Source organism: Eptesicus fuscus, chromosome 20 (genome assembly GCF_027574615.1).
Source record: "Eptesicus fuscus isolate TK198812 chromosome 20, DD_ASM_mEF_20220401, whole genome shotgun sequence".
Classification (NCBI taxonomy): domain Eukaryota; kingdom Metazoa; phylum Chordata; class Mammalia; order Chiroptera; family Vespertilionidae; genus Eptesicus; species Eptesicus fuscus.
The window spans coordinates 50073367-50139952 of record NC_072492.1 but is presented as its reverse complement, the minus strand read 5'-3'; the positions used below and the strand labels follow the sequence as shown (position 1 = coordinate 50139952).

Below are 66586 nucleotides of genomic sequence, written 5' to 3'. Positions count from 1 at the left end.
ATATTTCTCTTCTCCATTGATTTTTTTTTTGAGAGACAGAGAGAAACATCGATGTGAGAGAGACACACCCACCCGTGGCCAACCACACGTCCCGACCAGGGCTGAGGAGTGTGCCCCCACCTGTCCCCCCTATCAGGGCAGCCCCAGGCACGGCGCTCTCCCCGGCACAGCCAGCCCTGTCGCCGCGGGTCACCGGCAGGCGCAGCCTCGGCTCTTACCCAGCACCCGGACCCCGTGCCTGTGCGCGGCGTTGGTCCAGCCCACCGGGGGGACGGTGACCAGGTGATGGCTGAAGTACACGAAGATGTCGATGTACTGCCAGTGGTAGAAGGTGTAGGGGCTCTGGGCCGCGGAGCCCTGGATGAACCTGGGGAGGAACAGAGCCACGTCAGGGCCCGGGACGCGGGAGAGGAGGCGGCGGCCTCCAGGTCAGATCAACCTGAGTGACCTTCTCCTGGGTCCCGCCCGTCCACACCGCCCCAAGGCCTGCTGTGCGCCGGGCACCCGCAGACCCTGACCGCGCTACCGCCCCGAGGGCAAGCTTTCCCAACAGGCCACGTTCCCCTACGTGCGTTCCCCTACGTGTGTTCCGTGGAACCCTAACTCCGCAGGGAGGACTGTGATGGGGTGTAGCACAGGGCTGTCGTGGAGGGAAATGTCCCATGAGGCTGTGCAGCCTTCGCCGTCAGAGGAACACAACAGCAGGAAACAGGCAGAAGGATCCGTGCACAAGCTCCCAGGGTCGGGCGTCCTGCTGTTGGAGGACGCAGCACCTCCCGGACCCTGCCCGCAGGGGAGGCACCGATTTCGTCAGCCACTTCCGCCCTCCCCCGCCCCCCATGGCTGTTTTCTGGACGGTGGAGATCTGTGCGCTGATGGGGCAGCAAACGCCCCTGGCTGGGGCGGGAGGGGCCTGTGATAACTCAGGCATGCGAGGCCAGGGCCAGGGGCAGGACTGCGTCAGAGCCCAGGCAGGGACAGAGGAGCCCTCGGGGGAAGAGCCAGGTTTCGGCCAGGCTCTGAGGAGGGTGCCCTGTGGCTGAGCCACGGCCCAGCGGCCGGATTCCGGTGCAGGCAGAATGGGATGGGCTCAGCCCACAGAGGCCTGGCTACCCCCGACCCACCCCCTCTTCCTCCAGGCACAACACCGAGGCCTGCGCTGCTCTCCGCCGGCTCCCAGCCTGGCCTCTTTCTGCCCTGCGGCACCCTCCCCGCCCCAGCCCGTCCACCAGGCGATCTCCTCGCAGTGCCCTCACCTGTCCTCCAGGTACCCGCCCATCATGTCATGGCAGAGCAAGGTGCGGGGCCGCCGGCTGCTCAGAGGGGGCTGCCGGCCCTGGACGGGCACCAGGGCCGCGTTGAAGCCGTCCCCCGCGCCGGGCGTCCACGCCAGGAGCTCCTCCAGGGACGACAGGTAAAAGCTGATGGGCGCGGTGGTGTCCTGGTCATAGTACCTGACTGGTCCGAAGAGGAAGCAGCGGGAACGAGGGGGTTACTCATGAGAGAGCCGGAGGCGGGAGTGGGGAGCCCACCGGAAGCCCCAGCGTGAACGCAGAGGCTCCAGGGAGCGAGCGCCTCAGGCGTCTTACCTGGCAAAGGGTCCGGGGCAAAACGGACCACGTCCCGAAAGACTGCCTCCTCTTGCGCCTCCTCGGCTCTAAGCAAAGAGGGGCGTTTTACGTTTTTTCTAAGCGAAGGGGGAAGAAAAGGAAGGCTCAGAGGCGCGTGGACCGGGCCCATCGAGGCGAGTGGAGGGAGACGGTCTCTGCGGTTTTTAATGCAAACAAACCACGGAACGTGCGTGGAACCGAGTCCAGCAGCCGGGTCAGCCACGGCCTCTGTTTGGCCGGATGGGCACCCCCCACCCCTCTTGCTGTGATGAGCGCCTCACCCTCCGATCGCCCGGCAGAGACCAGAGAGACACACCTCGCAGGGTTTGCGACTGCCCAGGGGCAGGACAGCTCCGAGCACTGGAAAGTTTAAAGGCCTGAGAGAGCAGGGGCCAAGCTTTCGCTACCGTCCACGTTTCCCTAAGTATGTTCCGTGGAACCCCAGCTCCCCAGGGGAGGGCTGCTATGGGGTACAGCACAGGGTCCTCATGGAGCTTGCTCTGGGGGAAAGAACCCCTTTGCGACACTGAGTCAGAAAACCCCGGTAAACACACAGCTTTCGTTTTTGAAAGTTTTTATTCTTCCCAGAGCGGCAGCGGCCATTCACCGGCCTGGACTTCAGCGCTGGTTCCTTCAGGAGCGGGTATCATCTGCCCGGTCGGCAAAAGGCCCCAGGAAGGAAGCCCCGGCCCAGGGGGGCACGTCCCCCCTTCCAGGCCGCTGTGCCTTTGCCCATCTGGTCCCTTAAACTGGGGAAAGGACGTCACCTCTGGAGGCCGCTCACTGTCCCAGCAGCTCAACAGCGACCGGCGCTCCGAAGCCAAGACATTGACTCGCTCGGCCGCCCAGGTCCGCTTCGGCGGCCCTCCCCTAGCGAGGCCGGCCCCTCCGGCCCCTGCTGCCCCCGCTGAAACCTCCCTCCGCCCTAAAGCCCCAAGTGCCCGCTCAGCCAGCTCCGCTTCCTGTCCCGCACGGACACCGGTGCGCCCGCAGCCTGTGGGGCAGCTGGCCCCGGTGCAGGCGCCTCGCCCGGACCCACGCCCAGCGGCGCTGGCGTCGTCGGCTCAGGCCACCGAGGGGACGCCAGGGCGTCCGGAGACCTCGTCCCGCGCCCGCTGCGGTGCGAGGCGTGCAGGACCCGCGGGCGGGAGGCGTGGGGTCCGGGGACCGCCGTCCTGAGCCCGAACCTGCCTGCCCACCGACTGCGGCCCGACTGCCCGGCCTCCGCACCTCCTCCGCGGCCGCCGCTCGCGCCGCTCCTCCGGAATCGCCGGTGCAGGCAAGTGAGGTCCCCGCGGCACCCGGGGCGCCTCCATGACACGGCGCCTGCCGCCACCCACAGCCCGCCGCCGGCCAATCGCAGGCCCGGGCCCGCCTCGGCGGCCGCCCGCCGGCCAATGGGAACCGTGCGACGCGGCTGCGCTGCTCCAACCGGGCTCCGGGGGCCCCGGGCCAGCGCTCTAGGCTGTGCCGGCGCGGGGATGGGACCTTATAACCAGAGGCGAGCCGGGGGCGGGGCCTGAGGGCCGGGGGCGGGGCCGGGGCCTGAGGGGCGGGGCCAGTGCAGCCTGGGTTTATAGTCCGAGGAGGGGCTGGGGGCGGGGCCTGAGATGGGCGGGGCCGGTTAGGGGCGGGGCTGTGGCCGGGCGCGGAGCGGCGGGGCCGGTTAGGGGCGGGGCTGTGGCCGGGCGCGGAGCGGCGGGGCCCGGTTTGAGCCCCTGAATCTCCCTTGAGCGGATTCTCCTGTCCTCACCAGCCTCCTCCTTCAGAGGAGCGTCCTTCCGGAGGTCCCGAAGTCCGCCATAGAGGTGAGATCTGAACTCAGTTCTAATCCCTGTTCATCATGCTTCTCATGGAGGTGTACATCCGGGCAAGTGTTCAAGGCTTTATTCTCCTGGTTAGCACGGAGCCAGGCCCGTCACCCCCTGTCCGAAAGAGACCCGTGTGTAGATCAGGAGCATTGACTTAAACAGGTAACCCGAGGCAGAACTCGATTCTTCCACGGGGGCTGGGGGGCCCGGACCTCTGGACACGGGAGTTTGCACCTTGTGAACAGATGAGGATGTGGGAGTCCATGGGACACGGCTTTCCACTGTGCTCCTGGGGCCCCAGCCTCGCCGGGCCTGGAGGCACCCAGAGCAGACATCTGGGGACCGGGGAGGCCGGACTCGGGCTGGGCCCCACAGAGCCACGCTCGGGCCTCCCCTCTCCTCACCCAGCCACCGCCTCTCTGACAGGCCAGTGTCTCCCTGACAGATCCGCTTCCATCCTGACCGAGCCTATTGCCTTTTTGCATGAAGAAAACACCTGTGAGATATCAGGGTCGCGACCCCTCAGGACACAACAAATGGCGCCAGCCCCCTCGTTGTGATTGTTGTCGAGTTAACTGTCCGCCGTTAACCACCCTGCGCCCACCTGTGTGAGAGAAGTGTGTCCATCATGTCGCTCTATCCAATCCCAGAGGTTCCCGCTTTGCTGTCTCCCGCCTCCCTAACCCATCACCAGTGGATGCCATGTGGCCCACTTTCGGCTCCTCCTTTGAGGGTAATGTGTAAAACACGGTGAAAGGCTGCCTTCTCCGGAGCATTAACCCTAATACATTGAGATCCTGCTTCCTGGCATTGTCGACAGTTTGGCTCAAATAAACTCACGAACATTCTTTACAGGTTTGAATGCTTTTGGTTAACTCGGTCTTGTGAATAAGGGGGTGGGGCCATGTGAACATGGGGGCGTGGTCACTCCAAGAGGGGGCTGGGGTCCCATGAACTTGGAGAAGGGTCACGTGAGGACAGAGGATGAGATGGAAGGGATGCGGCCTGGACACCCCCCTCAGGGAGCACAGCCCCCGACACCCTGGTTCCAGATCCTGGCCCCGGAACGGGGAGCCCCTGTTCCTGCTGGGTGGGCCAGTCTGCAGTCATCGGAGCAGCAGCCCCAGGAAACGGACCATCCATGCCCCTCCTTTTGGGGCTGTGAGCGGGTTCTGGGAGCAGCTGAGCCCTGTGCCCCGGCAGGGGGACCCCTAGACCTCTCCCTGCGGGGCTCACAGGGAGCTCCATCCCTGTGTCTGTGCCTCGGCCCTGCCTCCCGCTCCCCGGGGGCTCCTGGGCGGTGGCCGTGCAGTGGGCGCAGCAGACAGGCTGCTGGGTGGGAAGCGCAGGCCACGTGGCTCAGGTGCCCCCAAATGAACTTGGCCCAGGAGGGGCCTGGCGCCTGAGAGCTGGACCCCTAGGCCCCGCTGGGTGTGAGCCTGCACCTCTGCCCAGCTCTGTGGCCAGCTGGCTGGCTCTCACCCTGGCCCCTCTCCAGGAAGCTGCGGGGGAGGGGGAGGGGGAGGGGCGGCCAGGAGCTGCCTGTCCTCAGAGCTCCCCTGGGAGGACCCAGAACCAGGAACAGCATGAGGGTGGGAGAGGCCCAAACAGACAGAGGGTCAGAGGGGACTGCAGGGGAGGGGAGGAAGGGGAGGGAGGGGAGGAAGGGACGAGGAAGGCAGGGGAGGGGGCAGCAGGGGAGAGGAGGTTTCAACACTTGTGGCCTGGATGGGGGGAAGGAGGGTGTCTGGCAGGAATGGCTTCAAGGAGTGGCCAGTGTGGGTGTGAGAGGGCACATGTGTGGGTGAGTGTGAGCGTGTGCACACATGTGCATAGGCGGGGGCAGGGTGGGGTGGGGCCCATGGGGACCCAGCTGGCCGGCGTCCACCGCCCACGCCTACGATGGCCTCTTTATTACCTTGTGGACTTTGAACTTTAAAAGGCCCAGCGCTTCCATAACCCCGAGCCGAGCTTGGGGACGCTGACTGAGGCTGTGGAGTAGGGGCCTCGGCCGGGCTGCGGGGAGGACCGGCCACGCAGGAGCAGGGGGCCGTGGTCCCGGGAGGACAGAGATCGCAAAGACGCGGCAGTTTGCAGGGAGCCGGGGCGGCCAGTCGGCGCCGGGCTCAGGTGAGCACAGAAGGTGCCGGTCATTGTTTGGGCTGCATCGAGCCAGGTGTCCGAGCGCTCGCCTGCAGGTGAGAGGTGGCCGTGAATCCACAAACATGTCCTCCTGAGAACTGAATCATCGTCCTTAGACTTTAAATGGCCTCCAGCCCTGGCTGGTTTGGCTCAGTGGATAGAGCGTCGGCCTGCAGACTAGGGGGTTGGCAGGGGGCGGGGGTTCCCAGGTTCGATTCCAGTCAAGGCCACGTACCTTGGCTGCAGGCTCCTCCCTGGCCCGGGCCCTGTCGGGGCTCATACAGGAGGCAACCAATCGATGTGTTTCTCTCACTTCGGTGTTTCTTTCTCTTTCCCTCTCTCTCCCACTCTCCCTAAAAATTAATGGAAAAATATCCTCGGGTGAAGATTAAAAATAATAATAACAACATAAAAAATAATAATAAATGGTCCTCAGGTCATGCTCCGTCTCGGGGGGGGGGGGGGCAGGAGTTGGCCAGGGCCGCCCTTCTCCCCTCCTCTCAGTAGGCTGGCCTCTGGTCTAGGGGAGCAGGGAGGTCGCCTACACACACACACACACACACCCAGGACAGGGAAGAGTCGGGGCCTCTGCACGGGCCCATTCCTGTCTGCCCACAGGCCCCTGCGGCTACTGGTCTCTCTGGGGATCAAGAGGGGCCTGGAGATCCCACACCTGCCTTGAGCTCACACTGGTCCCCACGGGCTCCAGACCCCGCTGAGGCCTGGTTGGGCCCCTAGAGCCCGAGACTGGGAGGGTTTCCAGGGAGAGCCCGGGACACCCACTTACATATGAATTCCAGATCAACAGCGAGCGGAACCTGGGACACGCTCACACTAAGCCAGTGGTCGGCAAACTCATTAGTCCACAGAGCCAAGTATCAACAGGACAACGATTGAAATTCCTTTTGAGAGCCGAAAACCGACTTCCGCGCATGGGCCACGAAGTTTCAATCACACTGTATGTGCGCGCCCGCACGTGGTATTTTGTGGAAGAGCCACACTCCAGGGGCCAAAGAGCCGCATGTGGCTCGTGAGCCGCAGTTTGCCGACCACTGCACTAAGCAATCACTCGTTTATCTGAAAAGCTAAATGAGCGGGATCCTGTATTGGCTAACTCTGGCCGCCCTCCCTGTACGTCCACGCCACCCTGCCTGCTACGGGGCTCCCCGGAGCCCCCCTGGCGGGTCCCCGCTGGGCGGGGCTCTGTCCACCCAGTGCAGGCAGCACGTTGGCTCGGGAGAGCTGAGCCTGGAGGCCTCCACCGTGTCCCCAGCCTGGGGCTGCGGGTGGCCTCGGATTACCTGCATTGGCTGCCGCGCCTGCCCCTCAGCCAGGCCCAGCTGGGCCGGCCCGGCCTCCGGCACACTCACCTTTACACCCACTTCAGGCTGTGCCCAGGCACCTGCCCCAACATCCTGCGCAATGACCGCCTCCCCCGCCCGGCCTGGGCGCCTCCACCTGTGAGCACAGGCTCGCTCCACCACGATGCCTGGCAAACTACCACGCTGCACGGCAAACTACCACGCTGCACGGCAAACTACCACACTACACGGCAAACTACCACGCTACACGGCAAACTACCACACTACATGGAAAACTACCATCTACACGGCAAACTACCACGCTGCACGGCAAACTACCACACTACACGGCAAACTACCACGCTGCACGGCAAACTACCACACTACACGGCAAACTACCACGCTGCACGGCAAACTACCACGCTACACGGCAAGCAGGATGCCTGCGCTCGCCGGGTGCCTGCCTTAATGCTTTAACTGCACCAACATTTCATTCCCTTTCGCCTTCTAATGAGGAAAAGCCCTGCAGACAGAGTGTCTCTTTAACCCCCTCCCTCTTGGTTTCCTTGCCCGCTCCCCACCCTCAGAGACCCCTCAGGGTCCCCACTACCAGCAGCTTGGCCCGTCCTTCCCGAGGGTTTAACGTTATTGTACGCGCATGTACGTACCCGAACTACGCAACATTGTTTGTGCTTTATAACAACGGTCTCATGCCGTACACAAATATATTGATTTCAGAGAGGAAGAGAAAGAGAAACATCAATGATGAGAGAGAATCACTGATTGGCTGCCTCCTGCACGGCCCCCCACGGGGAATGGAGCCCACACCCTCCTGGTTCAGAGGTCAATGCTCCACCACTGAGCCCCGCGGCCGGGCTGCTGCTGTTCTGCCTGAGACGGTAGAACTTCCAGATGCCTCCCGGGCCAGGGGTCCCGAGCTCGCCTGCAGCTGAGAGGCGGCCGTGAACAAGGAACATTTCCTCCTGGATCCGAAGCGCCTCCTTCGCGGCGTCCCCGGGCCCCGGGTCAGGCTCGCCCTGGGACACGGGCCAGGGCCGCCCACGCGGGCAGGCCTCTCGTGTTTCAGCTTCCTGTTTGGTTCTCGGCCCGTTCAGACGCCCCCCTTCTTCCTGGGCCGACCCCGCGGACCCCTGCTGTCCTGGACGGCGTCCACGCCCCTGGGGTCGCCCGCGGTCTCTGACCCAGCTTTCCATCTCCCGGTGCGGCCCTTTAACGCCCGTGGTTTGTTTGTGCCTCTTCCTTCCTTCCTTTCTTTCTTTCTTTCTTTCTTTCTTTCTTTCTTTCTTTCTTTTTCTTCTTTCTTTCTTTCTCTCTCTCTCCCTCCCTCCCTCCCTCCCCCCCCCTCCCTCCCTCCCTCCCTCCCTCCCTCCCTTCCTTCCTTCCTTCCTTCTTTCTCGACGCCTTTGGCTGAGGGCTGTCTGTGTCACCCACCTGAGCTCCCCTCTGTCTTCTCGTGTGTTCCCGTGGCCGTGTTCTCCGCGTTCGGGTTTATGTTGTTCCTTTTCGGGTTCGGCTGGCTGGTGGCTAAGCCTCTCGTTTTGCCGTGCGGGGCTGCGGGGGGCACTGCCCTCTGAGGGTGACCCCCGTGCCCCCGGGTTTGGCTCCGCGGCACCTGGTTCCCGGTGTCCATGAGGCCGAGGTGGTTGCTGTGAGTCCCTCCAGCCCCTCCCAGCCCCCGGCGCAGCGGGACGCACCCGCTTCTCTCTCCGCCCGGATTGGGTCCTTTCACACGCCGCTCCCCGCCCCGCAGCCCTGAGCACAGGGGCTCCTCCGTCCTCCGTCCTCCGTCCTCCGTCCTCCGTCCTCCGTCCCGGTCCCGGAAACGGGCTGTGGCCTTTCCCCTTCGGAGGCACGGCGCCCCGGGGTCAGGTTGTTTATAATGTCGGGGTCACGCTGCGCTTTTAGGGTGTGGACCCGGCTCCTCCTGCGCGGTCCGGAAAGATCCTCCCGTTGCTGCGAGGGCGGTGTTTGGGGTTTTCTGTCCACGTTCACGGGCGAGGTGACCTGCCAGTTCCCTTTCCTGCCACGTTCCCACCGGGGTTTGGGTGCGACTTTGATAACCACGCGCGGGAAACGGCCCCTTTTTCTTTTCTTTTTTTTTTTTTAAAATATATTTTATTGATTTTTTACAGAGAGGAAGGGAGAGGGATAGAGAGTTAGAAACATCGATCAGCTGCCTCTTGCACACCCCCTACTGGGGATGTGCCCGCAACCAGGGTACATGCCCTTGACCAGAATCGAACCCGGGACCCCTGAGTCCACAGGCCGACGCTCTATCCACTGAGCCAAACCGGTTTCGGCACCTCTTTTTCCTTTTCTGGAAGCGCCCAATGTTTCCCTACAAACACTGGGTACCGTTTACTCGCCACCAGCCTGAGCCTCGGGTTCATTCTGCGGGAAGCTCTTTAACGGCGGCTTCTCGGTTCTAAGCCTCTTCAGGTCTCCGTTTCCTGCCGAACGCGAGGCGTGCATTTGGAAAACAGGACGTGTTCACGACCGCGGTGCTCCAGCTGACGGCATAAAGCTCGTCCTAATAGTTCCCTCCTCTTTCCTCGCTTCCGCTGCCGCTCCGCGCACCCCGCTGAGCCCCGCGCACCCCGCTGAGCCCCGCGCACCCCGCTGCCCCCCGCGCCCGTCCCGCGTCCCCAGTCCCCGTCGGCCCTTCATCGCGGGGACCGGCCGAGCTCGGCCACCTGCTCAGTCCTGTGTTTCTCTCTTCAGAGGCGGGGGGTGGGGGGCGGGGGGCGGGGGGTCTTCATTTTCGATGGTGATGACTCCGCTGAGTCCCCCCCGTGGGGGCATGGAGTCCCTGCTCGCCGGCGCGGTAGGGAGCGGGTCGCAGGCCCAGCGGGCAGCTAGCGTGGCGCGGCCTCCCCGCGCAGTGGCAACGTTCCTCCATCGTCAGGAGGGCGGCCCCGAGTTACCTGGAGCCCAGCCTCTGGCCCCACGCGTGCAGCTCTCTCCAGGGGGAGCCCCTGCCCACTCTGCCCCTAATGGTGTCCCTTGACACACAGAATTTTACATTTTTTAAAAATATATATTTTTATTGATTTCAGAGAGAAAAGAAGAGGGAGAGAGAGAGAGAAACATCAATGATGAGAGAGAGTCATGGGTCGGCTGCCTCCTGCACGCCCCCCACTGGGGATGGAGCCCACTACCCGGGCCTGTGCCCTGACGGGGAATCGAACCCTGACCTCCTGGTCCATAGGCCGATGCGCAGCCCCTGAGCCGCGCCGGCCGGGCCGAGTTTCACGTGTTGGTGATGTCGGTTCAGCTGCTTTTTCCTCGGTGACTTGGGCCTGTGGAGCCATATCCGGGGCAGGCGAGGCCACTCTGCCCCCCCCCCAGCCCCCCCCCCCGTCCTCCCCCGCCCCCGGCCGCCCGCCCGCTGTGCAGGGCCGTCAGCTGCGCCTCTGGAGCGCCGCCCTTGGCACCTGCGCTGGGTGATCTCATCCGCCCGGCGGTTCCAGCATGCTCGCTCGGTCCCCCTTTGGGAGAAGTTACCGCGACGCTCCCGTCTCCCTCCCTGACCCCTGACCCCTGACCCCAGCCTAAGCCGAGCCCAGAGCAATGGGACTGGCTCTGGGGGCGAGGCTTCCGGCGCTCCCCGCTTTCCCAGACCCCAACGGAGGGAGACAAGGCGAGCCTGTCGGGCGTTTCTTCTGCGACGGGCTTTCTGGCTGGTGTTGGGCCCACGCCGGAGGGGGCTGCCAGGTGGGTGGTTGAAAGGACGCCTCGTAGCCCTGGCCGGCGTGGTTCAGTGGTTAGAGCGTTGGCCCGTGCACCGAAGGGTCTTGGGTTCAATTCCTGGCCCTAGTCGGGGTGCATGCAGAAGGCAACCAATCAATGAGTCTCTTTCACATCAGTGTCTCTCTCTCTCTCTCTCTCTCACCTGTTCCTGTTCCTCCCCCTCCTCTCTCCATGGGAAAGAGTTCCCTCAGGTGAGGATCCACAGGAACCCAACAAGCTGCCTCAGGGAGAGGCTCAGGCAGGAGCTGACTCCGGGGGCGCAGAGGGGCGCCGGCTCTTTCGAGGAGACACGCCCAGCCCAGCCCCGGGGGGAGGCAGGGGCCGCCCATCCTCCCGATGGGTTTCACCTGCTCACCCAGGAGCGGTGCCCAGGGAGGGAGAGCGATGGGCCTGTGCGGGCAGCACCGGGGCCTGGCTCGGGGTCCTCTCCCGGACCACGCGGCTTCCCGGGCTCCCGAGGGCCCCCTCCCCGTTGTGGGAAGGCCTCCGCGCGGCCTGGAAGAGGGCGCGGCCACCCCCAGCGGGGTTTGCACCTTCAGGAGCCGCTGGGCGCCCTGGGCCTCTCCTCGCCAGCTCTCGGGAGGGGCCTGCGCTCCAGAGCCACAGCCGGGGACACAGAAGCCCCCAGAGAGGTAGGTGGGGGCCGCGAGGCAGGCGGAGCGGGCGAGGGGCCTGCCCCTGGGCAGTGGGGGGGGGGTGCGGGGGGGGCGGTAATTCTGACGCATCTGGGCTCAGGGTTGCTGGGCAGAAAGGAGCTGGCTGGTCTCAGAGGCCGAGGGAGGCGAGATGGTTCTGAAGGTGCGACTGGAAGAGGGGAGGGCGGCCGGAGCCGGAAGAAGGGGCGTCCGGGTCTGCTCCGTCCACGTGTAGAAGCGGGAGACAGGGGTGGGGTGGGGGTGGGGTGCTGAGGGGTCACCTGTTGCTGTTCCTTTGTAACTACGTTACTGAGATCAACCACATACCACACAACTCACGCCCTTCACGTGTGCAACGGTGGTTTTAGTGGATTCACAGCGACCCAGCCGCCACCACATGCGTCTGAGGGTGCTGAGGCCACTCCCAGAGGAACCGGGGCTCCCCGCAGTCCCTCCCCTCCCCCTTCCCCGCCCCGGAGCCGCTGACCCCGTTTGCCTGCGGTGGGCACTTCCCCTCCACGGGCCCAGCAGCACGGGGCCTCCAGTGCGTGGCTCCTCCTGCCCAGGTCGGTCTCCGGTCTCCGGTCTCCGAGGCCGTCAGGTCTCAGCAGGGCCCGCCCTCCCTCCTCTCTCCTCCCTCCTCCCGTTGCTCAATACCGGTCTGTTGCTGGAGAGACCGCGTTTGTCTGTCCCTCAGCTGACGGACGGACATCTGGGTTATTTCCACATTTTAAAAAGAATAATAAGCCTCCTCTTACTCCCTTTTTTTAAATATGTTTTTATTGATTTCTGAGAGGAAGGGAGAGGGAGAGAGAGAGAAACATCAGTGATGAGAGAGAATCACTGGTCGGCTGCCTCCTGCACGCCCCACACTGGGGATCAAGCCCTCAACCCGGGCATGTGCCCTTGACCAGAATCGAACCCGGGACCCTTCGGTCCACAGGCCGACGCTCTATCCGCTGAGCCACCCGGCCGGGCTCCACGTGTTTGTTTACTATGAATATCGCTGCGTGCGCGTGCTGGGCGGACGGGTTTTATTTCTCGGGGGTCTGCACCTCGCCGTGGCCTGGCTGCGGCCTGGGGCTCCCTGGCCGGCACTCTGCGGCTGTGCCCGCTGCTCCCGCGGCAGCGGCCCCCTGGACCCCGCCAGCAGCGTGCGGAGCGCCGTGTCTCCCTCCTCGCCAGCACCGCCTCGGGACAGGGCCTCGGGCCAGGGCCGTCCTGGGGGTTGTGAAGTGGTGTCTCCTGTGACCTGCGTTTCCCCGGCGACTGATGATGCGCGCGCCTCTGCGTGTGCTCACTGGTCGTGTGGACCTCCTCCCTTTGGAGAGTATGGAGGCCTCTGGGCTGTCTCTGTGTCTGAGGCACAGAAGTGGTTCGTGTCGGCGAGTGGCAACGTCTCCTCAGGTCCACGGTCTGCAGGTGTTTCTCCCCCTCGGAGGTGCCTTTTCGCTGTCCTAATGGGTCCCCTGAGGCGCAGAATTGCACATGCTGAGGACGCCCCGTTTATATTTTCCTCTGTGGCTTGTCCTTGTGGTGCCAAGTCTAGGAAACCGTGGCCCAGTCCGAGGTTATGATCATTTACACAGAGCTTTTCCCTACACACTGTATAGTTTCCGCTCCTGCGTGCAGGCCTTCGATCCGGGTCAGTTTACATTGCGTGTACGGTGTGAGGCAGGGGTCCAACGTCCCTTTGCACATGGAGGCGTCTTGTTTTCATCGTTTTCTGCAACTTCCTGGGTTTTTTGTTTTTGTTTTCGTGAGCTGGGCAAGCAGGCCTCATTTTATCCCCGTTCCTACGCCCCCAGGGAGCCAGCCTGCTGCCCTGCGGGGGCATTTCCATGGAGACGCCACAGAAAGCTAAACACACGGACGGACACACACACGCTGACCCCAGGGGACGGGGAGTGCCCTCCTCCCGCCCCCTCCCTGGCTGCGTCCGGGAAGTCCTCACGGAGCCTTCTCTCCTTCGGCTGAGTCACCGCCTTCTGAGTCCCTCTGCTCCAGCCCTGGTGTTTGTACTGCGCCTGAGTTTGCAGGTCGTTTCCAGGGACGGTCCCCGCTCCTTCGCGGGGGGGGGGGGGGGGCGTGGGGGGGGGGGGAGGAGTCAGAGGGCGCAAGTGACTCGTGAAGGCTGGCACCCACATCACCTGCAGTTAAAACCCAGCAAAGTCCCCTGGCAGGCCAGTCCCCTATGTGTGTGTGATCATGCCCCGGCACCCGGCAGAGGAACGGGTGATACCGGAGAAAGAGGGAGCGGGAAGGGAGTGGGAGGTGCGGCTGCCAGGAGGGGTGTGGGGAGCTCAGAGGGAGGGACATCAAAGGGGCAGTGGGCCCGGCCAGCATGGCTCAGGGGCTGAGCGTCGACCTGTGAGCCAGGAGGTCACGGTTCCATTCCCCGTCAGGGCATATGCTGGGGTTGTGGGCTCCATCCCCAGTGGGGGGCGTGCAGGAGGCAGCCGGTCCATGATTCTCTCTCCTCATTGATGTTTCTATCTCTCGCTCCCTCTCCCTTCCTCTCTGAAATTAATAAAAAATATTTTTTATAAAAAGGGGGGCAGTGGTTGGGCCCCGGAGCAAACACGGCCTCCTCTCCCGAGCTGGCGTGTTCGGGGTTGGGTCAGGGGTCCACGCTCCGTGGGACTGTCCCAGGAGGGAGGGCTGGCGGCCGGCACCTGGGTGGAGCTGACTCCTCCGCTCAGCACACCTTGGGGGATGATGCCCGGCCAGCTGCCAGCACGTGGAGAGGGAGCCCCTGCCCCGTGGCCTCACTCGGGGTGGGGGGGGGGAAGAGGGGGGACCTGCTCTTTGTCTGCAGGAAGCCGGATGGCAGTGTCTGCCCGGGTCTGGCCCCAGCCCAAGGCTGAGCGCCCACACAGCTCACCCAGGACCCGGCGAAGGAAGGACACCCGCCGTTGGCCAGGGTGCGGCCCAGAAGGAGCGGGCGGCCTCGGAACTGCCCGCCGGCAGCCGGTCAGGCCCTGGCTGAGCACCCGGCCGGCAGGCGCCAGGGGGAAGCAACCTCTGCTCTCGGCCACTTGGCGGCAGGGGCTATGGGCTGCGGGGGGGCAGGCCTGAGGGGCGGGGGGTGCGAGCCCAGGTAATGTCCCCCTGAGAGATAAGCCCAATCCTCGCCCCGTGTGTGTGCGTGTGCGTGTGCGTGTGCCTCCTCTGGAGCTGCGGGCTTTGTGGAGATCACGGGCTTGAGGGTTTGAGAGGAGGCCGTTCTGGACCTGGCTGGGCCCCACGTGAGGGACCGGTGTCCGTGAGGGGGGGGGGAGGACGGGTGTAAGAGACCCGAGAGGAAGGCTGTGTGCAGAGACGGCAGTGACGCCGCCACAAACCCGGAGCGCCGGGCCCCGGACCCGGAAGGGCAGGGAGGACCCCCCACAGGCCTGGGTGGGGGCGCGGCCCTGCCCACACCTCCACTTAGGACTCTCGGCCTCCGGGACTGGGGAGAACTGGTCTCTGTTGTTGGAAGCCACCAGGCGCGTGCTGGGTTGCCATGGCAACCCAGGAACCAGATGCAGGGGTCCGAGTCCCACCTGCCACTCACGGCTCCTCCGGCACAGGGCACCCCGCAGGCTACGTCCCCTGAGGCCAGAGGCGGTCCAGGACCCAGCCAGTGCCCCCTGGGCTCCCACGTCCCCAGGACCCACCCGAGGCCCCGGCCCCCCACAGCGGTGGGGGCTCAGGGCTGACGATGGAAGGCTCAGTGACCACACGAAGGAGGCCACGCTGCTGAGACACACGATGCCGAGTTTAATGATTTCTGAGAGCGCGTCGGGGCAGCGGAAGCGGCGGCGGGCACCCTGCCCGGGGGCACCCTGCACAGGGCACGCCGTGGAGGCACGGGGTCGGGCGTCTGACCAGCAGAACTCCTTCAGGGGGGACGTGTGGGCCCCGGATGGTGAAGGGGAGACTCCCGGGGGCTGAGGGCCGGCAGGTAGGAGTGGCCGGCCCTGGGCATTCACGGAGCGGGGACGGCTGCCCGGCCACAGTCGGCCGCAGGCCAGAGCACCGATCCCGGCAGCAGCCCCCGGGCGCCCCACACCCACCCAGAGGGGGTCTGACCCCAGTGGGTGGGACATGCCTTTCCCTGGAAGCCCCGAGACAGGCGGGGGCCTGAGCCCTCCCAGCTCCTCCCGCTCCCATCTGAGACGGGGAGCAGGTGGGGAGCGGGGTTCGTAGGAAAGTATCTGACCGCCCCGGCTGCTGCCATCAGAGGCCGGCTGCGCCAGGCGGCGTGTCTGAGGAGGGTCAGAAGGCGGTGACCGGGGACGGGCCGGAGGGCTGGGCGAGCGGAGCAGGGCCAGGCCAGGCTGCGCCGCTCTGCGTTGGGGGTCCTGAGCTTTGCTCCGCAGAGAAACATCTGCAGGTCCGGGGCCCTGAGGTGCCAGCTGCGTCAGGGGCCCGTGGGCGACAGCGAGCGAGCTGCGTCCCGGCACAGAGCCCACGGCCAGGGCGGGCTGTCCCTCTGCGAAGCTGACATTGCTTCCCCAGCCCGCCCCCCCTCACTGTTGTGGCTCAGAAAGACCCCTGAACCCGCGGCACGGCCACCGGGCTGTCCCGGGAGGCGGACATCAGTTGGGCTGGCCGGGGGAAGGCTGCTGCGTGGCCTAAAGAATCGAGCCGGGTGTGGCCCGCTTTCTTCTCCGGTTGAAAGCGTCTCCTGCAACCTCCAGAGAAAGGGTCCCCCCCCCCCCCCCCCCCCCCCCCGGGGCGGCCTGGCTGTGGGAAGGCAGCCGCCACCCTCCTCTCCCTGCGGTTCCTGGGCTCGGCTCAGCTTTCAAAATTTGCATGATTGTTTGGAGCTACCGGAGGGGGGATGGCTGGGGGTCACGTAAGGATACGCCCACAGCGGGGAGCGCCGGCCAGGCTCACGCGCCTGCTCCGCCCGCGATTTTACCTCCGGAGACAGCAAGGCCCGGGCCCCCACGGCTGCGCGTCCCTCCCTTTCCTGTGCCGGGCCTCGTCGAACGCCAAAGCGGGGGGCGTGGGGACCCGGTGACCCAGAGTGGGGCGGCCCGGTGCCGGGCCGCGGGGGGCGGCGTGGGGCGGGAGCGGGGGGGCGGCGGGGCCGGCGCTAGGGCTCGGCCGCGGGCTTGACCAGGTAGCCGCTGAAGGTGATGTAGGTGTCGAACTCGTCGCTGAAGACGGCGTTCTCGCGCTCGCCCTTGAAGAGCCGCACCCACACCTCGTCCTGCTCGCGCAGCGCCAGCATGAGGCTCTGGCTCTGCATGATGCTGCGGTCGCTGACCTGCGCGTACAGGATCACCACCTCCTCCGCGTTGCGCATGACGTGCAGGTACGTCTCCTTCTGGTTCCACGTGTGCACGTTGAGGCTGAAGAAGTAGACGCCGGGCACGTAGCAGTAGAACTTGCCGGTGAACATGTTGAAGTGGCCGTACAGGTTCACGAACTCCGTGTCGAAGATGACGGTCTGGAAGTAGTCGTTGCTGTGCAGCGGCTTCTTCCTGCCCACGGAGAAGCCCGCGTAGTGGCTCTTGCACCGGTCGCCCGGGGCGCCCACGGAGCCCTTCTGCCCCTTGGGGCCCGCGTGGCCGCGGACGCCGGCGGCGCCCGGTTTGCCGTACTTCCCCTGCAGGCCCCGGTAGCCCCGGTCGCCCTTCTCCCCTGAAAGCGACAGAGAAACACGCGGCGTCAGGCACAGCCGCCCCGCCCCCCCCCCCCCCCCCCCAGAGCGGGGCCGCGTCCACCCAGAGGCAGCCGTCAGGGTCCCTGCTGGGAAGCCCTGGCTGCGGGACGGAGCGCAGGGTTTGTCCGAAGGCAGCGGCGCCGTCCAGGCCGCGCTCGCAGCGCAAATGGACGCAGATGGTCAGGCGCAGGGCCCGGCCCAGCCCCGCGTCTTCCCGGCACGAATTTGCAGGGTGAGCCGCGTGTGCAGCAGCCGGGCACGCAGAGGGCTGGGTGGAGGGCGGGGGAGCTCCAAGCCCCAAAACAGGGACCCCCGAGGCCCGGCGTGTGAAGCAGGTGGGGGAGTCCCATCCCTCCTCTGGGAAGGGGCCAGGAGCCTCCAAAACAGCACCTCCTCTCCTCCCCCAAGACAGCCGCCTGCCCGCGCTCCGCGCCCCGAGGGAGCCCTCCCGGCCCCCCCCCCGTCTGGACAGAGCAGCCCCCGCCCCGGGGGACGGCCCCTTCGCCCAGCTCTGCAGCCCCGACCTTTCAGGATGGTGATGTTGATCTGTGGCACCGGGACCGTGGGGTACAGGGGGGCGCCGGGGTCGCAGCAGCGATAGCAGCGGGAGGCCGGGGGCTCCTCGCCCTGCCGGGGGCTGTACCCGCCATGCTGGTCTTCGGCCCTGCGGGAGCAAGGTCACAGGTCACAGTGACAGCCACGGGCGGTGCGGGCCGGAACCCCTCCTCTGCCAGGCCCGGCGTCCCTGACTAGCCCCCTCGCTCTCCCGGACATGCGGGGCCCCCACGGGGCCTGCAGTGAGATGTGGGAGGGAGCCCCCTGCCCTCTGCGAACAGCAGTCAATAGTGATGGACCCTGCCCGGTGTGGCTCAGTGGATACAGCGCCGGCCTGCGGACTGAAGGGTCCCAGGTTCCATTCCGGTCAAGGGCACGTGCCTGGGTTGCAGGCTCGATCCCTGGCCCTGGTCAGGGCACGTGCGGGAGGCAACCAACCGATGTGTCTCTCTCACATCCATGTTTCTCTTTCTGTGTCTCTCCCCCTCTCTTCACTCTCTCTAAAAACCAATGAGAAAATCTCCTCGGGTGAGGATGAACAGAAGAAAATAGCGCTAGAAACAGTAATAACAAAAGCAGCAATAATCGGAGGCTGTGCAAGAGGGAGGCTGCTGGGGGGACGGGCCTGGAGGACCAGGCCTTCGGGCCGCCCCCTTCATGCACCTGTGCTTCTGGAAGGTGCTCCAGCTTCTAAGCCGACTCACTGTGAGCGAGAGGGTCCGGCTAGATCCTCGGGGTCCCGTGGAGCCACAGGAGCGGGAGGTGCGGGAGTACAGCCTGACTTTGGGGGACCTGCTCCTGGCTGAGTGGACGGTGGCGGCCCCGTGCTGCCGCCGTGTGGCCATGCGCTGCGCTGCACTCTCATTTCCGCACCCGGCTCTGGGGCCGGGACAGGACCCGCCCCAGAATACCCAGGAAGCTGGACTATAGGCCCTGAGCTCAGCCACCCTCAGCTCTTGCCAGGACTCTCCACCCAGAGACCCAATGAGCCCCCAAGGAACTGGTGGCCGGTCACGGTCGCTTCGCCCCTAGAACCTCTTCTTTCCACGCCCCCCTCCTAGCATCATCGGTGACCCCGGATGCAACGCTCACCTCATTCTAGACCAAGGTGGGGGATGCCGGGCCCGGGGACCGTCTAAGGCCGTGGTCGGCAAACTCATTAGTCAGCAGAGCCAACTAGCAACAGGACAACGATTGAAATGTCTTTTGGGAGCCAAATTCTTTAAACTTACACTATATAGGTAGGTACATTGTTATTAACTTGATTAGGGTCCTCCTAAGCTGGCCTTTGCTAAAAACCCAAGGGGCCAAAGAGCCGCGTGTGGCTCGCGAGCCGCAGTTTGCCGACCACGGCTCTAAGGCCCCGAGAAAGCATTGGGTCTGGCCCTGCCAGGCGTTAGGGGTGCGTTAATGAAATGTTTGACCGACTACAGCGGGCTCGTCTTTAAGTGGGTAGTTCTGTACGGCCCGCGAATGAAGTTACCAATATCCAAATGGCCCTTGGCAGGACACAGGTTCCCCTCCCCCCGTTCTAGATGCTTCTCTGGCCTCACCACTACCCTCCCAGGGTCACTGAGGTTGGAGGAGTCGGCCACCCCCCCCCCCCCCCCCGCCAGGTGCCCTCAGAACCGGGGCCCTGGCCCTCCCCATCTCTGTGGACCATCACCTTGTAACTTCTCCCCTGGGATTCCGCCCCCACCCCCACCCCCACCCCCACCCCCACCCCCGGGCCAGTTCACCTCAATCTCTTTCTAGGACTCGGTCAAACCTGAACCTCTCCACGACTTCCTGTAGGTGACGTTCAGCACAGACCCTTCCCCACCAGACGCCCTCCCCTCCCAGCCTCGCCCTCCAGCCCCCGGCCCTCTGCCCCAAACCCAGGTGGGCCCCGCCTTCGACGCACCACCGGCCTAGCTGCGGGCCGCTGCCCTGCTCCTGCACCGAGGCTCCCTCCGTCCCAGGCACAGCCACGCCTCGGCTGAGTCTCCCCAGCACCCCACCCAGGCTCTGCACTGGTCATGCGTGTCTGCCCCCCACAACCTGAGTCCCCGGAGGCCAGGGACTGAGCCCTGTGTGTGTCTGCCCCGGTGCCTAGGAGAGGGCCGGGCCCACAGCGGCCATTCAACCAATGTTTGTGGAATGAAAAGCAGAAGAAGGGGGCGGGGAGGAGGGAGAGCGTGGAGGAGGGGTTCCTTTGCCCAACCCCCCGAAGTCCCACTGTTCCCTGAAGAAGCCGAACCTGGGGACCAGGTCGCCCAGGGCCCCAGTGAGTGAACACGCTGAGCCGGAGCCGGAGCCCCTGTCACCTGGGTGTCAGGACCGCCCGTGTGATGTTGACAGTTTCCTGAGAAACCCCGCACATTCCTGCATTCCTACTGCCCGCCCCAAAGCGGCTGCGTCACTGTCACTGAAGGTCAAGTGCAACGCCATTGGGAAGTTTCATCACTTCTCCGCCAAGTCAGCAATCCTCCCCCTTCCTCCCCCATCCTCAGCTTAACCCGGTGGCCAGGGCCGCGGGGACCGGCTCTGGTCCGGCATCGTCCTGCGCCCACTCCCTAGGACCCCAGCGGACCAACGGGCAAAGGAGGACGAGAGACTCCCAGGCTGGGTTGGGGCCGGCTGTGCCCCTCAGTTAAAGCTGGGGCTGCAACACCCCACCCCGGCCGCTCCCTCTGGGGTGCACTGAGGCTGGTCCCCGTTCTCAGCTCCAGATGAGCTGCCGTCACTGAGGGGAGAAAGGGCTCCTCTGTCCTCAGGCCCACCTTCCCCGCGGCGGCTCCTCAGCTCCTCGGCTCCTCGGCTCCTCGGCATCAAGAGGGGAACAGGCCCCGGGGTGCCGGGACCCAGGCTCAGGCCGGCCAAGCAGAGCTCCTACAGCCTCACCCTCACCCTCACCCGCACCCTCACCCTCACCCGCACCCGCACCCTCACCCTCACCCGCACCCTCACCCTCACCCGCACCCTCACCCTCACCCGCACCCGCACCCTCACCCTCACCCGCACTCTCACCCGCACCCTCACCCGCACCCTCACTCGCACCCGCACCCTCACCCTCACCCGCACCCTCACCCGCACCCGCACCCTCACCCGCACCCTCATCCTCACCCTCACCCGCACCCTCACCCTCACCCTCACCCTCACCCGCACCCACACCCTCACCCGCACCCTCACCCTCACCCGCACCCGCACCCTCACCCGCACCCTCACCCGCACCCTCACCCTCACCCGCACCCTCACCCTCACCCTCACCCGCACCCTCACCCTCACCCTCACCCGCACCCTCACCCGCACCCTCACCCGCACCCTCACCCTCACCCGCACCCTCACCCTCACCCTCACCCGCACCCTCACCCGCACCCTCACCCTCACCCTCACCCTCACCCGCACCCTCACCCGCACCCACACCCGCACCCTCACCCTCACCCTCACCCTCACCCGCACCCCCACCCTCACCCGCACCCTCACCCTCACCCTTACCCGCACCCTCACCCGCACCCTCACCCGCACCCTCACCCGCACCCTCACCCGCACCCTCACCCGCACCCTCACCCGCACCCACACCCACACCCGCACCCTCACCCTCACCCGCACCCGCACCCTCACCCTCACCCGCACCCTCACCCTCACCCGCACCCGCACCCTCACCCTCACCCGCACCCTCACCCTCACCCTCACCCGCACCCTCACCCTCACCCGCACCCTCACCCGCACCCTCACCCTCACCCTCACCCGCACCCTCACCCTCACCCTCACCCTCACCCTCACCCGCACCCTCACCCGCACCCTCACCCGCACCCTCACCCGCACCCGCACCCTCACCCGCACCCTCACCCTCACCCTCACCCTCACCCTCACCCTCACCCTCACCCGCACCCTCACCCTCACCCTCACCCTCACCCTCACCCGCACCCTCACCTCTCAGCATGCTCATGGTCCAGCAGCGGCTCCTCGGTGCCCTCCTGCTCCTGCTGTTCCTCTTGGCCAGGCGGCACGCGGCCCAGCACCGGGCCACAGGCAAAGGCCAGCAGCAGGCAGCACGCCATCATGCGTCCGGGTCCGCGGGAGCCCATGGCCCCGCAGCGCGCTGCTGGGAGACACACCGGAGGATGCGGTTGGCCGGGTTCTGCAGAGAAGCAACCGAGAGGAAGGTGTTCCCAGACCCAGGACACTCGGCAGCGTCCACGGCCCCCGCTGGGCGGGCGACCACACACACGCTGTCACACACACTGACACACACACTGACACACACACACACTGTCACACACGCTGTCTCCTACACACACACTGACACACACACACACTGTCACACACGCTGTCTCCTACACACACACTTACACACACACACACTGTCACACACGCTGTCTCACACACACACTGACACACACACACTGTCACACACACACACACTGTTACACACACTGTCTCCCACACACACTGTCACACATGCTGTCTCACACACACACTGACACACACACTGTCACACACGCTGTCTCACACACACTATCTCCCACACACACAGTCACACACGCTGTCTCACACACACATACACATGCACACACACTGTCTCACATTCACACAGCCAACACACACGTGCTCACACAGTCACGCATGCAACACACACGCACAACCCTCAGTTTCCACTCACACACATAAGCACACTCTCACAGACTGACAAGCACACACTTACATGTTCACGCACTTGACACACCTCAGTCCACTTCTACATGCACACTCACACCCTGTCGCACCCTCATGCGCATACACTCAGCACACTCACAGTCAGCATGCACACATACACACACACACACTCAGCACACACACACACACTCACACACACACACTCACACACACACACTCACACACACTCAGTACACTCACACTCACACACACACTCACACTCAGCACACACACACACTCACACACACTCAGCACACACACTCAGCACACTCACACACACACTCTCACACACACTCACACTCAGCACACACACACACACTCACACTCAGCACACACACACTCACACTCACACACTCAGCACACACAAACTCACCCACACTCACACTCAGCACACACACTCAGCACAAACACACTCACACTCACACACTCACACACACACTCTCTCACACACACTCACACTCAGCACACACTCACACACTCACACTCAGCACACTCACACACTCAGCACACTCACACACACACACTCACACACACACACTCAGCACACACTCAGCACACACTCAGCACACACACACACACACTCACACTCACTCACACACACACTCACACTCACACACTCAGCACACACACACTCACACACACTCACACTCAGCACACTCACACACTCAGCACACTCACACACTCAGCACACTCACACACTCACGCTCAGCTCACTCACGCGTCCTCCCACGTGCCCTCCCAGAACCCATGTGCACACAGCTCGCCCCGGGAGCCTCAGCCCCAGGGGGCCTGGGAGCACCCAGCTGCTTGAGCCCACAAGCCGCCCAGGAAGGGACCCCGCAGCCGCTGGGCCCCGCGGAGGGGCATTCACCGGCCCGATTAGCACGATGAGCAGAACCCAGCCCAGGGAGTAACGCGGTCACTGCAGGTCACTCTGCCTCAGTCTGCACCCGGAACCGTGAGCGGGCAGGTGGCTGCGCGTCGCCCTGTGGCCACCAGGGGGCGTCCCGGAGCATCTAACTGGGAGAGGGGCTCAGGCCCAGGCCCGGCCCGACGCCCGCAAGCGGGCGGCTGTCGCCTTGGAGGCCAGCCCCCGTCTCTTCCCGGTGCTCTGGGGTCTCGGCAAAGCGCGGACAGCCCCTCAGGAAGAGCTGTCCCCTGGGGTCCCCCGTGAGCCCCGGAGGGGTGCTGCTCGGGCTCAAAACAGGCCCAGCCCCACGGGGCTCCGTCGGGGGCTCCGCTGCCCGTGCCCAAGCACCCGTCTGGCTCACAGTTGAACTCCGAGGACCTGGGGCTCGGCTGCCCTTAGGGGGGGCCAGCGGGGAGGGGGGGCGCGGAAACGGGGGGACAAGCTCCCTGCGTCCAAGCCTTTCTTCTTCCTCTGACGTTTGGGGGAACACGGAGGCGTTTTCTCGTGCCAGTGACTGCCTGTCCCGGGGAAGGCGGCTGTCACTCGTGACCCCGGCACTGGGCCGGCCTGTGGGAGGGGGCCGCTGGGGAGACCCCGTACCAAGCCAAGGGGACCTGGGGGAGGCGCAGAGCCTGGGACAGAAAAGGCAGATGTGACGAGCTCAGATCCAGAAAGGCCGCCCCAGGAGCCCCCTCCTCCCTGCCACCCACACCTCCGCATGACCCCACCCTCCGCTGGGCGTCCGCCGGGCCCCCACCTCCAAGTCCCCCACCCGCCAAGCATCAGGCCTGAGACCTTCCCATGACCCGGACGGCTTGGGCCAGCCCCCTGCCCCCCGAATCCTTGCACCCTCCTTCCATGGCCAAAGACAGTGTAATTGATAAAGTTCACATTAAAACCCCTCTGTCCAGCCCGGCCGATTGGCTCAGGGGTTGAGCGTTGACCTATATGAACCAAGAGGTCACGGCTCGATTCCCAGTCAGGACACGTGCCCGGGTTGCGGGTTCGATACCTAGTAGGGGGCAGCCGATCAATGATTCTCTCTCATCATTGACGTTTCTATCTCTCTTTTCCTCTCTGAAATCAATAAAAATATATTTTAAAAAGAGAGCGAGAGAGAGAGAGAGACCAAGATGAGCCGGTTAGCCTTAAAAACCAAGATCACCTGGTTTTTAAGCGCCGGGGGACGGGGTCGGGATGCGGACTCCACAGCTGCCCTCCTGTCCCATCAGAATCTTACCTGCCCTCAAGCCCCGGCTGGTGCCTCCGGACCCTCCTGACGCCTCCCCACCGCGGCCGGCGGAGCCCTGCCCCCCTCCTCCTCACGTCTGTCTGCTCTGCCGTCTGTCTGTCTGTCTGTCTGTCTGTCTGTCGCTCGCCCTCGCGGCTGCGCTTCTGCTGGGCCTGCGGCTGACAGCTCACGGACCTCTCCGGCCGGGCCTCCTCGCGTTCCTCCGGACCGGCCTGAACTGACTGCTATCAACAGGCGTCCGTCCCATCGAGTTCTCCGCAGCGTCCTATCGCCGCACTTCCTGTTTTCCTGTCGCCTTAATAATCACTCTTTTTTTCCCTTTTAAATGCCAAGCTTGCATCCCTTGAAAGGAAAGAGGTTTTCTTTCTTGAAACTTGTGTTTTGTTGGGGTGGGGGGGGGGCGGGGCGGGAACCCGAACCATTCCCTTTGGAACGCGGGAAAACTGCAGAAGCTCCTCTTCCGGCTCCTCAGCCCTCGGCCCGGCCGCCCTTCCTTGTGGGACCGTCCCAGGCGACGTGGGAGGTTGAGCAGCATCTCTGGACTCCACCCCTAGGGGCCCTCAGCACCCCACCCCCAGCGGGGACCCCAAAACACGCCTCCCGCGTTCACCACGTGTCCCGGGGGCAAACCCCCACCCCCTGAGAATCGGGGTTCCACCTTCGGTTCCTTTCTTCTTTCTCTCTCTCTCTCTCTTTTCTTTCTCTCTTCTTTCTAATATGTTTTTATTGCTTGTCAGATAGAGAGGAAGGGAGAGAGAGAAACATCAATGAGAGAGACACATTGATTGGCTGCCTCCCGCACACCCTCTCCTGGGGATCGAGCCCGAAACCCAGGCACGCGCCCTGCCCAGGAACCGAACCGGGACCTCCTGGTCCATGGGGCGATGCTCAGCCACACCAGCTGGCGGGGTATCTCCTCGTGGGGAAGGGGTTTCTGTGCCCGGAGGGAGGAGGGGGGACGGCTCGGTGGGGTGGGAGTGTGTGACGGCCCAGCGGAGAGTCGGGGTGCCGGGCGGACGGTGAGGGCAGCAGGGGCTCCGCTCTGGAAGCCTCCCTTCTCCAGAAACGTCTTCGGAACCGTTGCGCCGAGGCCGGCAGCGGAGTCCGCATCGGGCCGCCTCTGTTCCCTTAGTCACGGGCGGCCCGACCTGGGACCGGTCGGCTGCAGACCCCCCTGAGCCGGTCCCCCCACAGGCGTCGCCGCCAAGGGACAGGCCTGCCCCCCGGAAGGTGGCTCGCAGAATGCGCCGGCTCAGCGGGGCGGGTCCGGGAAGCGGCTCCCGGGAGACTGGCCCCACGTGGCCTCAGCATCTGGGGTCCCTCCCAGCGTGACTCAGGTCTGGACTCGCCTCCCCCGAGCCCTGGGAGGAAATCCGTTTGCCAGGTTCCAGGGCACCCAGGAAGGCCCTTTCCTTCCGCCTCCTCTCGGGCGGACCCGCAGCTCCTCCCCCTCCCGTGGCCCCCAGCTCACGGCCCCCGAGGAGGAACGACCCCCTCCCAGCAGGAGGGCGGGCAGGGGCGGGGGCAACCGCAGGGTCTGGAGGAGGCAGGAGGCTGCAGACACCTCCTCGTCCACAATCTGCCTTCTCGGGCCTGCGAGGGCCTGGGTGTACCCCCTTTTTCTTTTCATCCTCACCCCAGGGTATTTTCCCACCGATTCTTAGGGAGAGTGGGAGAGAGAGGGAGAGACAGAGAGAAACATCGATGTGAGAGAGACACATCGATTGGTTGCCTCCTGCATGAGCCCAACCAGGGCCCGGCCCCAGGAGGAGCCTGAAACCCAGGTACGTGCCCTTGACCGGAATCAAACCCGGGACCCTTTGGGCCGCAGGCCGACGCTCTATCCACTGGGCCACACCGGCTGGGGCTGGGTGCACCCTTTGAGGAGGTGATGCTCACAGTCCCGACCGAGCGAGCTTCCTTCTGGTTAAAACCGCCCGGCACCTTTGGCCCCGCCCACCTCCGTGTGGTCACCCCGAGGCTGACAGTCACCCCCCTCGGGGGTGGGGAGGCTCAGCACCACATGTTGGAGCCACACCCAGCCCAGCGCCTGGGACAGAGCGTCTGGTGAACACGGCGCTCCCACTTCCGCCGCCGTCCGCGCCAGCTGCTCCGCGGGAGGAGCCGGGACCTCCGGGACCGCCGAGCCGTCTAGCAGACGCGCCCGCTGCCCGCGCAGCGAGAGCCCCCGCAGGAAGGCCGCGGCGGCGTGCTGAGTGCGGCCTGCACAGCCTGGGAAGGCCGGGAGACGGGGATCGACCACAGACTCCCGAGGGTCGCGGTCTCGGAAAGGGGACAGGCGGGCCGAGGACAGCGCCAGGCAGATGGCACGCGTGGAATGGAACTGGCGAGTGGGTGGCATTCGAGGCCGGCGCTGCCCGACGCGGTGCTATTTCATGGCAAATGAGTGACATGGAAACAAAATTCAAAATTCAGTTCCTGGGTCACGCTAGCCACGTCCCAAGCTCTCGGGAGCCACCGCGTCGGGCGGGCGGCGCGGCAGGGAGCGCCCCGTGAGCGGTGTTCTGGCGCCATGCGGCGGGGCGGGAAGGAGGCCGCAAAGCAAGAGCAGCTGGAAATCTGGAGTCACGTAGACTCCTGCCTGTCCTGCACCCCAATCGCATCCACCACCAGCCCCCTCTGACATCCCCGAGGGTCTCTCACGTCCCCCCACTGGCCCCATCCGGGGCTTTCCAGGAGGCCTGGCTGTGCCCCAGACCCCAATCCAGCCAAGACCAGTGTCTCTGCCTGGCTGTGATAGGGCCTGGACGTCGCCCCAAATTCCACCTGCGTCTCCCGAGGACGCTCGTCCGCGGGGACCTCCGCCCACACCTCGTGTCTTCTGGGTCAGGCGCAGTTCAGCTCAGCGTCCCTCCCAGCAGCCTCCTGTGCACAGGCCTCGCCGCCCGCAGCTGCCCCCGCCCCCGCCCCTGCCCCTCGCTGCCGTGGCCTCCGCCGAATTCTCCGCCGACACCGGCTCCTGAGCTCTCGGGGTGCTGCAGGAGGTCTCCTGGATTCAGGCCCCGGGGTGCCCGGCCGGAGAAGGCGTCGTGTTGGGGTGTCGCTCTGGCCCCGATGACTGTGGGGGTTTTCTCCCCGGAAGCCGGTCCTCACACTCGGGCCCCGGCAGGAGGGGCAGGGAGACGCCAGCTCGTGAACGACGGGGCCCCCAACTCCAACGCCCGTCTCGTGGCTCATTGTCCCTTCTGGGCCCGGACCCTCTCCCGTGCCCCCCAGTCCTGTAGAGGAAGCGGAGGTGGGAGGGTGGGGGTGCGGGGGCTCAGGCCACCGGGAGGTGAGCGGTGCTGTCCTGACTGAACCCCCCTTTCCAAGAAGCGGCTCTCGGGGCTCCGGGGAGCGTTTGCTCTGAGGGCCGTTTGTTTTCCCAGGGGTGGGCCGGGCTTTCTGGGATAAGGAGGGACTCGGAGCGGCTCTGCTGGGGAAAGAGGGGCCACGGCCCCCGCACCCTAAAACATCTCCATCCTCTCCTGGGGCGACTCCCGGCCAGGAATGGCTCGCCTGGGGCAGAGCGGACACAGCCGACCTCGCTGCCCAGGCCCTGCCCCGGGGGCCGCGGGGACTGCCGGCTCCAGGCCTCCGGGGGCACCTGCCAGCCCGGCCAGCACTCCGCTCCCGGCCCAGCGCAAACAAAGGCTTCCTTGACGGGCCTGTCCTCAGCTGCCCTCGCGGCTGTGGTCTCGGCGGCGCTGGCCGCTGCTTGGAGAGCCCGCGGGAGAGGAGCCGGGGAGAGAGGAGCCCGGGAGCCCAGGAGCCGGGGAGAGAGGAGCCCAGGAGCCGGGGAGAGAGGAGCCCGGGAGCCCAGGAGCCGGGGAGAGAGGAGCCCAGGAGCCGGGGAGAGAGGAGCCGGTGCTGCGCCCTGAGCCGCCTGGAGATGGCTGGCCCCGGCGCCTCCCCGCAGCCCACAGCCGCCTCCAGGGGAGCCCGGCAGAGACAGGGCCCCGAGCCATGCCCGCCGGCTTCCGGGCAAGACAAGAATTCAGCTCAGCATCCAGTCAGCCCACTGCCGGCCCAGGCCTCAGCTCTGGCTGACAGCGCGACGGCCCTCCATGCCCAGCCGTCCTGCCTCCATTGGCCGCGGCGCAGAGTGGCTGCCAGCGATGGCCATGGCCCCCTCCTGCCCCGCGCGCCCTCGCCCCCTTAGAGACGTGGCTCTCCCGCTGTGTCCTGGGCCCTCGGCGCCTCCCCCAAACATCCGCTGCCTGTCACTTCCCACGCGGTGGCCGTGGCGGTGGCCGTGGCCGTGGCGTCGGTCCCCGCCCGGCCTGGGCTGTGCTCTCCAAACAGTAGCCCGAGCCCCGGGCTGCTCACTGAGTCAAAGCAAACAAAGACGGAGCACAGCGTGGACGCGCTGAGTGGACGCGGCGCGGGAAGAGGGGCGCTCGCTCTGCAGGAAGCTCTGGGGGCAGCTCAGGGCTGGAACCAGGCCCCGACCGCCTTCTGAGCGTCCCCCGGCTCCGTGTAGACCCTGGGCCCCGCGCCCACCGTACCCGCTGCCCCTGCGGCTCTCAGCTGGGGAAGACGGTCCCAATGGCACGGGGCCCAGGCCAGAGATTGGGGAGCCATGCAGGCCCAGCCTCCCATGCCCCCGCCACCTCTGACCCGTCCCCACGCCCCGGAGGTCTCCGTCCTCTCCCCCCTCGGCCTCTGTCGCTGCCTCCCCGCCCCGCGTCTCTCGGCCGCTCACCAGGGGCGACGTCCACAGCGGCAGAGCTGAGCCCCGCCCTCGGCTTCCGAGGAGCCACGTGGAAATAAAGGGCCCGTCTGACCCCCAGCTCCCGCCTACCCTGCTGGCCCCGCACCTGCGTCCTTCGCTCGGGCCACCTGGAGCCGCTCACAGTCCCCACACCAGTCCCAGGTCCCCCGCCCCCGTGTCTCTTCCTCCCCCGCCTCCTCCATCAAGGCGCTCTTCAGACGCCAGCCCGATGCCACCTCCTCCGGGAAGGCCTCCGGGACAGGCTGTCCGTGAACGTTGCTTCCTCGCCCAGCCCCTCGGACCAGGCGCCCCTCCTGTCGCAAGCTGGGCCTCCGTTCCCGCGGCCCCAGCGCGGGCGGCTGCCTTTCGACTCCGGGGGACCTCCACGCGCACCTCCCGGCCATTGCCGAGCAGAACCGGCGTCCCGGGGGACTAGGGAGCCCACACAATTGGCTGCGGCCCCCTCAGGGCCGGGTGGCTGGACAGACGGGGGCAGGGGTGGGGCGAGTGACGCAGGCACAGGACTAAGTGTCCGGGGACCCGGAACCCTGGTGCGGCCCCCTGGCCGTCTTTCCTTCAGATGCGCCTCTCCCCGGCTCCCGTGAGCCACGGCCACCACCCCCCTGTCGCCTGACGAACAGGCTAATTACACCAGTGTCCCCGGCTGGTGTGGCATGGGGGGGGGGGGCAGGTAGCTGCGAACCAGGACACGCACCTCAATAAACAGTAAACGATGCGGGAGGGTCCACCCTGCCCGAGCCCCTCGGTGGCCTCTGCAGACAGACGGCTGTTTGGGGACGCGGAGAGGCATTCCCAAGTGGCAACGAGTGAAAGCACGGGCTGCAGACACGCGTGCGTGCACACACACACACACACACATGCACACACGTGCACACACATACATGCACACACAGGACCCGGAGGCCGCCCACCTGGCTGCTGGCAGCCGCACCTCTGGGCGACGCAGCACGGATGTGCCGTGGGCCGCCAGCGCCTCCCGGGGTCCGGGCCGGTACCAGGCCCAGCTTTTCCCCATTAAGTCCCGTGTTTTCCGCTTAGAGAAGGACAAACAGGCCCCACCCTGGGGCTCGCGGATCCCGGGAATTCGCCTCCAGGCTCAGACCAGCAGGGTGGAGGAGGGGCCCCAGCGGGCGCGGGCTATAAATCACCCAGGGCCGCGTCCCACCGTCTTTCCGAGTGTTCGGTGCGCGTGTGCCAGGCAGGGGGCGGGCTCTGGGGCGCGGGGAGCAGACGCCCTGGAGCTGTGGACCGGGTCAGGCCGGACGGACACTCACGGGACCAGAGTGGGGTGGCCCCAGCGGCCCCTGCTCCTGCGGAGCTGCCCGCGGCCACACGACGGCGCCACGGAGCCCGTCCCTGCGCCCCCGTCAGGGCTGGCACCCCTGAGCCACGGTTAAGCCCCGGCAAGGGGCTGGCGGCGGCGCGGGCGGCTGCGTCTTCACACACGGGGCGCCTACTTCAGTTTCTCCCGTGGGCCCCTCACCCCAGGCCCCACGGTGGGGAGGGGCTGGGGCTCAGGTGAGCCCCCAGATGTCTGACCCTTCACCTTGAGGGGTTCCGGAGAGATGGAGGTAGGGCCGCTCATCCCACCCCTACGGTCCCCGGCGCCCGCTGCCGGGCCTCCAGCGGCAAAGACTGCGTGGCTCCACCTGGAGCAGCAGCTGCGCGTTCGGCGCCGAGGAGCCCGCGCCCGCCGGGCCCTTGCCTTCATTCGTTCATTCGTTCATTCGTTCATTCAGCAGAAGGCGGAGTGCCCCCCTCTGCCGGGCGCTGAGATTTCTCCGGAGGCCAGCCCGCCAGCACCTCACAGCCGCCCCTGGTTTGTCCCTCAGGCACAGCATCACCGCGACGGGCCCCTCGGCACGTAAGGGCGCGGGCAGCGTGGCCGTGGGACGGGCAGCGTGGCCGTGGGACGGGCAGCGTGCAGGGCGGACAGAGCCCGCGTTGGTAGCAGGAGGAGGACCGGCAGACCGCGTCCTGCAAGGCCGCGATGGTTCCGTCCAGCCCCCAGCGTCCTCCGGTGGCCAGCAGCCCATTGCAGCGGGGCCGGGGACTGACCTGGGGACCCTCACAGGGGACGGGAGCAGCAGACGACGGAGCTGGAGCGGACAGTCGGGGCGGGCATCGGCCTCTAGCCCACGCCCCCAGCTGCCCGGCCTGGCCCTGCCCCCCACAGGTGCCATTCCCAGTCCCCTCACCCCGTCTCATAACCGTACCTCCAGAGGGAGGGGAGTCCCGATGTCTGAAGCCCCAGGAGCCCCACAGACCCCCCGACCCCCCATCCGCCCACTCTCCCCAGCACCCACTTGTCGCTTCCCGGGGCAAGCACCTCCCAGGCCCCACCCCGAAGACCAGCCCCGAGCCCCAGGGTCGGCGTTCCCAGGCGAGGCCCTTCCTTCCCGGTGCCCAGGGCCGAGGGCGGCAAGCCGATGGCCACACTGGGGGCGGGGGTGCCCCCGAGGGAAAGGGTCGGGCATTACCAATGGCGGCAGCTGGCCGGGCCCAGGCCCTGGATTTCCTGATGCCCCCGCCCGCTCTGCCCCCCCCATGCCGGCCTCCTGTCGGCTGCCTCATTGCCCTGCCCCTGCCCGCAGCCTCCTGCGCCGCTTCATCTCATTTCAAGGAAAATTCCTGCAGGAGCCAAGGAGCCAGGGAGCCAGGGAGCCAGGGACGGTCAGACACCAGGGCAGCCTGCCCGCGGCCGTCCCTGCAGCCTCCTGGACGGGCGGATGCCCAGGCGGCTGTGCCAGCCCCGTGCCCAGCTGAGGAGGGTTGGCTCAGGGGCCTCCAGGGCAGGCGAGGAGCACCCACGGGGGCGGTGGGGAGCCTCCCGTACCCCTGCCCACACTGACCCCTCGGCGCCCAGCTCTGGGAAGCCAGCGTGGGGCCGGCCCAGGACGCTGAGGGCCACTCCCGCTCCCCTTTCCCGGGCATCTCTCCGTTGGGCCCGGATACAGAGGTCCCCAAAGGGGCCACGAGACCCCACTGCTCTCAGCCTGAGCCTGTCCCGGGAGGCGAGCGGGTGAGTGTCAGAGGTCACAGGAGCCTGGCCGCAGCCTCGGGGAGAGGGGAACCCCAGTGTGCCCGGCCTCGGTGTCTGTGGTTCCGGAGTGCAGACCGGCCCTGCCAGGCCAGGGACCCGGCACGGACCCGGGCAGGCTCCTGAGGGTCCCGAACCCTGGCCTCATGGGACCAGCTCTTGGGGCTGCTCCACCCCCTGCCCCCCGCCGTGCAGGCTTCGACGGGTCCTGTCCACACCGTCCTCTACGCGGCAGAGACTCCTGGCGCTGCGTGAGGCCGGGAGGTGCCCGAGATCTTGTCCAGGGAGCCGCCTGGTCTCGCTTGACCTTAAGAGAAGGCAGAGTTCACCCGGCCAGTGTGGCTCAGTGGTGGAGCGTCGACCTATGAACCAGGAGGGCACGGTTCCATTCCCGGTCAGGGCACATGCCCGGGTTGTGGGTTCGATCCCCAGTGGGGGGCGTGCAGGAGGCAGCCGATCCATGATTCTCTCTCATCATTGATGTTTCTCTCTCTCTCCCTCTCCCTTCCTCTCTGAAACCAATAAAAATATTTTTAGAGAGAGAGAGATAGATAGAGAGAGAGAGAGGGAGAGAGAGAGAGAGGGAGAAGGCAGAGGGCAGAGTTCCACAGTTAAAAACAGGACAAAAATAATACCCCACAGCCCACAGGTCCTTAGGCACCGAGAGGAATCGCTGTCGAAGGCCAGCCCCCAATGAAATGTCTCTGGGTCTGGGGCAGGGAGAGGGGCTCTCTCCCCAGTGCAGTGGCAGGCGGCGCTGCCTGGGGCAGGGGGCTGGGCTGGGGACCCGGAACCTCCCCGCCTTCCAGTGCCAGGGGCCCCGGCCGGGCACAGGGACCCGCACTGGCCTCCTGGCCCAGAAGGAAAAGGGCAATGAGCCGCGGAGGGCGCCAGCAGCACGGCTCTATCTACCGAATTCTTTTCATCTTTGCTTTGATGGGTGACGTTCAAGGCCAAAATATTTGGTTTGTGAGTCATGCTAATTACAGCTGGTGGCTAGGGGCGGGCGAGAGGACCAGCCAGAACAACAGAAAGCAGCAGATTCCAAAGAAATCGTGCTGTGCTGCTCCCTGAACAGGGAGGGGCCGTCCCGGGGGGAGGAGCCTGGGTCCGCCCGGCCACGTCGGCTGTCCGCTCCCACCTGGGGGTGCCCCTGGCCGCCTGCTCCCCGTGCCCAGATGGGCAGCAGCAGCCTGCACGGAGCTTCGCTGCCGCCCGGGCATATACCGGGTACGGGCACTCCCCTGGGAGACGAGACGGGAGGAGGAGGAGAGAGAGCAGGAGGCGAGGCCAGGGTCCCTGTTCCCCAGGGCCTTCCCTGTGCCCCAGGGCCTGTCTCTGGGGGCAGCTGGGACGTGGAAATTGGGAGCTGAGAAGCTCGGGGTTCCAGCCTGAGCTCGGTTGCTGTGCATCCTCGAGCCAATCCCATGCCTTCTCTGGGCCAGAGAGGCAGGCTTGAGGCCTGTCCTGGTCTCCTGCCTCCGGCAAGGGGTGAGCCTCTCGGAGCTTCGAGGCCGAAAGTGCCATGGATGGGATTGTTGGGAATTTTGCTCTGGGCCTGCTTGTGTGAAAAACACACACACACGCACACACATGCACACACATGCACACAGAGGCACACACGCACACACAGGCGCGCATACGCACACGCACGCACACGCATGTGCACACATGCACACAGAGACACACATGCACATGCACATTCACATGCACACACACGCACACGCATGCATGCACAGGCACGCGCACACACAGGCACTCACATCCGGGCCGCCACTATTTTTATTGCCGTGATGGCGGTTGGACCTCCTCTCTCCCGCTCAGCTCCCAGGTCAAGGGGGAGGAGGGGAGCAGAAAGGGACGAGGATGAGTCCCCTCTGACCCCCGGCTCCCCTCCACCTGCGTGTCCTCCCTCCCCTCCGGTCACAGGGACGGGGGTCTCGGGAAGAGCGGGCTTCCTGGCCCCGCGGCCTCTCCCCGTGGCGCCCAGCAGGCAGGGCCTCGGTTTGGGGCCTGGGGCCTGGCCGGCCGCGCTCTCCGGCCCTAGAAAAAGCAGGCCCCGCCTCTGAGGACCTCACAGCCCCCGGGGACCCGGGCCTCAGCCAGCAGTGGAGGCAACCCATTTCCTCAGAACACTCCGCCTTTTCTGTTTTTTTGTGGGTTTTTTGTTAATTCTCACCTGAGGATATTCTTTCCATTGCTTTTCAGAGAGAGTAGAAGGGAGGGAGGGAAGGAGAGAGAGAGAGAGAGAGAGAGAAACATCAATGTGAGAGAGACAGAGACACACTGGCTGGTTGCCTCCCACGCGCGCCCGACCAGGGGCCGGGGAGAGAACCTGCAACCAAGGTACCTGCCCTTGACCGGAATCGAAGCCGAGACCCATCCGCACATGGGCCGGCGCTCTGACCACTGAGCCACACCAGCCAGGGCCACTCCTCATTGTCAAAGCTCCGAGTGGGCCCAGCGGCCTCCATTCTCAGAAACTAAGTGACAAAAAAAGACCAAAACAGCCCCAGCGAGGCGCTCCCTGCCCCCAGCGGGTCAGGAGGGCTGCGAGTGCCCGGCATGGGGGGGCGTCCACGGGAGACACCGGGCTGCCCAGGAATCGGCATGGTGGGCCCAGGCGGACACAGTGCGGGGCCAGGACGGTGGGAAGCGTACCTGCAGCCTGGCCATGCCCGGAAGCGCCCAGAGGCCACGCACCCAGCGGCCAAGGGCAGGTCAGGGCCTCAGCCCAGCCCGGCCACCCCCGCAGCCCCGGCGCAGCCCAGAGGGTCCCTGGAAAAGGCACATGCATTCTCCCGTCCCGGCCGGAGCCCTTCCGGGAACCCCCTGGCTCAGGTCAGCACTTCCTGTCTGGGGTGGCGTCCCAGGGGCCACGGGCAGGCGGGACAGACCTGCTGTCAGGTGGTCCAGGCGGTATCGGGGTGGGGGGCACCCCACAGGAGCAGAGGGGGACTTGGGTGCCATTCCTTTCACACCCTCCGAAAATTGCCAGAGAAGACAGAAGCAAGAGGAACACCCCACAAAACACAGGGAGAGGTCCCCACTCCTGGCAGCATCCACGGGCCACAGAGCCCAGCCCCCTCCCTGCAGGACCCAGGCTCGGCATCCCCCCCCCCCCCCCAGCTCCCAGTCTTTCGGCCGCTTTGCCACAACTGCCACCAGGGCCCCTCCCACTGGGCTCTTGGCCCGCCTGGCAGCTAAGGCTTCTGCCCCGTCCGCCCGCCCGGGGTTCCCCGCTGAAGCCGCTAACGGAGCCGGCAGCACCGGGCCCGCCGGCCACGTCCCGCCCCGCCACCTACCTCCCGCCGGCGTCCTCCCGCGGCCTCGGCTCTCCCAGCGCCGCCTCTTAGAGCATCTCCCGGCCTCCAGCCTCCCCCGGGCCGGGGCGGGGGAAGAACAGACTTGTCCGAGGAGAGCGGGGAAGAAGGAAAAAGTCCTCGGGGAGAAGGCGTGGAAAGGGGGGCGGTGCGGGCAGCGGCCGGCCCGGCACCTCGGTCTCCGGGCGCCGAGGTCTCCGGGCCAGAAGCGGAAACGGGTTTCTCGAAAGTGAAGGAAGAGCCGGAGCGAGCGGGACCGAGGCGTCAGGAGCGGAGCCCAGCCAGATGTGAGCGGCTCCCGGCTCCCAGTGCGCGTTGTCCAAACAGCAGCCGCCGAGCGTTAACTGTGTGTGTGCCCGGCGGGCGGGCGGGCGGGGAGAGCCAGCTGCCTCCTCCCCCGGCCCCCGGGGAGCTGGCCCAGGCGGGACTGGGGTGGCCGCTCGGAGTGCCTGGAAGTCCACCCCGGTGTGGGGCGGCTGGGAGCCCAGGACAAGAAGGGTTGGGAGCCCCGAGTTCCCTGGTGGCAGGCGGGGGGGGGGGGGGGATTCCAGGAGCTCAGCAGGGAGGGAGGGAGTCTCTCCCGTGGCAGCCCCGAGACAAGCCTTGGACCAGGGCCTCCACCTGGGGACGGGGGCCACGGATGGTTTGGGGAGATGTGTGAACCCCCAAAGCAGAGTGCAGAGGTCCTGTGTGCACATGTCTGTACACATGTCATCTTCGGACCGGGATGGTCTGTTGCCCTGGTCAGATGCAGGTGGGCGTGAGCGGAGCCAGGAGGGCTGAGCACTGACTTCTCAGTCTCGTTCCGTTCCTCCGGCGGAGAGCCTCACTTTCCTCCCTCTTACACACAGTTCTTTCTTTTTAAAACATTTTTTTATTGATTTCAGAGAGGAAGGGAGAGGGAGAGAGAAAGAAACATCAATGATGAGAGAGACTCATCCATCCATCCATCCTGCACACCCCCTACTGGGGATGGAGCCTGAAACCCAGGCCTGTGCCCTGACCGGGAATCAAACCAGCCACCTCCCGGTTCCTAGGTCGATGCTCAACCACGGAGCCACACCGGCCGGGCGACCCAAGTTCTTTCTGAGCCAGTCCCTTGGCCCTGCCTCACAGCCCGATAGCTGCCTCGGCGTTCTAGATGCTTCCCTCCCACCCCACCCCCAATTCAGAGCCAGGCTGGCTTGTTCTGGAATCGGATCCCATCACGAGGAAGAGATAGGATCTTCCCGGAGAAGCAGAATGCAGCTGCGGTAACCGTTTTATTTTTTCTGCTCTTTCCTGACCTGCGCCCACGGCCTCTCTGTCCCCTCCTCACTCCACGCAGGGCCGCTCTCCCTGGCGACCCCGGACGGAGGACGGAGGCCCTGGGACGCTGGTTTGGGAGGCACAGGACAGAGCAAAGAGCCTGCGACGCACTCCCCCTGCCTTGAGACGTCCTTCCCTCCTCTGCTGCCCACGTGTCTGCCTGGAAGACATCAAGGGCGGGGGGGGGGGGGGGGGGGGGGCTGACATCCACCAGGCGGGAGAGCAGGGAGGTGGAGGGAGAGGGGCTTCTGAGGGGGAGCCAGTGAGAGCCCAGCGGCCACTCCACAGAGACCCAGCGGCCACGGCCCCACCGTGGGAGCCAAGGGAGATGCCTGGTCCTGAGGGGCCTCGGGGCGCTCAGGGGCGCTCTGGCAAGATGGCGGGGCCGCATCGTCCCCATCAGAGACGCTGCTTCTGCGTCAGAGGCCTCGAGGCGGCTCACGATCACTGGCATGTGCCTGAGGCTTGGCCCGACTTATGTCCCGGTTGGTTATCGACAGGAAAACCCCAGATAAGCTGGCCTTCGTCCCGTGCGTGACAGGAGGCACTTTCCTGTCAACAAGCCCCGGCCCAGCGCACCACTGACCTCCCCGAGAACTCTGACCTCAAATCGCAGGGGCAGGCCCGGCCGGCGTGCTCCGGGGTCGAGCGTTGACCTATGAACCAGGAGGTCACGGTTTGATTCCCGGTCAGGGCTCGTGCCCAGGTGGTGGGCTTGATCCCCAATGTGGGGTGTGCAGGAGGCAGCCGATCCATGATTCCCTCTCATCGTGGCTGTTTCTATCTCTCTCTCCCTCTCCCTTCCTCTCTGACATCAATAACAATAAAACACACATATTTAGAAAACAAAGTGTGCGTAAGGAAGAGGGGAAATTCGGGGCCAGCCAGGGTGGTCTTGCGGACAGCTTGGCTCTTGTCCACCGCCGGCCACAGGTCCCTCAGAAACCGGGGCGAAGGTTCCCCATTCAGCAAATAATCTTCCCGTTGGACAGAGCGTCCCGGCCGGCTCCAGAACAGGAGTCAGGACAAAAAAACAAACAAACAAAAAAACCACAAAAACAAAAACCCAGCATTGACCAATCAGAGCCCGGAGCCAGCAGCAGTGCCTGGGGGAGAGGCGGGCTAACCAGAACCGCGAGGCCCCGCCTCCCGAAGATGGGCAGGCCACGCCCACCCCGGGACTCCCGAGCTCAGGCCTCCTCCACCAGGCTGTCTGGGCTCACCCCCGGAGGCTGCCTGAATATTCCCAGGACAGGGGCAGCTCCGGGCCCCCCGAGCCCCAGACTGCCCCCCACCCTGACCAACGAGACGTTCCGGGGAAGAAGAGCCCAACCCCTCGGCCTCCCTGGGCCACCGCTGCTCCCCACCACGTCTGCTCTGGTCGTTGGGGAACGACGTGACCTTTGGTTCAAGTCTGTCAGACTCAGGCTCCCCGCCACCAGGGCCCCTGGGGCCTCCCCCCGCCCCCCCCAGGCCCTAACGGTCCGCCTCTCCCAGCTATTTTGGGCCGGGCTGCCCAGGGGTCCCAGGAGCGCAGAGACTGGTATTGCAAACTTTTGAATTCCATGCCAAAGGGCAGCCACGGGCAGGGTCCGACGGCGGGGTCCCACTGCCAAGGGGTGGGGGCAGGACCGGCTCCGCGGAGGTTTGGAGACGCAGCCGAGACGGGAACTTGGCAGCCAGGCCCGGCCTCCCTGGCGGCCGGCCCCCGCGGTTGCTCCCGGATGGCGGTGCCCGTGGCCTAGAAGGTTCGGATGGCAGTGCCCGTGGCCTAGAAGGTTCGGGGCACGTGGGGATGGGGACTGGCAGCTGCCGAGACGGAGCGGGCCGATCTGCTCTCCTCTCCGCTCCTCACACCTGGAGAAGACCCCCGTCGAAGGACCTTTCAGGGACGCCGCCTCGGCGCGCCGGATGCCCAGACGGACAGTCCGGGTGGAAGCCGCCTGCACGGGTTCACGTTTACCGTGTATGGGCTTTCTGACCCTAATCCAGCCACGGCGCCTCCTGCCTCCGTTTCCCCGCTCTCCACGCCGACGTCCCTGCTGGGGGAGTCCTTTTTAGGCCTTCGGGTTGGACAGAGGTGGGCAGAGGCTGAGGGTCGGCAAACTCATGAGTCCACAGAGCCAAATATCAACAGGACAATGATTGACGTTTCTTTTGAGAGCCGAATTTTCTAAACTTAAACTTCTTCTAACGCCACTTCTTCAAAATAGACTCGCCCAGGCCGTGGTGTTTTGTGGAAGAGCCACACTCAAGGGGCCAAAGGGCCGCATGTGGCTCGCGAGCCGCCGTTTGCCAACCACGGGGTTAGGCAATGTTTTCCGTAACAAGTAAAGTGGGAGGCCCCCTGGTGGAGGGCGCAGTAACCAGCCCTGGGCTGGGAAATGAATTCCTAGTCTTTGATGCAGAGCCACAGCCCAGAGCAGAGAATTCCCAGCAGGAGGCCTGGCGAGGTCTCCCAGGACGCAAAGGTGACCCGGAGAATGGGAATCGGAGGAAAACCGAGTGATGGTGACCGCCGAGTCACTGCTGACAGTGAGGGCACCGGTTTGGCACAGCCCGACCACGAGTCGGCCCACGAGGACGCAACCCCCTTTGACACAGTCCTCTTCCTTCCGGTCTCTACCCTGCAGACACGCTTCCCATCCGGCGCGGAGAGTGGGTTCCAGGGTGTGTCTGGAGCGCGCTGTGATGGGACGGGATCACAGGGATCCTGAAAAGGCCCCTCAGGAGCCTGGTAAAACCATGGCCGCTCACCCGCCCCTCCCAACCCATAAAAAAACAATTAATATATATATATATTTTAAAAATGTATTTTTATTGATTTCAGAGAGGAAGGGGAGAGAGAGAGAAACATCAATGATGAGAGAGAATCAGGGATCGGCCGCCTCCTGCACGCCCCCCCACTGGGGACTGAGCCGGCAACACAGGTATGTGCCCTTGACCAGAATTGAACCCAGGATCCCTCAGTCCGTAGGCCAACGCTCTATCCACTGAGCCAGCTAGGGCAAAAAGTATATATATTTTTAAAAGAGAGGTACTAATGAGAGGACAGTGGTATTGGAGCTGGTGTGAAATATGACACCAATACAAATTGATCAGAGCCACATGCCTGTTGATCTATGATGACACTGTCGTTGCACACATGTCCACGGGGAAGGGCTGGGTTACCTTCTAAAAGCCGCACTGAGAGGTTCCCCATGTGCAGAAGACATGTATATACAGCCGCAAACGTGTAAGACAGATGGCCACCCGCTCAGGCCCTCCAGTCGGTAAAATCAATACAGCTGGCAATACCTGCGCGGCCAGGGGCGCTCTCGGCCACCGCACAGAAAACGTTACTGTCGGCATGTGTATGGTTTGGGGGTACACACCTACTTGCTGAGATTATCAAATAAAGCACAGGGATGAGTAACCTGACATTCAAGATGGGGGTCACCTCTGGTGTGGGGGGGAGTTGGGAGCCAGCAGGCGTACCTAGAGGGCTTTCAAGATCGCAGAACCAGCCAAAACCGGTTCGGCTCAGTGGATAGAGCATTGGTCTGTGGGCTGGAAGGTCCCGGGTTCGATTCCGGACAAGGGCATGTACATTGGCTGCGGGCACATCCCCAGTAGGGGGTGTGCAGGAGGCAGCTGGTCGATGTTTCTGACTCTCTATCCCCTCTCCCTTCTTCTCTGTAAAAAAGTCAATAAAATATATTAAAAAATAAAATCACAGAACTAGGTTTCATTTTGTTAAGCTCGGGAGGCATATAAAGATACTAGAGGCCCAGGTGGGGTGCAGCCAGCCTGGCCCCAATCGGGTGGATCTGGGCTGGGCCTGTCGGGAGGAGGAGTTGGTGGGAGAATGGCCGGCCGCCCCCGCCCCCAGTTGGGGTTGGGTGGGCCGAATGGGGGTGGGGCCAGCCATGGGGAGGGGCTGTGGGCTGGCCAGTCCCGCCCCCTATTGGTGTGTGTGTGGGGGGGCAATCAGGGGCAGAGCTGGGTGGGAGGAGGGGCCGCAGGCTGATGGGGGTGGTGGGGGCTGACCGAGGTGGGGCCGGCTATGGGGTGGGGCCATGGGTGGTTGGTTGGCCAGTCCTGTCCCTGATTGGAGTTGGGGGGCCTATCAGGGGTGGAGCTGGATGGGGGGAGGGGCCGCAGGCCTATGGGGTGTTGGGGGCCCATTGGGGGTGGGGCCGGCCGGGGGGGAGGGGCAGCGCGGTTGGCCAGCTGGCCCCACCCCCAGATTCAGCTGGTTCGCTGGCCATCGTGGGCATCATAGCGACTGGTTGTTCTGGTCGTTACTTTTTATATATTAGATAGATAGATAGATAGATAGATACCTTCATAGATAAAAGTCTGAGTAATTTAAAGTAATTGTAGTAATACAATGATATATGGTTGGAACGGGGTGTAGAATGATGGGAAACATAAATGAATTAAAAAAGACTTGCCCCTTGCCTCCCCCCTCCCCCCAAAATGCAGAGCCATGTGCTTAGCACGTTTCCACTTGGCTTTTAGAAGGTAATGTGATATATGTGCCTATGACTTGTTTGTGTGCCACACACTCTCCGCAAGAATAACCACAGGAAACTAATAATAGCGCTTGCCTCTGGGGAGGGAATGCAGGGGGAGGGGGAGGGGAGGTTATTTTTCACTGTGCACCGTTTATGTAATTTGAAATTTCCTTTGTGCCTGTAACTTTAAGGAAAGGCTCCTGAGAGCCCCGGGGGTTTGCAGGCACGCACACACGTGCACACACACGCTGAAGGTGCAGGCCCTCCAGCAGCTCCACACCTCGCTCCTGCCTGGCTCCACTCCTACCAGGCTTCTTTCAGGATTTCTAAGACGGCATCCTTGCGGGACTCGGGAGTGAGAGGCCGGGATGTCTTAACGTATTCCACTGAGATAACCCCGGGGGCTGGAGAAACGGGATGAACCCGAGACCCGTATTTGGGAAGGGGTTTGTTGATTGCAGGTCAGAGGAACCCCCGCCCAGGCCGCTGGAGCCTTCAGACCCTTAGATCTTTGCTTAGGAAACTGATCAACATTCCGACGCGGGCGCCCGAAGGGCCAGGGGGCGGGGGTCTCTGAGAAGGGGGTGGCAGAAAGAGGCCCAGGCAAGGGGTCCCAGAGTCTCAGCTCGAGGAACGACAGCCTCCTCGCTGTAGCCTTCCCCGCCCCCCCCCCCTCCCGTTTCTGCTCCGTGATGTTCCTGAGTGACGTGGTGGAAGGGGCCCGGGTAGGCGGCACAAAGCCCCTCCCGCTCTTCCCCCGCCCGCGGCTCCTCCTCGGGGACCCGCTAGCTGAGCCACAAAAACTACAACTCCCAGCAGCCCCTGCCGCGGCCGGCGCGCAGCTGCAGAGCAGAGGCTGCCGGGAGCGTGTTGCTCGGAGGCGGGGCGAGCGCGCCGGGCGGAAGTCGGCCTCCGCTTGGTCCCGGTCCTCCCCGCAGCGAGGTCCCCGCGTCCGCGGGCCCGGAGCCAGTCTGCACCGGGTGAGTGACGGCGGCCCCGCGGCCGCCCGCGCTCCGCTTGCTACGGGCCTGCTGCCGCTCTCCGCACGCTCCCTCCCCCCGCAGGTCCGCTCTCCCGCAGACTCTGACTTGAAGCTACTTCCCCCTTCTGATTTGGGGACACCTCCCCCCTCTGACTTGGGGACACCTCCCCCCCTCTGACTTGGGGACTCCTCCCCCTCTGATTTGGGGACTCCTCCCCCCCTCTGACTTGGGGACACCATCCCCCTTTTACTTGGGGACACCTCCCCCCCTCTGACTTGGGGACACCTCCCCCCCTCTGACTTGGGGACACCTCCCCCCCTCTGACTTGGGGACTCCTCCCCCCTCTGACTTGGGGACACCTCCCCCCCTCTGACTTGGGGGCACCTCCCCCCTCTGACTTGGGGACACCTCCCCCCCTCTGACTTGGGGACACCATCCCCCCTCTGACTTGGGGACACCTCCCGCCCTCTGACTTGGGGGCTCCTCCCCCCCTCTAACTTGGGGACACCTCCCCCTCTGACTTGGGGACACCTCCCCCCCTCTGACTTGGGGACACCTCCCCCCCTCTGACTTGGGGGCTCCTCCCCCCTCTGACTGGGGGCTCCTCCCCCTCTGACTTGGGGACACCGCCCTCCTCTGACTTGGTGGCTCCTCCCCCCTCCGAGTAGGGACACCACCCGCCTCTGACTTGGGGGCTCCTCCCCCCTGTGACTTGGGGACTCCTCCCCCCTCTGACTTGGCTCCTCCCCCCTCTGACTTGGGGGCTCCTCCCCCCCTCTGACTTGGGGACACCTCCCCCCCTGACTTGGGGACACCGCCCTCCTCTGACTTGGTGGCTCCTCCCCCCTCCGAGTAGGGACACCACCCCCCTCTGACTTGGGGGCTCCTCCCCCCTCTGACTTGGGGACTCCTCCCCCCCCTCTGACTTGGGGACCTTCCCCCTTTGACCCTGATGGATGCATTCCCTTCATCTCCCTGAGGACAGCCCTTTCCTGGCCCCTCTGATTTCAGTACCCCGACTCTGACCTGTGCAGGGCCTCTCCTGAGGGATTAGGGGCTCCCCCATCTGCCTGACACTTGGTCACACCTGCAGCAGACCAGCCTTCTCACCCCCGCCCCCAGGCCTTCCTCTCCTTTGCTTCAGACTATCACAGTCCTCCCCCACCCCCTGCCCCTGTCCCTGCCCCTGTCCCCCGCCCCCCCTCCCCCCTCGGTCTGGATCCTTTCACCCGGGGACCAGCACCTCCCTCTCTTCCGTGTGGCTGGGTGTCTTTCCGTGTCCGCTGTGTCCCGGGCTTGGCAGGCCCCTGGCACTGGGATCCCCTTCTTCCAAGCTCCCTGTGTCCCCCAGGAGGGCGGTCTCTCAGCGCTCCAGCCCATTGCTCATGCCTGTCTCGGGGGATGTGCTTGGCAGCTTTCCTGCCACATTTCCAACAAAACACGCGTGTGGGAACACGCGTGTGCTGGCGACTGAATCTCGCTGGCTCTTCGGCGTAAGGGCCGGCATTTGGCAACGGCGCAGCCTCTCAGAAGGGGCCGTGGAAGGAAGCAGGGGCACATCCTTCGGGAGCCGCGGGGTCTGCAGCCCCTCGGTCCTCGCCCTTGGAGGCGCTCCATTGACAGATCTTCCTGGCTGGGCTGCGGAGCCCCCCACCACCCCGGCCCCCGGCCCCTCCCCACCGACCTCCCCTCGGAAAGTCCAGCCCGAGCCTGCGGACAAGGTGGCCCCTGGTGCCCCTGCTGCGGCCTCAGTGAGCCCCTGTTCAGGCCTGACTGCCCGCGAAAGGGCTGGGAGGCTGGGAGGCGGTTAGCAGGCCCGCCTCTCCCCTCCCGGCAGCCCAGAGCAGAGCGCGTCGGGAGGACGCGGGGGTCCGGCCTGTCCGAGGCCGCCGTGGTCGGACGGAGGGTTCCCGTCTTCCTACTCTCGTCCAGGTGAAGCCGACCACGGGGTGGGGGAGGGAGTCCCACGCCCCAGGTAGACAGCTGCACTGTTGCCAGATGACCGCTCCGGCGAGGCGAGGCGAGCGTCTGGTCACTGGATGCCTTCCCTGAGCTCCGAGTCTCCTTTCTTCCCCGAAGCTGTGCCCAGACCTCGTCCACGCCCTGTGTTCGTGGCCCACAGCCACAGGAGCCGTGGCGATTCCCGAGCGCTCTTAGTGAACGCCAACGCTAAGGGGATTTAAATCTCTCCTAGTGACTATTTAGGACTTTATGTTGATTTAGACCAGGGGTGGGGAACGGCCCGCCCACGGGCCTAATACAGCCCACAGAATCATTTGGCCTGGCCCTCACCTTAGGGTGAGACAATTAAGTCTTTGACCAAGTACAGCAGGCTGATGTGTACGTGGATAATTCTGTGTGGCCGGTAAGCGATGTTATAAATATCCACATGGCCCTGAGTTAGACCAAGACAGTTGCTTGGGAAGAAGTCTTGATGCCAGAGAAACCTGGGAAGATGTTCGTTTCTCTCTGGTGTGCCTTCCTTGGACTCCCACTCGATTATTTGTACCTAGAGGCCCGATGCACGAAGATTCGTGCAAGAATGGGCCTTCCTTCCCCTGGCTGCCGGCACCGCCTTGGCTCCTGCCGGGAGCTGCCCCTCCGCCTTCCCACGCTGCCCAGAGGCCCGGAGGGGCTGGGGCGGTGCGCCCGCCTGCATCGTCGCCATGGCGACAATGTAAGCGTCCTGCCCCCCAGCTGCTCGGCGACTGTATGCAAATTAACCCTCCATCTTTGTTGGGTTAATTTGTATATCACTCCTGATTGTCTGGTGGGCGTCACGAAGGTACGGTCAGTTTGCATCTTTCTCTTTTATTCGTGTAGAGTAGAAGAGTAGATAAGGGCCGTCATCGTCGGGGAATGGAACACACCCCTCCGGTTCCCACGCAGAGGACCGGCCGCGGGAAAGCTGGCGGTCAGGGTGCTAGTCAGCTGACCTTAAACTGGGGTCTTGCTGGATGCCCGGGAGTGCCACAGGGTCCTTCCCAGGGAAGCGGGAGGCAGAGGGGCACAAGGGAATGGGGAGGGGGTGGCACGGAGATGTTGGCTTTGAGGTGGGGGAGGGGCCACAAGCCAAGGGGTGTGGCGGCGGCCACTGGAGGTGGGAATTGAACGTGCAGGAGGCGGGTTCTCTGCTCCAGCCTCGGGAGGGCCGGCCCTTGACTTTAGTCCAGCGAGACCCCATCCCTCTGCGGCCATGGGGCTGCAGGGTAGCTGCCGAGTGCGGGACGTGACAGCGGGAATAGGAGCCTACTACGCTCCTCTAGGGTGGGGGGCTGAGACCAGAGGCCGATCCAGGGAGCGGTACATGCTGGGGTGCCGAGGAAGGGGTGGGGGCAGCCGCGAGCCGTGCGGCGAGCAGGCTTCCAGGCTGTGGGCTTGTGGCCTTGGCCTCGGAAGAGTCTTGGAGGTCCAGGGGTTCAGCTCTTCTTTCCCGTCGGGGCGTGCACTCGGGCAGAGCGGGCACTGCCTGCCGTCTGGACTCGGGCTCTTTGGGCCCAGCAGAGGCCACGGCTGGCGGGAAGGAAGGCGGCTGCTGCAGGGGGTGCTGGGAGGAGAGGGCTGCCCCTGTCCGGGCAGAGGCAGGGAGCTGGGAGCGGCCCCTTATCTCAGATCCGGGACTCCCTCCCTGCCCTCCCAGATCCTGAGGGCGGAGCCGCTGCAGCTGTTTGTTCTGCCACCTGTCCGCTCCTGGCACCACTCCTGGCAGCACGAGAGCCACCCTCTGGGCTCCGGCTCCGGGAGGGGTCCCCTTTCGCCCGAGCCAGGCCTGGAGGCTGGGGCCGGTGAGCATGGCCCAGGAAGGTAGGGGGCCTGAGCCCGCCCTCACTCCTAGCCGAGGGTCTCCCTGTGCTGCCCCGGGGCCTGGGAGCCAGCGCCCTGGCTGGTGCAGACCTGCTCCACAAGGAAGTGCTGGTTTCACAGGAACCACAAACAGGCGTGTCAGGGAGCCGTTCTCGGGTCAAGAGCTCCCTGGAAAGCGGGGGGCGGGGGCGGGGGGACCCTCCTCCTGGTGCCTCTCCCCAGGGCTGTTGCCCTGCAGGGGCTGCCAGTGGGGTTTTCACGGAGAGCTGTCTGCAGGCCGCCTGAGCAGGGGAGCCTCGCCAGGTGGGAACGGCGTTTTACGGAGCCGGTGCCCTGATTTCCGGTGCCCTGAGGTCGGCCCTGATGGGCAGGAAGCGTTTCAGCGGCTTCGGCGAAGCCGTGTGGGCGAGGACCCGCCCGGGCGGCGGGCTTGGTGCTTGGTTTTTATAAAACCTCGCTCTGCCAGGCTCCAGCAGCGGACGCTGCGGGCAGCTTACCTTCCTGCCCCAGGTGCCCGTGGGCGGCGGGCACGCAGCCTGGAAGGTGTGGGGAGCCCTCGCTGTAGGGGTTACGAGGTCGATTCAGAAGGGGGGCGGCCTCGGGGGCTGAGAAGAGACAGGCGGAGGAGGACCCCGGGGGGTCAGCTGTGGCGGGCGGTGCCGGGGTCCCCGGGGGACTGCTCAGGCCTCAGGAGCAGGCCTGTCTGTCATCATCTCCGGGAAGCAGGCAGCCCCGGCCCTGAGCGTCGGGAGGGACGGGGCTGCTCCTCCAGGATGGGGTGGCAGGTGGGGCCACAGTCACAGTCACGGGTCACCAGTGCGTCCGCAGTAGTTACCCGCCCGGAGTGAGCAGCCAGGGCATGGGGCCGGGGGCACGGGGACGGGGGCACGGGGACAGGGCGGGGGGGAGGTGGAGAGGGAGTCGCCAGGCCGTGAGGATGACTCTCACCGTGGTGGCCGCCGTCGCCCGGCAGCCCGTCCACTGCTCCTCCTGCCCTGACGGCGGGGCCTCGGGGCTGGTCCCTGTGCCCGGGTGGGCTGGGGACGGGCTGTGGAGGGAGTGGGTGTGTGCTTCTCCCTCCACGTGGGCCCGTGAGGCCGCTGGGCTCCAGGCAGTGAGGGCCCCTCGCGTCGTGGTCATTAACAGGAAGGTGCCGGGGGCAGATGTTGCCCCAACAACCATTTCCGCTTGGCCTGCACCTGTTGCACATGTGCACTCGATGCCACAGTCTAGCCCAGGGGCAGCAGCTCCCCTGCTTGGCAGGCAGGCGTCGGCAGGGGCGAGTGGACAGGGGCGTCTGCACGTGGTGGGTGCGGTCCGGGGAAGGGGTGGAGGTGCTGTCAGGAGCAGGGCCTCCAGGGGGGCTTCCCGGACGAGGTGGCATCTGACAGAACGCAGCCCTGTGCCCTCGGTCAGCTGCCGGGCCAGCCCCCAGCCCCTGCTCTTTCCCTGAGGCCAAGCGCTCCGGCCTGCGCCGATGTCCCTCTGCGCCCGCCGGCCCTCTGGCCGCTGGGAGGGGGCGCGGCGATGGTGCCACGGGCGGACGGCACTTCTTGCTGAAGAGGGTACACGGATGCCGTTAGTCCGGGTTTCGGTAAGCCGAGGAGGGGACGGTGGCCACCAGGCCTGGCCGTGCCGGGTCTGTGTTTTGCAGATCATGACCTTCCCCCCTCCCTCCCCCCCTCCCCGTGTGCAGGTCCCGCCAGCCCTGCCGCCCCGGCATGGAATGAGTCTATGCACTCCGCCTGGGTAAGTGTGGGGCGCCTTCCCGCGCTGGCGTCCATGAGCAAGGCCGCGGACCCCCGCTTCCGCGTCCGCTGGAGGGTGATCCTGCCGTCGGTCGTGGGCGTCGCCGTGCTCTGGCTGCTCTGCTCCCACCGCCCGGCCCCGGCCAGGCCCCCCGCGCCCAGCGCCCACCACTGGCGGCTCAGCCCTTCGGCCGCCGACCGCTACAATGACACCTACCCCCTGTCGGCCCCCCGGAGGACGCCGGGCGGGACCCGCTACCGCATCGCCGTCATTGCCGACCTGGACACGGACTCAAAGGCCCGGGAGGAGAACACCTGGTTCAGTTACCTGCAGAAGGGCTACCTGACCCTGTCCCACAGCGGGGACCAGGTGGCCGTGGAGTGGGACAAGGGCCCCAGGGTCCTGGAGTCCCACCTGGCGGAAAAGGGGCGGGGCATGGAGCTGTCCGACCTGGTCGTCTTCAACGGGAAACTCTACTCCGTGGACGACCGCACGGGGGTGGTCTACCGGATCGAGGGCACCACGGCCGTGCCCTGGGTCATCCTGTCCGACGGCGACGGCACCGTGGGGAAAGGTGAGCGCCAGCTCCGCCTGCCGCCGGCGTGGGGAGCACATGGGGGTGGGGGGAGCACTCACACGCCCAGAGGGAGGGACATGCGGACAGGGGGAGCACATGGGGGTGAGGGGAGCACTCACACGCCCAGAGGGAGGGACGTGGGGAGAGGGGGAGCACATGGGGGTGAGGGGAGCACTCACACGCCCAGAGGGAGGGACGTGGGGAGAGGGGGAGCACATGGGGGTGAGGGGAGCACTCACACGCCCAGAGGGAGGGACCGTGGGGAGAGGGGGAGCACATGGGGGGCGGGGGAAGCACTCACACGCCCAGAGGGAGGGACCGTGGGGAGAGGGGGAGCACATGGGGGGCGGGGGGAGCACTCACACGCCCAGAGGGAGGGACCGTGCGGAGAGGGGGAGCACATGCGGGGCGGGGTGAGCGCTCGTGCGCCCAGAGGGAGGGTCTGGAGGGGAGAGTACATCCCGCTGTGGGGTCTGCTGAGGCATGTGCTGGCTGCTGACCCTCCAGGATGGGGCTTGAGCCAGGCTGCCCTGTCCACTCGAGTGAAGTTCAACACGGTGACCTCTGACGCCCAGGGTGGCCAGACCCCCGGAGCCGGGCACCCGTGGGCAGAGGCCGCCGGGTCTCAGTCCCTCCGTGTCCCGTCCGCAGGCTTCAAGGCGGAGTGGCTGGCGGTGAAGGACGAGCACCTGTACGTGGGCGGCCTGGGCAAGGAGTGGACCACCACCACGGGCGAGGTGGTCAACGAGAACCCCGAGTGGGTGAAGGTGGTGAGCTTCCGGGGCAGCGTGCACCACGAGAACTGGGTGGCCAGCTACAACGCCCTCCGCGCCGCCGCCGGGATCCACCCGCCAGGTAGGCGCCGCGGCGGCGGCGGGTTCGTTTCTCGCTCGGTTGGATGATTCCGGCTGTCTGATGGGTGCTCCCCTCGGCCGGGGGGTTCTGGGGGCAGATGAGGCGTTTTCTGTGTCACCCCTCACCCCGAGGCAGGGCCCCCAGACTGAGCCCGGATGGCTGTCCCCGGGCGGAGGCAGGGGGGCGGCTCTGGTTCTCCCCTCCGCCCCCAGAGACGCCATTGTTTAGTGGGGTGTCGTGATGCTCCGAGAGGCCTGGCCAGCTCTGGACTTGGGGGGACGCGGCCGAGGACCCCCAGCTAGGCCCCGTGCCCCCGCCCCGCCCCGCAGAGCAGCCTGCTGGTCCCCTCCCCTGCGTCTGCGCTCTGGCCAGCACAGGGAAGCGGGAGGACGGACGAACAGCACGGCGTGGCCGCGCCGCACTCCCGGGGAAGCTGGGCCCGGGAGGACGGCCCGGACAGGAGGGCCTTCGCGCTCTGTCGTGTCCGTCCTCCTTCCTCTGGGCGACGAGGCCAGACCGAGAGGCCTCTGGGGAACACGGGGATCCAAAGGAGGGCAGGGCTGTGAGCGATGCCCCCCGGGGGCTGCAGCCTCCAAGTGCATGCTGGGACCGGGCCCTGTGCAGGCAGCCCTGGGCGCCCGCCGCCCGGCCCGCACTGAGGCCCCTGCGCTTCCAGGCTACCTCATCCACGAGTCGGCCTGCTGGAGCGACGCGCTGCAGCGCTGGTTCTTCCTGCCGCGCCGCGCCAGCCACGAGCGCTACAGCGAGCGGGACGACGAGCGCAAGGGCACCAACCTGCTGCTGAGCGCCGGCCCGGACTTCGGGGCCATCTCCGTGCGCCGCGTCGGCGAGGTGGTGCCCACGCACGGCTTCTCCTCCTTCAAGTTCGTGCCCAACACCGACGACCAGGTCATCGTGGCCCTCAAGTCCGAGGAGGACGGCGGCCGGGTCGCCACCTACATCATGGCCTTCACGCTGGACGGCCGCTTCCTGCTGCCCGAGACCAAGGTCGGGAACGTGAAGTACGAAGGGATAGAGTTTATTTGACGTTAAAGATGAAGGCGGCAGGCGGAGCCGCGGGGGCGCGGTTTTAGGCCACGTCAGGACTGCGCTTTCGTGGAAAGCCTCGGTCTGCCCTTTTGTGGTGTTTGTTTGGCTCTTTTTCTTCCCGGGACTCGGGGGTGGGTCTGGGGTTAGAGGCTCCAGAGCAGGGAGTTCGGGCCCCCGGGGCAGCTGAGGGACCGCTCAGAGCCGGAGGGGCCACCACCCCCAGGGCAGGCTCCGGGCGGCCCGGCCCTGCCCTGCCTTCCCTCTGGCCTCCGTGTCTCTTCTTTTGTCACTAAATGTGTCTTGGCTCCTGCCATCGCCAAGCGCCGAGCCCGTCTGGGACGCAGCAGTGACGGGGGACCTGAAGTGCACCTGCCCACCGGGAACTCAAGCCCCTCTCCGTCCCTCCTGCTTGGAGAGGACCTGTTGACACTGCGGACAGACGGACGGACACGGCAGAGCTGTGAGCGGGGGCAGCCCGGGGCGCAGGTCCCCCAGGTGCCGCCGGGCAGGCCGCCAGCCCACCCGCGGGTCCCTAGCCTCACGTGGCCCATCTCTGTTTCCTCGGCCGCTTCCATCTCCTCCTCCAGGAAAAGCCTGTGGCTCCGTAGCTCTTTGAGGCTTTAATTATTAACTTACTCGAATTAAAGCAATTTCCTTTCTTACAAGAAGGAATCGCCAACTCTTATGACACAGAGCAAAGTCCCGCAGTGAAACCCCTCCCCGCGGCGGCGGAGATCGCAATGAGAGCTGCAGTGGTTGAGGCGGGTTTTCCACTGTGGCCCGGGGCCCAGGGACGCAGCGACCGAGGCGCCGTGCCCTCCAAGGCTCCCGGGAACGGCTTGGATTTGGTTTCCCGGACGAGGCGCCAGGCCCTCCGCACTTCCTGTCCCTCCCGCCCTTCCTCCTCTTCCCCCGAGCTAGCAGCCTGGTCTCCGGGGAAGCTCCACTCAAGCTCCGGTTGTCTCCGCGGTCCCGGTCCCGGGGCCTGTCCCGACGCCGCAGGGAGCAGGCGGAGGGCTGGGACGGGTCAGCAGGACGGAACGGCGGAGGCCCTGGCCGGAAGCTGCCTCACCCCCGGAGAACGCGGGGCCGGGACTGCGAGAAGCGCCGCCTGACCCGCGTGGACCCGCCCCAGACTTTTCAGCTTGGATCTGACAGCCAGGGGGGTGGGGGGGCCCGCCCGCGGGGCCCCTGTTCCTCCTGCGGCTGGGCGTCCGTTTCTTCTCCCGAGACGTGAAAGCGAGAGAACGCAGGCGAGCTGTTGGCGGCCCCTCTCCCTGGAGCGTGGCTCCCACTGGGCGCGCCTGTCCCCGTGCCCGGGGCTCCCTGAGCCCTCCTTGGCCGGCGGCGGCGACGGGCGCTGCTCCCGTGGAAGATGCAGGTGGAACCAGGAAGCCGGGGCGTGGGGACAGTCACCAGCCAGATACTCAGAGGCTTCGTGTGCCGCCGCGGGCCAGCTGCAGCGCTCCCCTCAGAGGCTGGAAATGTAAACCTGCCCCCCCCCCCGTGTTTGCCGCTGTGATTGTGACGGTTCCTCCTCGCGGGAGCCGAGGTTCTGTGAGCAATAAAGCGCAGGGGGCGGAGGTCTGGTGTCCTGCTCCGTGCCGCCCAGGGCTCCGCGAGGGGCGCAGGAGAGGCCCCGACGCCTCACGCTCACCCAGGGGCTCAGAGCCGGAAGGCCACCCCAGGGCAGGCTCACCCAGGGGCTCAGAGCCGGAAGGCCACCCCAGGGCCGGCTCACCCAGGGGCTCAGAGCCGGAAGGCCACCCCAGGGCCGGCTCACCCAGGGGCTCAGAGCCGGAAGGCCACCCCAGGGCCTGCTCACCCAGGGGCTCAGAGCCGGAAGGCCACCCCAGGGCCTGCTCACCCAGGGGCTCAGAGCCGGGGACCACCCCAGGGCCGGCTCACCCAGGGGCTCAGACCCGGAAGGCCACCCCAGGGCCGGCTCACCCAGGGGCTCAGAGCCGGAAGGCCACCCCAGGGCAGGCTCACCCAGGGGCTCAGAGCCGGAAGGCCACCCCAGGGCCGGCTCACCCGGGGGCTCAGAGCCGGAAGGCCACCCCAGGGCCGGCTCACCCGGGGGCTCAGAGCCGGAAGGCCACCCCAGGGCCGGCTCACCCGGGGGCTCAGAGCTGGAAGGCCACCCCAGGGCCGGCTCACCCAGGGGCTCAGAGCCGGAAGGCCACCCCAGGGCAGGCTCACCGAGGGGGCAGGCCCAGTCGCTGCTGATGGGCAGCCACCTTCGCGGCCGGGCCTCTGGAGTCACGGGCCTGGCTTTTCCCTGGTGCTCCCCTGGTCGGTTACGAGTGCGGGCCCCGCCCCGGCCGCCCCCCCATCTCCCCACCCTCCACCATCCCCCCACCCCGGCTGCCCTGCCCGGCCTCTCTAGCGGTGGGACCCTGGCCAGGTGCCTTGATTTCCTTGTCCGCGTGGGAACAAGGTAACAATAGAGCCATTCACAGCGGCCAGCACGGGTGCAGCGGCTGGAGGTGCGGGAAGTTACCCAGGGAGCCTGGGAGCCGTGGGAGTGGCGCCCGGGCAGAGGTCGGGGGTCTGGGACCTGCGGGAGCCGTGGAGCTCCAAGGACACGCAGGGCCCTAAGGATGCCGCCTCAGGGGCAGCAGGAGGGGAAAGTCCCAGTCCTCTCTTCCTTTTGTCCCTCACACCACTCCTGCCCCTCCCCCCGTGTCCCCAGAGGCTGACCGGAGGGAGCCTCCTCCTCGGGGTCTCCGGAGGCAGAGGGCGCGGGCGAGCTGGGAGCCCCTGACCGTGTCGGGGCAGCGCCCTCTGCACTCCCTCCGGCCCTTGTCCCTTCTGGCCTGCGAGGGGCCACAGCTCCAGGTACCACACTTTGTAAACAGCCCACCCCTTATTTTCAAATTATAGAAGAACATTCAGCCCAGCCAGCATTGGGCATCCGCCTGTGAACCAGGAGGTCACGATTCGATTCCCAGTCAGGGCACAGGCCCAGGTTGCAGGCTCCAGTGTGGGGCGTGCAGGAGGCAGCCGGTCCATGATTCTCTCATCATTGATGTTTCTCTCTCTCCCTCTCCCTTTCTTTCTGAAATCAGTGATTTTTTTTTTTTAAATAAAGGACGTTTATGTAGAAAGTTACAGAGGGGGTAGAGTGAGCCAGCTGGGCTGCGTGGGCTCAGGAAACAAGTCACAGCGCAGAGGAGGCCCGTGGCGCTCGGGAGAGAGAAAAGCAAAGGTAAGTGCCTGGGGGAACGTGTGTGTGGGCGAGGGGGAGGCGGGACTCTGCTCCCAAGAGGGGAGCGCCTGTCCCCCTTTCTTAGCGCCCCCAGAGGGGTCTGAGGCTAGAGCCCGCGGTTTCCTGCTGCAGCCCGAGCGGATGCACAGCCAGGGTCATAAGACGTCCAGAGCTGTGGGAGGTCAGTGAGGCGGCCTGGAGAGGGCCGAGGGCTGAGCAGGAGGACACGTGGGGGCCCCCCGGGGGCAGAGGCGGGGCTGGAGCGGGGACTGCACTTGGAGTCCCAGGCACCCGAAGGCAGCCCTCACACTGCTCACACGGTAGGGACTTGTGGCAGTGTGGCCTGCTGCCGTGGCCAGCGGGCAAGAAGTAAACTAGAAGTCGCCTCGGGCCCTGCCCAGTGGGCTCAGTGGTTAGAGCATCAGCCATGGGCTGAGGGGCCACAGGTTCAATTCCCAGCCGAGGGCACATTCCTGGGTTGCAGGTTCAACCCCCAGCCTCTCGGGGTGCATTTGGGAGGCGACCATCGATGTTTCTGTCTCCGACCCCCCTTCCCTCCCACTCTCTCTCAAATAACCAATGGGAACATATCCTCCAGTGAGGATTAACAACAACAAAAAGGGAAAAAGGAAAAGGCACGCTTCTCATTAGAAACAAACTTGCAAATCCTGTCACCTGCTAAAGGGCTTGTGTCCGGAACACGTAGGGCATGCACAGCCCAGTGACGAGACAGCCCGGTTAGTCATGGCGAGATTAGATGGACCCTGGGCCAGAGAGGGTGCGTGAACACGAGCGCATGCAGACGCTCACCGTCACCGGTGAGAGCAGTGCCGTTCCCCTGCGGGCCCACAGGAACGGGGAACAAGGCCGCAGACCCGTGCGGAACCCGCGGTGGTCGGGCCGCGCAGTGGCTCCGCAGCCGCACGGGAGCCCACACTGTCCGCAGGGAGGGCGGGGATCGCGCTGTGCTGAGCGAAAGCAGCCGGCCACAAGGTGCGGGAAGTCCTGCGAGCGGATCCCTGGCCGCTGGGGCGGGCGCGGCTGAAGGGGCCTGCGGAGATCTGGGGGTGATCTCCAAAGTCCCCTTAAAACCGATCCTCACAAAAGGGCCAGTTAAGCAGCTCAGCCCTGGCCGGTGTGGCCCAGTGGATAGAGTGTCAGACCGAAGGGTCCTGGGTTCGATTCCGGGCAAGGGCACGTATCCTGGCTGCAGGCTCCTCCCCGGCCCGGGCCCTCGCGCATGTGTCTGTCTCTCTCGTTGATGTTTCCGTCTTTCCCTCTCTCTCCCACTCGCCCTAAAAACCAATGGACAAATGCCCTCGGGTGAGGATTAACAAGCAAGCAGCTCCTGTCCGAGGTTTACATGTTAGCATCGCAGGCGGCGCTCCTGCCTCCGGTGGGAGCCGGGCTGGGGCACGGGCTGGGGCACGTAAGAGCATCTCCCAGGCCAGCCGGGGTCCCGTCCCCAGGAGCCGCCAGCACTCTCCCCACGTGGCTCAGCGGTGGCTTCCTGTCCCAGCAGCGCCACCCACACTCACCCGGGCCCAGGATGGAGTCGGGGGCCCGCATGTCTCCCATCTCAGCTGTCCCACGGTCCCTTGATGGGGGGGCGGGGGGCGGGAGGAAGGCGTGAGGCCCGGGGAGCAGACTCCATCGGCTTTGGTGACGGGAGGGTTTTCCTGGGACCCTGGGGCTGAAGACTGAGCAGCTGCAGGTGCCAGCTGTTAGCAGCCCCAGCCCCACCCCGGCCTTCCCGCCATCCCCTCCCCTGGGGCCCTGACTGCAGCTCGTTCCCTTTCACCCCGTCTGGTTATCGAGTCACCCAGATGCTGCCTTGGGCGGCTGCCTTCACCGACACCCACGGGCAGAGCGGAGGGAGGCGGGGAGAGGGCCCCCCGAGCCTGAGAGCAGCCAACCCCAGGAAAGACCCATGTCACGTGGTTTCTGGGAATCGAAACCAGGGCTGTGGGAAGCATTGCTCCGCGGGTCCCGGGCGAAGGGCAGTCTGCAGAGGCCCTGCAGCAGGAAGACCCAAGACCACCAGCGTCGCTCAGGCCGGTGAGGGTGCCTTCGCGCTCAGGTGGGTGCTGCCTGAGGGGCCACGTCTTCCTGTTGGCGCCCAGCGGGGGCCCTGGCGCTCCCCCCCAGCCCAGGGTCATCACCTGCTCCCGGGCCCCCGGGGCGTCCGGCGCAGCCGGGCGGGTGGGGCGCTGCCCGTGGACACGGCCAGCTCGGACGCAGCCTCACCGGTCCCTGACCCGCACCAGCCCGGCCTGCACCTCCAGAGGACCAAGCCCTCTTGCCAGCTTGCACAGAGGCAGGCGGCCTGTCCCCCCTCCCTGGCTGCCCAGGGCCTCTGTCACCCTGGCCGGCCAGGGTGTCCGCGCCCTCCATGCACCCCTCAGCCTGCTCTCGCTCCCCTCCCCCCCGGGCTCACGGATGTTCTGTCTGCACAGCCTCTGGCCACTCCTGCAGGGCTGTTTCCTGAGGTGGAGCCCTGCCCTAGCAAGGCCCTGGGCCTCTCCCTGCCTGGGCCTGCGCCCCGCCCTCCCCACCTGTCCCAGCCCCCGAGGGCCTGGTTTCTGAGAGGAGCTGTTTCCTGTCCTTACTGCCCTGGGACGCCCCGGACCCCCAGGCGCCAGCACCCTCCCTGCCCTGCAGGAGCAGGGTCCCCAAGGCGCCCTCTGCCCTCCACTCAGTGAAGGCTGGAGGGCTGCTCTCTCACTCCGCCTCCTTCCGCTGCAGGGCGAGGGCTCCCAGGCCGCCATGGCCCTCCCCCGGCTCCTCTGGGTGTGGCTGCTGGTCGCAGGGACTCAAGGTGAGCTGGGCCCCAGCGGCCCCGCCGCGGTGTCTCCCTGGCTGGGCAGGCTTAGTGCCCGCAGGAGGCCAGGCAGCGCTCCACCGGTGCTGGTCACTAGGTCAGCGAAGATCAGCTCACGGGTCACTGAGGTCAGCTCAGGTCATAGGTCAGCTCAGGTCACTGGGGTCAGCTCAGATCACGGGTCAGCTCAGGTCACTGGGGTCAGCTCAGGTCATGAGGTCAGCTCAGGTCACAGGGTCAGCTCAGGTTACCAGGGTCAGCTCAGGTCACAGGGTCAGCTCAGGTTACCAGGGTCAGCTCAGGTCATGGGTCAGCTCAGGTCATGGGTCGGCTCAGATCACTGGGGTCAGCTCAGGTTACCAGGGTCAGCTCAGGTCACAGGGTCAGCTCAGGACACTTCTCTCACTGAGGCCCCAGTGTCCCAAGTCGTGTGGCTTCGCCTTCTGGGGGGATACCAAGGAATTCTCCACTGCCTCCAGCTCCCAGGGGACGGGGATGGGGGGCGGGGAAGGTGGGGTGTGCAGGAGGGGCCTTCAGACCGGCCAGATGCGGGGGGACAATGTCGGGGCCCTTCGCACACGGACTGGCAGAGTCCTGGCGCCTGACTCAGGCTCTTTACCCCGAGGCCCGGGGGGCCTACCTCACCCTGGTGACCCCGCAGAAGCCAGCAGTACCCCAACTGAGAACTGCCCTGGGACGCTGTCAGCTGCAGCCAGGGCTGAGCCGGGCAGGCGGCACCTGGGCCCCCGGGGCCGGCACCCGCTCTCTGCACCGGCTCTCCGGCCTGTTCCCGCCCCCCCTGCTCCCCCCCACCCACAGCCCTGCCCGCTGCCCGCTGCCCGCTGACCTGGGTGTCCCCTCGGGAGCCCTGCAGGCGTGAGAGACGGTGACATGCGGCTGGCCAACGGGAGCCCTGCAGGCGTGAGAGACGGTGACATGCGGCTGGCCAACGGGGACGCCCCCAACGAGGGCCGCGTGGAGATCTTCTATGGAGGCCGGTGGGGCACCGTGTGCGACAACCTGTGGGACCTGGTGGACGCCGGCGTCGTCTGCCGCGCCCTGGGGTTTGAGAACGCCACCGAGGCCCTGGGCAGGGCCGCCTTTGGGCCAGGTAGGCCCGCGTCCCCTGCCTCCCAAGCACCCGGCCCCGGGGGTCGGGGGGCACCGCCTGGGACACGGGAGGGCGTCCCACTCCTCCCTGTGCTCACTCCCCGGCCCCTGGCTGTGACGAGGCTCCCGGCACGTCCTTCAGCCAAAGCCCCTCTCCCGGGGACTGACCTTCACCCCAAAGGGAAGCTCGGAGCAGGAAGACTCCCCGCTCGTGGCTGTGACTCCTAAAGAGGGGGTACCCGAGATTTCAGTGCCTCGCTGTCCACGGAGCGGACAGGCCCCGGGGAGGAAGGCTAGCCGGTGCACAGAGAGAAGGGGGAGCCCGGCCCCTCCAGTGTCTGCCCTCGCTGCCCACCAGGAACCGGCCCCATCATGCTGGACGAAGTGCAGTGCTCGGGGACGGAGCCCTCGCTGGCCAACTGCTCGTCCCTGGGCTGGCTGCAGAGCAGGTGCAGGCACAGCCAGGACGCCGGCGTCATCTGCAGCAACGGTGCGTGGGCTCCCACCCGACCCCCCAAAGCCTGGGCCCCCGGGGCTGCCCCACCCGACCCCCCAAAGTCTGGGCCCCCGAGCATCCCGCCCGGGGCCCAGGATCCTGGTCCTGCGGCGCCCCGCCCCGCCCAGCTCATCGCACACCTGTGGGCGGGTTCGAGGTGACGCCCACTCTGCAGGAGGCGGGACAGCCCGCAGAGCCTGCCCGGGTGGCGGCCCGTCCTACAGCCCCGGGTTGTCCCCGAGCCACGGCCCCTGCGCCCAGGGGCTGAGAGTGCAGGCTGCTCTCTGCAGGCGCCAGCGTTTCGTTCCTGCGGTCCCAGTGCCGCCGAACACAGGCCCTGGCTGCCCGGCCGCATGCTGACTGTCCTGGGGCCGAGGGTCCATCCTGGGGCTGAGGGTCCATCCTGGGGCTGAGGGGCCTGGGGCTGAGGGTCCATCCTGGGGCTGAGGGTCCATCCTGGGGCTGAGGGGCCTGGGGCTGAGGGTCCATCCTGGGGCTGAGGGGCCTGGGGCCGAGGGTCCATCCTGGGGCTGAGGGTCCATCCTGGGGCTGAGGGGCCTGGGGCTGAGGGTCCATCCTGGGGCCGAGGGTCCATCCTGGGGCTGAGGGTCCATCCTGGGGCTGAGGGTCCATCCTGGGGCTGAGGGGCCTGGGGTTACTTTTCTTTCTTTTTGAGAGAGAAAGGAAGGGGGAGAGAGAGAGAAACATCAGTTGCCTCCCGTACCCGCCCCAACCTGACCAGGGATCAAACCCTCCACCTTCAGTCCATAGGAGGGAGCTCCAACCACTGAGCCACACCAGCCAGGGCTGGGGCTTTTTTTTTTTTTTTTTTAATTTTAGGAAGGGAGAGGGAGAGGGAGAGAGAGAAACATTGATCGGCTGCCTCCTGCACACCGCCCCTCCCCCACTGGGGATGGAGCCTGCAACCCGAGCAGGTGCCCTGACCAGGAATCAAACCTTGACCTCCTGGTTCATAGGTCGACGCTCAACCACTGAGCCACGCTGGCCAGGCGGGGTGCAGGGGAGAACCCAGGCTGGAGTGGGGGGTGCAGGACACCTGGCTGGGTGGGTGCAGGGGAGCACCGGGCTGGGTGGGTGCAGGGGAGCACCAGGCTGGGTGGGTGCAGGGGAGCACCGGGCTGGGTGGGTGCAGGGGAGCACCGGGCTGGGTGGGTGCAGGGGAGCACCTGGGCTGGGTGGGTGCAGGGGAGCACCGGGCTGGGTGGGTGCAGGGGAGCACCTGGGCTGGGTGGGTGCAGGGGAGCACCTGGGCTGGGTGGGTGCAGGGGAGCACCTGGGCTGGGTGGGTGCAGGGGAGCACCTGGGCTGGGTGGGTGCAGGGGAGCACCGGGCTGGGTGGGTGCAGGGGAGCACCGGGCTGGGTGGGTGCAGGGGAGCACCGGGCTGGGTGGGTGCAGGGGAGCACCTGGGCTGGGTGGGTGCAGGGGAGCACCTGGGCTGGGTGGGTGCAGGGGAGCACCAGGCTGGGTGGTGCAGGAGAGCACCAGGCTGGGTGGGTGCAGGGGAGCACTGGGCTGGGTGGGTGCAGGGGAGCACCGGGCTGGGTGGTGCAGGGGAGCACCAGGCTGGGTGGGTGCAGGGGAGCACCGGGCTGGGTGGTGCAGGGGAGCACCAGGCTGGGTGGGTGCAGGGGAGCACCAGGCTGGGTGGGTGCAGGGGAGCACTGGGCTGGGTGGTGCAGGGGAGCACCGGGCTGGGTGGGTGCAGGGGAGCACCGGGCTGGGTGGGTGCAGGGGAGCACCGGGCTGGGTGGGTGCAGGGGAGCACCAGGCTGGGTGGGTGCAGGGGAGCACCGGGCTGGGTGGGTGCAGGGGAACACCGGGCTGGGTGGTGCAGGGGAGCACCAGGCTGGGCCAGGGTTGGGGCAGGAAGCACCTACAGTGGGCCCCCCTTGCTGAGTGGAGCACCCAGGAGGCTCCGAGAGGCTGGGGTGGGGAGGGATGGGGCGCTGAGCCCACCTGGTCTAAGTGTCGGGGTTGACCTGAACCTATTGTGGCAAAGGAAGAGCAGGTGGAGTTAGTTCCCGTGATGTCTGGGGGGGGGGAGCGCATCCCCGCAACCGCCCCCGGGGCCTGAAGGAGGCTGCCGAGGACCCCGAGGCCTAGCTCTGGGTCGCCCCGAGACCCTCTGGTTGGGGCCGTCACAGGAGGCGTGGGGTCAGACGGTAACGTCTGGGTGATGGATCGATCGGTTGGAATTTTAAGGGATGGGGCCTCGGCTCTGGAAATAGCCCCTCTGGCCCCCCACCTGGGGGGGCTGCCTGGGTTTGGGGAGCAGGTGAGGAGCAGGGTGTGGGCTGGGAGGATGGGGGCCGCTGTGGGCAGCAGCACCCTGTGTTCCGGGCAGACGTCCCCGGCCCCGGGGGCCTCACTGAGCAGGTGGGGCAGGGCAGAGGCCGCAGTGTCAGGGAAACTGGCTCAGGGAGAAGTACTTCCGGGTCACGGAGCTGGCTGTGCCGGCGAGCTCCTCCCCAGCGAGCGGTGCCTCCTTGCCCTTCCTAGAGACGGCCAGCACCCACACGCTGGACCTGTCCGGGGCGCTGCCCGCCGCCCTCGCGCAGATCTTCGACAGCCAGCGCGGCTGCGACCTGTCCGTGGCCGTGAAGGCGGAGGGCGCCGAGCCGCTGAGCTTGTGCGCCCACAGCCTGATCCTGACCAGCAACCCCGAGGCCCAGGCCCTGTGGACAGAGCCGGGCAGCTCGGTCACCATGGAGGTGGACGCCGAGTGCCTGCCTGTGGTCACGGACTTCATCAGGTGGGTGTCCCGGGGCGGCTGGGCACATGCACACACACACACAATGCACACACACATGCCACACACAACCACACACACACGCCACACACAAACACACACACACTACACACAACCCCACACACACATCACACCACACACACACATACCACACACACATACACACTACACACACAATGTACACACACACAACACACAACCACACACACACCACACACAAACACACACAACTACACACATACACACTACACACAACCCCCCCACACAACCACACACACAACATACAACCACACACACGCCACACACAAACACACACATACACACTACACACAACCCCACACACACCACACACACATGCACACACACAACTCACACAACCACACACACATGCACACGCAAGCACGCACACCACACCACACACACACACCACCACCACCACCCTCCCCCCCCCCTCTCTCTCTGGCATGGCCCTGCTGGGAATGCTCACTCGCCGCCACCAGGGGGCCCCCGAGGGGCTGTTGGAGCCATGGCTGAGAGAATCCTGGTGAAAACCGCCCTCCGCCCTCTCCCCCAGGACTTGGGGCGCCAGGGGCACTGAGACCGGGCGGAGGGCTGCGTCCAGCTGCGCCTGCGGGTTGTTTCTGAGGAGGCGGCGGTGCCGCAGCCTCGGGCAGCGCTCGGGGGGGCTCTGCCTGCCTGTCTGTCTGTCTCTCACCTCCCCCGAGGCAGAGCTGCAGAGGCCTCAGGAGACCCCTCTCTGGGCCAGCCCGCAGACACCCCCTTCCGTGCTGAGACCTCTGTCAGTTACCCGGCCCCTCGCCAGTGTCCGTGGTTTCTCGGGGTCACGGACACCCCACTCCTTTCAGGGTGTTGGCAGGGCCGATGGTGACTGCGCCCACCACTCGGGCAGGCAGAGCGGGGGCTGGGCGGGGACTGCGCAGCTGCCCGCAGCCCGAAATGAGAAGCAAGAGGCGGCGACAGACACATCCCGCAGGGCCGCCCTCTGTCCCCGCCGCTGGCTGGGCCCCGGGTGGGGGGCGGGGGGCTCGTTGCGGTGAAAGCGGTAATGCCCAGGGTGGCCGGCACCGAGGCCCTGCCGAGGCCGGGCTCGGCCCACCAGCAGGGACGGTGGCCCCGGGGACGGCGATGGAAGAGGGAGACCAGGAGGTGGTGGGCCTCTCCCAGCCGGCCAGGCCCGGGCCCACCCCGTCGTGGGTGCCCAGGGCTCTGAGCAAACTCAGACTGGAATGTGGGCTGACCCGAGATAAACCGGGAGGATGGGTGCTGATGCCTCTTGCAATGGCCGGCACGCGGGGGTCAGCGGGTCAATGGCGAACGCGGAAGAGGAGAGAGGAGGCGGCTGCCCCGGGCACCCTGCCCCAGGTGCTCAGCCCCCCACCCCTCCAGGTACTTCTATTCCCGGCGGATCGCCGTGTCCCTGCCCACCGTGAAGTGCTTCCACCAGCTGGCCTCCACCTTCGGGGCCCAGCAGCTGCAGGCCTACTGCGCGGGCCTCTTCGCCTTCCTGCTGCCCCAGGACCTGTCCTTCCAGACGACCCTGGACCTCCACGCCTACGCCCTGGCCACGCGGGACCCCGCGCTGGAGGAGCTGTGCGTGCAGTTCCTGGCCTGGAACTTCGAGGCCCTGACGGTGGCCGAGGCCTGGCCACGCGTCCCCGCGGCCCTGCTCCGCGCCCTGCTCTCCCGGAGCGAGCTGGCTGTGCCCAGCGAGCTGGCCCTGCTGACGGCCCTGGACGCCTGGAGCCGGGAGAAGGGGGCCGCCCCCGGGGACGTGGAGGGCCTGGTGCGGGAGGTCCGCTTCCCCATGATCCCGCCCGAGGACCTCTTCCAGCTGCCGAGCAACCTGAGCCTGTACCGGAGCCACCGGGCGCTGTTCCAGGAGCAGACCCTGCGGGCCCTGGAGTTCCACACGGTGCCCCTGCCGCTGCTGGCCCAGCTCCGCGGCCTGAACCTCAGCCAGGACGCCTACCAGCCCCGGCTCTACACCGCGCCCACCTGGAGCTGGGCCGTGGACAAGAGCTCCCGGGCCTCCCGCCCTTATGACTCGTACCGCTACCCCTACGGCTATGACCCTTACGGCCGCTACGGCTCTACGTCTACGGGGTCCTTCCAGACGCCGCCACACCCCAGCTTCCTCTTCCGGACCAGCCGCGTCTCCTGGACCCTCGCCTACCTCCCCACGGTCCAGACCTGCTGGAACTACGGGTTCTCCTGCTCCTCCGACGAGGTGCCCGTCCTGGGCCTCTCCCAGTCCGGCTCCTCCGACCGCACCATCGGCTACGAGAACAGAGCCCTGATGCTCTGCGGGGGCCGCTTCGTGGCCGACGTCACGAGCTTCGAGGGCGGGAAGGCGCCGATCCCCAGCGCCCTGGGCGCCAACAGCTCCCGGAGGGCCTCCTCCTTCCCCTGCCCCGCGGGGTCCTTCAGCAGCTTCCGGGGGGTCATCCGCCCCTTCTACCTGACCAACTCCTCGGGGGTGGTCTAGCCAGGGGCTGCCCTCCCCCCAGGGGCGCCCCCCTCCCCTCCTCCCCCCATGGGCACTGAGCACAGCTCCTTCCTCTCCGTAAGCAGCCACCTCCCACCCCGGCCTCCAGATGTCCCCCTGCTCCCACTGATCTCTCTGAGCTGAAGGAAAGCGCCGGAAGGTTCCAGTGGGGACTCACCCCAGCCGAGAATCCCTAGTCCCCGCTGCCCACTGGTTGGGAAATGGGGAGACGTGGGCCTCGTGGCCTCCGGGCTTTGCGCGCCGCCCTCCCGCTCAGTCCCGTCCGGTGATTAAAGTTGCGCGGCGGTGCCGGCTCCCTCCTGCAGCAGGGGTGTGTGTCCCTTCTGCCTCGGACCTGGGTGTGCTGGCCCCGGGCTGGTGGGCGACACGGGTGGTCACGTGTAAGCACACACCAACCGGGTGTTTAAAACGGGGGTCCTGGAAACTGTGGGCCGCGCTGGGGGCTTCGGTGGGGGCCACCTGGCTGGTTCCGTGGAGAAAGGAAGACTGGGGAGCAGGGCGTGTCCCCGGGGGGAGGGGCAGCAGGTCCAGGAACCTTTCCCGTTACCCCGTGTGCACGGGGGGGGGGGGGGGGGGGACACAGACACGCCAGCATTGATGGTAAGAGCGGAAACGGAACGAGGCAGCTACCCGCCAACAGCGGGCGGGGGCGGGGCCACAAATAAAAACCCCGCGATGGGGACGTCGGGGAGGAAGGGGGAGCAAGAAGGTACTGGGCCTGGAGGTCCGGTTAGGATGGCGGCACTGGGTCCGAGAGCAGGGGCAGGGGCTCTAATCCACGCCCCCCCTCCCGCTGCTCGTGATACAGGCCCAGGCACAGGGTCCAGGCGGGAGCATCTGGCTGGCGAGCCCAGGCCCCGGGCTTGGCCAGGGCCTCCGGGAACAGCATCTGGGCTGTTTTGGCCTCGGGAAGGGAGGCGGCTCAAGGCTCGCCCAATGGGAGGGAGGTTCAGGCGCTGGCAGCCAGGACGGCAACCCTGCCCCCCCCCCCCCCCCCCCTGCACCCGCGCTCCTTCCCCACGGCCTGGCAGAAACAAAAGCAGAGCCGCAGTTCCCCCCCGCCGCACCCCCCCTCCCCGTGCAACTTCACCTGCCCCAGGGAGCCGCCCAGGCTGCAGCCCCCGCCCCCCCAGCTCCGGCCCCTCAGCCACCTGCACGGCCATTCCTCGGCTGTTTTCCTCGTTCTGCTGGTGGTTGTCCATCCTCACCCCAGGGTATGTTTCCATTGATTTTTTGAGCGAGGGAACGAGAAAGAGGGCGGGGGTGGGGGGGGAGCGGGGGGAGAGAAACATCGATGTGAGAGAGGCACAGCGATTGGGTTGCCTCCAACGCCCACCCTGACCAGGCCGGGGATCGAACCTGCAACCCAGGCATGTGCCTTGGCCAGGAATTGAACCCGAAACCCTTCAGTGAATGGGGTGATGCTCTAACCACTGAGCAAACCAGCCAGGGCTGCTGTCACAAATGGCCACAAACGGGGGGCTGGAAACAGCACGGACTGACCCTCTCCGGGGCCGGCAGCCAGAACTCGAGGTACCACTGCCCGCCCGGCCACCCTCCCAGGGCACCGTCGCGGCCCGGTGAAGCCTGCTCTGGGGAGTTTAGCAAAACAACACCCCGGTTTTTACCAGTGAGGGGAGCCCCGGACGCTCTGGGGCAGTTAAAGGTAGGGTGACCCTCCGCCGGGCAAACTGCAGGGCTGGTCACTCCAGCTGTGGGCAGAGCGCAGCCCGTGTCCTGGGGAGCGAGCCCGCCACCCGGGCCTGTGCCCTGACCGGGAATCGAACCGTGACCTCCCGGTTCACAGGTCGCCGCTCAGCCCCTGAGCCATTTCTCATCACTGGTACCTGGCGGTCTCCGAGCCCCACCCCCGCATTCTGGGCGGGTCAGCTCGGTGCTGGCCTCCGGCTGCCACTGCATCTGGGGTGAGGGAGGGGGCTGGGCAGGACTGCTCCCCAAGTGGGGAGGTGAGGAGGGACGGCCTCGCTCCCCAGAACCGGGCCTGCGGGCAGGGAGCCTGGGCAGGGGTGGCCATCCCACGTGTGGTGCGTGTGGTGCGGGAGCCGCTGCGCCGTTAGCCCAGCCTCGCGCCTTCCCGGGAAGCCAGCGCAGGAGGCCTCGAGTCAGGCACGCGGACCCCGGGCGGGACGGGCAGCGCCGGGCGGCGTTGCCTTGGCAACACAAAGACTAGGGGTGGCGACGGCCCCCGGGGCCGCGGGGGTGGAGACCCAGCTCCCAGCGGGAGCCCTGGTTGGCCCCTCCCTCCCACCCTCTCACCCACCTTATCCCCTGCTCCCCGCTTGCCTGGAGCACCCCCCCCCCAGCCCCCCGCCAGGCCTGAGACACACCAGGGGACCTCCGAGCTCTGTCTGCTGTGTGACCTCAGGCAGAAGGCTTCACCTCTCTGAGCTGCAGCGTGGCCTCTGTACAGCGGGTGCTGGTGACACTCCCTGGCATGGTGTCCCCCCAGAAGTAGGTCTTGCCCTGAGCTTGCTCGGGGAGGTGGGGGAACGCCCCATCTGAGGGGGAAGAGGAGGCCAGCTCCCCCTCCCGACAGACTGGGTGGCCCAGACGCCGGGGCCCCAGGGAGTCGTTGGCCTTGGCCCTGGCTGTCCAATCCCGGCACCTGCTCCACCAGGACCCCCGGGAAGAGTCCGGAGGGAGCGGTCCCGGAGGCCCAGGCGGGGAACAGGCTGGGCCCCTTTAAGGCCGGGCGCTGGCGGGGAGGGGCACGCAGAGGAGCCTTAGACCTCCGAGGGCGGTAACAGCTACCAGCTGTGGGCCGATGGGGGCGGGGGGTGGGGGGGAGACTCACGGGGCTGGAGGCTGGAGCGGGCCAGGCGGGGACCAGCCCGGAACAACGGGCAGAAACAGGGAGAGCCCTGGGTTCGAGGCGGTGGGCCCGCCGTGCAGCTGCGGAGCCAGCACGCAGGCGAGAAGCCCCACTTCCCCAGCGTTTTCTGAATCCGGGGACTGTTAGCCCCTCGTCACGGCGACAGTGAGGACCAGGGCGGGGAAGGTTCCGTCCTGTCCCACCGTCCCCTGGGAGCCGGGAGCGGGGAGCGGGGAGCGGCGGGCGGCGGGGAGGGGAGTGAAAGTCACTCCCATCGCTGGCTCGCTCGCCGGCTCTGTCCAGCTGGGCTGGAGTCCGGCTGCTCTTTCGGTCACGTGTCCTGCCGAGCACAGCACCGGGCACTGTCCCCGCAGGGCCCTCAGACCCGCCACCTGGACCCTCACCTTCTCTCGCCTGGAGGTTCCGCTGCAGCCCCCGGGCCTGTCCACCCCCAGCCCTCTCCAGGCCGGGCCCACGCAGCCGTGCAGCTATCCTACAAAGTACCCACGAGCCCGGGGATAGAGCGTCAGCCTGGGGACTCAAGGGTCCCGGGTTCGGCTCCGGTCAAGG

At 66.2% G+C, this 66586-nt stretch overlaps 4 protein-coding genes across 7 annotated transcripts in view; 2 read left to right on the top strand and 2 right to left on the bottom strand.

Moving 5' to 3' along the window:
• ENGASE (endo-beta-N-acetylglucosaminidase) overlaps nucleotides 1–2948 on the bottom strand; it is an 8761-nt gene extending 5813 nt beyond the window's left edge. Inside the window, exons 1-4 of the mRNA XM_008155159.3 lie at nucleotides 2841–2948; nucleotides 1590–1657; nucleotides 1257–1458; nucleotides 219–367 (exon numbers count right to left, since the gene is read on the bottom strand). Coding sequence (XP_008153381.2) covers nucleotides 219–367; nucleotides 1257–1458; nucleotides 1590–1657; nucleotides 2841–2926 — 505 coding nt within the window. The 5' untranslated portion in view covers nucleotides 2927–2948. The remainder of the gene's footprint in view (nucleotides 1–218; nucleotides 368–1256; nucleotides 1459–1589; nucleotides 1658–2840) is intronic.
• Nucleotides 2949–15984: 13036 nt separating this feature from the next.
• C1QTNF1 (C1q and TNF related 1) lies at nucleotides 15985–35759 on the bottom strand. 3 transcript variants are annotated; one of them, XM_054709645.1, is made up of 4 exons: nucleotides 35404–35759; nucleotides 21400–21571; nucleotides 17454–17593; nucleotides 15985–16907 (listed from the first exon to the last, which is right to left on the bottom strand). In XM_054709645.1, exons 2-4 carry the CDS (start codon nucleotides 21552–21554, stop codon nucleotides 16357–16359), a joined length of 846 nt encoding a protein of 281 aa, XP_054565620.1. In that variant the 5' UTR covers nucleotides 21555–21571; nucleotides 35404–35759; the 3' UTR covers nucleotides 15985–16356. The 3 variants fall into 3 exon arrangements, with proteins under 3 accessions (XP_054565620.1, XP_054565621.1, XP_054565619.1); XM_054709646.1 differs by having other exon boundaries at nucleotides 21400–21568; XM_054709644.1 differs by having other exon boundaries at nucleotides 21400–21607; nucleotides 35404–35758.
• A 6355-nt stretch (nucleotides 35760–42114) lies between these two features.
• CANT1 (calcium activated nucleotidase 1) lies at nucleotides 42115–51829 on the top strand. The gene is made up of 4 exons (XM_028130489.2): nucleotides 42115–42208; nucleotides 47712–48338; nucleotides 48993–49196; nucleotides 49873–51829. The coding sequence occupies exons 2-4, from the start codon at nucleotides 47750–47752 to the stop codon at nucleotides 50241–50243; spliced, it is 1164 nt and encodes a 387-aa protein (XP_027986290.1). The 5' UTR covers nucleotides 42115–42208; nucleotides 47712–47749; the 3' UTR covers nucleotides 50244–51829.
• Nucleotides 51830–55461: 3632 nt separating this feature from the next.
• Nucleotides 55462–63479, top strand: LGALS3BP (galectin 3 binding protein). 2 transcript variants are annotated; one of them, XM_028130485.2, is made up of 6 exons: nucleotides 55462–55515; nucleotides 56203–56275; nucleotides 57153–57389; nucleotides 57747–57878; nucleotides 60407–60659; nucleotides 62064–63479. In XM_028130485.2, exons 2-6 carry the CDS (start codon nucleotides 56224–56226, stop codon nucleotides 63160–63162), a joined length of 1773 nt encoding a protein of 590 aa, XP_027986286.2. In that variant the 5' UTR covers nucleotides 55462–55515; nucleotides 56203–56223; the 3' UTR covers nucleotides 63163–63479. The 2 variants fall into 2 exon arrangements, with proteins under 2 accessions (XP_027986286.2, XP_054565272.1); XM_054709297.1 differs by having other exon boundaries at nucleotides 55462–55537.
• The last annotated feature ends 3107 nt before the right edge of the window (nucleotides 63480–66586 follow it).

Coding starts and splice junctions, on each gene's coding strand:
- C1QTNF1 (XM_054709645.1), bottom strand. CDS start 21,554: ATGGGCTCCCGCGGACCCGGACGCATGATGGCGTGCTGCCTGCTGCTG. Junction 17,594..21,399: donor GACCATGAGCATGCTGAGAG/GTGAGGGTGCGG, acceptor TTGCTCCCGCAG/GGCCGAAGACCAGCATGGCG. Junction 16,908..17,453: donor CAACATCACCATCCTGAAAG/GTCGGGGCTGCA, acceptor TGTCGCTTTCAG/GGGAGAAGGGCGACCGGGGC.
- CANT1 (XM_028130489.2), top strand. CDS start 47,750: ATGCACTCCGCCTGGGTAAGTGTGGGGCGCCTTCCCGCGCTGGCGTCC. Junction 48,339..48,992: donor CGACGGCACCGTGGGGAAAG/GTGAGCGCCAGC, acceptor TCCCGTCCGCAG/GCTTCAAGGCGGAGTGGCTG. Junction 49,197..49,872: donor CGCCGGGATCCACCCGCCAG/GTAGGCGCCGCG, acceptor CTGCGCTTCCAG/GCTACCTCATCCACGAGTCG.
- LGALS3BP (XM_028130485.2), top strand. CDS start 56,224: ATGGCCCTCCCCCGGCTCCTCTGGGTGTGGCTGCTGGTCGCAGGGACT. Junction 56,276..57,152: donor GCTGGTCGCAGGGACTCAAG/GTGAGCTGGGCC, acceptor GGAGCCCTGCAG/GCGTGAGAGACGGTGACATG. Junction 57,390..57,746: donor CAGGGCCGCCTTTGGGCCAG/GTAGGCCCGCGT, acceptor GCTGCCCACCAG/GAACCGGCCCCATCATGCTG.